At 36.8% G+C, this 72089-nt stretch overlaps 4 protein-coding genes across 6 annotated transcripts; 3 read left to right on the top strand and 1 right to left on the bottom strand.

Moving 5' to 3' along the window:
• The first annotated feature begins 20046 nt into the window (after positions 1-20046).
• sp8b (sp8 transcription factor b) lies at positions 20047-23218 on the top strand. 2 transcript variants are annotated; one of them, XM_077209192.1, is made up of 2 exons: positions 20047-20145; positions 20515-23218. In XM_077209192.1, the coding sequence occupies exons 1-2, from the start codon at positions 20125-20127 to the stop codon at positions 21859-21861; spliced, it is 1368 nt and encodes a 455-aa protein (XP_077065307.1). In that variant the 5' UTR covers positions 20047-20124; the 3' UTR covers positions 21862-23218. The 2 variants fall into 2 exon arrangements, with proteins under 2 accessions (XP_077065307.1, XP_077065308.1); XM_077209193.1 differs by having other exon boundaries at positions 20116-20298; positions 20515-22397.
• Positions 23219-23950: 732 nt separating this feature from the next.
• abcb5 (ATP-binding cassette, sub-family B (MDR/TAP), member 5) lies at positions 23951-46468 on the bottom strand. 2 transcript variants are annotated; one of them, XM_077209190.1, is made up of 30 exons: positions 46064-46228; positions 44972-45047; positions 44592-44703; positions 43444-43507; positions 43162-43312; positions 42838-42922; positions 42476-42667; positions 42185-42356; positions 40549-40673; positions 40212-40389; positions 40017-40130; positions 39814-39924; positions 35653-35778; positions 35257-35460; positions 34227-34397; positions 33660-33821; positions 32272-32487; positions 32036-32185; positions 31726-31830; positions 31098-31175; positions 30891-30974; positions 29887-30090; positions 29659-29759; positions 27447-27587; positions 27190-27346; positions 26847-27044; positions 26539-26745; positions 25385-25531; positions 24320-24991; positions 23951-24252 (listed from the first exon to the last, which is right to left on the bottom strand). In XM_077209190.1, the coding sequence occupies exons 2-29, from the start codon at positions 45021-45023 to the stop codon at positions 24791-24793; spliced, it is 4008 nt and encodes a 1335-aa protein (XP_077065305.1). In that variant the 5' UTR covers positions 45024-45047; positions 46064-46228; the 3' UTR covers positions 23951-24252; positions 24320-24790. The 2 variants fall into 2 exon arrangements, with proteins under 2 accessions (XP_077065305.1, XP_077065306.1); XM_077209191.1 differs by having other exon boundaries at positions 23951-24991; positions 46064-46468.
• A 3145-nt stretch (positions 46469-49613) lies between these two features.
• macc1 (MET transcriptional regulator MACC1) lies at positions 49614-54933 on the top strand. The gene is made up of 5 exons (XM_077209189.1): positions 49614-49758; positions 51082-51240; positions 51363-53401; positions 53490-53678; positions 53847-54933. The coding sequence occupies exons 2-5, from the start codon at positions 51123-51125 to the stop codon at positions 54048-54050; spliced, it is 2550 nt and encodes an 849-aa protein (XP_077065304.1). The 5' UTR covers positions 49614-49758; positions 51082-51122; the 3' UTR covers positions 54051-54933.
• Positions 54934-63255: 8322 nt separating this feature from the next.
• tmem196b (transmembrane protein 196b) lies at positions 63256-65380 on the top strand. The gene is made up of 3 exons (XM_077204889.1): positions 63256-63425; positions 64577-64633; positions 64838-65380. The coding sequence occupies exons 1-3, from the start codon at positions 63261-63263 to the stop codon at positions 65111-65113; spliced, it is 498 nt and encodes a 165-aa protein (XP_077061004.1). The 5' UTR covers positions 63256-63260; the 3' UTR covers positions 65114-65380.
• The last annotated feature ends 6709 nt before the right edge of the window (positions 65381-72089 follow it).

Below are 72089 nucleotides of genomic sequence, written 5' to 3'. Positions count from 1 at the left end.
CACTCCCGGAAACATCCTGTACAGTCTTTGTTTGGAAAGGTGCAATCAGTGTAGGATTTTAAACTGCAGCAGACCGTGTCTGATACAAACTGAAGAGGAGTGGACTCGCTCTTGAGCTTCGGTCCATTGGTCGTCTGTGATGTTTATTCCTAAGTCTTCCTTCCAAGCATCTTTTATATGATCAAGTGTAGTTGTACAATCTATCTGTGAAAGGTGATTATATATTCTAGAAATAGATCCTTTTTTGAGTGGGTTGTCCAGTAATACATTGTTCATAGGACCTACTTCAGGCTGATTGGGAAAAGAGGGAAATGTTGCTTTAGTAAAGTTGCGTATTTGCAAGTATTTGAAAAAGTCTTTGTTATCAATATTAAATGTATGCATTAATTGTTCAATTGTTGGAAATATTTTGTCAATGAAGAGGTCTATAATTGTGTGTACTCCTTTAATGTCCCATTGTTGAAATGTTTGACCAGAAAACAGCTTATGTACTTGATTACCAGTTATTGGTGTACATTTCACATTTTTAAGAAAGATTTCAATTTAATCACTCTAAAAATGTAAAAAGCAATAATACATTTTCCTTAAACCTGGAACAGATGAGAGTGTACACATCTTAATCATTATTTTAAAAATGTTTTTAAAATATATTTTATAAATCTATATCATCACTAATAATTAATTCAATGATATTATTAATAATCTTTGGGGGAGTTGCACCATATGAACTGCAACCTGAAGTAACTATGCCTTATCATAAAATAGTTATGAACACATAAAACACAGTTATAAGGGTCTGCAGGGATCTTCTCTATGAAATAATTTCAGTTTAAAATTTTTCAGCATGTCTGTTGCACCACATGACAGGGATTTGGCTATGTTTATAATATTTTAACAAAACTTAACTTCACTGACCACCAAAACACATGACCACTGATCACCTCACTGAGCCTAAAATCAAACATAAATGCTCAATTATAGGCTCTTACCATATTCAAACTAAATATGCACTTTTGCCCTCATATTCTTCTTTGTCCATAACGCACTTGTTAGTGTATGCATGTGTGTGTGTCTTTGTGCGTGTGTGTGTGTGTGTGTTTGTCTTACTGGGACCACCCCTTCACTCCCCCTGGCTGTGTGTCACACTTAACAAGATTATCCCTGTGGGCTCCCGACACCCGTAACACCCCTGACCGCTCCCGCTGAGCCAATCACCCATGGTCCCATTCACACAAGCAGCCCCCTCTACGCCTCACACGGGGGCCTTTCAGATCACAGACCGTACGCATCTTGGTTACCATCGAAGTCAATATGGAGCTCCTGTCTAACCTCTTAGCCAGAGTGCTTTAACCAAAGTCACCTCTTTAAAGAGAGAGGATGATGGGTAATAGATTCTCTAGAGACCTGTGAGGGGCTACGAGCGGTCAGCGGGGCAGTGCTCTAACCATTAACCCTTGAGCAAAACTCACACCTCCACACAATCAGAGCTTGTTACAAGCTATTTCGGGTCAAAAAACTCATCCGTTCTTCTTCTGACATTCGCTATTCCATCCGAGGCTCTCATATCAAAACGCCTGCTTGCCAGCGGGCTTGTTCGCCTACATGCGTAACGACAGATCCTCCAGCCCTGCGTTATTCCTCCTTTGCGCTGACGTGAAGAGTCGAGCGTAAAATGGAAGCGATTTATTAACGAACCATTAGGGTCTGCTTTATAAATGCCCCTTCCCAGCATGCTCGGCGGGTGGTGTGGCCAGGCGGATTAGGCCATGCCGGTTTCGGTGACATGAGAAAGGAAGTTCCCCGCCGTGCGTGTGAAGAGCGGCAAGGGAAACACAAAGCAGGGGCCGCCCTTTCCCCCTGCTCGCTACAGGGCCCTGGGTTCCAGGGGCCTCACAATGGGCTGAAGGGACATGAATGAGCTGGCCAGGCCGGTGGCAGTGGAGGTGGCTGGGTGACAGGGTGTGAAAGGGGCCAAGGGAGAAGAATGGCACAATGGGCCAGATAATGAGGTAGATTCCACGGGTCAGCAAAGCATTGCATTCACCTTCAGAGGTTCACACACACACACACACACACGCGCACACACACACACACACACACGCGCACACACACACACACACACACACACACACACACACACACACACACACACACACACACACACACACAGACACACAGACACACACACAGATACCTGTGGGACTCTTGCCGTCCGCTCTCCATTCACAAAAATCAGCCATGAGGTGTGTGAGAAAGTTTCCCCCCAAAAAGATATGAGTCGGCCTACGTGTATTGTGGCACCTCCTTGGTTTGTTTTCCAGTCATAATTAAAAATTTGTTATTGGCATCAATGGTTCCATGAACACTCATGGAAATTTTCCATTGCACAAAAGGTTCTTCATGGTGGTTCTGAAATGTTCTGAAAAGTCCGTTGGGGTACCTAAAAATGGTTCTTCTATGGCATCGCTGCGAAACCCCCTTTTGGAACCTGTATTTTTTTAAAGTGAAGATGCACGTTTATTTGAACAAACTCGCTGCATCATAACCAAACGCCAAAAAAAAACAAAAAAAACAAGTAGAGACTTGCAGGACAAGCCTACACGACTTGTACCTGCAATCTGCGAAAGGAAAAACAAAATTTTGGCCTGCTTTTCCGCACTGACAGATTAACCATCATGCTGTTTAGGACAAAGTGTGGCAGATCCAGTTTAACCGACAAATCAGGCCTCAGTCTAAGCATAAGGGGAAGGATTAGCAAAACTGAATGGCTGAAAGAAACTCAAGGCTATCAAATAGCACATGTTCGTGCAGCGCTGTGCAAAATAGCCACATTAAGAGCTTTAGACAGGGGAATTGGCGCTTATAATGCTTTTAGTATGGAGCTTTTGTCATTCAGTTCAGTTCAGGTGATTCCAAACGAGCACTGAGCAGCCACATAGGAGCCGGGTGTTAAAACGGTTGTCATCCAACTGCTCTCGTCAGTCTACTTTAGATAACCGTTTCACAGTAAGTGCGACCCATCAAAATTAGACTCGGTCACTAGGAAGCGCTTGCCATCGTTATCATCATAATCCTCCTCAGGAACATGAGGAACGTAGCGGAGATACCCAGACATTGCGCTCTCCGGCTGAAGGGGCCGCGAGATAATATGGACAGACAAGATACGCCTCCTCACTCTAGACGGGGCCTTTACAGCGCTCTTAATCTAATTAAGTAAATAACTTTATAAGTGATCACCTCTGTGACAAAACACTACTGAGAAAGCTAATTTGCTTCTTCCCCAGTGCAACAGATAATGCTGTTTTATTACACAAAGGTCACAAGGGAAATTAACTTCTCCCAAACAAGCAGATAAAAAGAGAATGCACAGGCACCCGGAATAACAAGTGCATACTGATTACATTCAACCCGGTGAGTCCCAGATGGGTTACTACAAGTGACCTTTCTCTAAGCTCCTACGGAAATGGGATATGCAAACATCAAAGCACCAACAGTGCATGCGAGCCTGTGTTTATGGGTATAGTAATAGGGAAAGGCAAGAACTACAAGGTAGATTGTAGGGATTGTTCATTCGTCGGTGTTAGACCGTTTTTTGGGGGAAAGAAACGAGAAGAAAAAAGCTGTATTTGTTTCACAGAAAACACCCAAATGAATTGCATGACTGCATGGAATGCACAACACGTTTTCCTGCTCTCTTTTTGTTGTGTTGAGTTTGTCTGATGTTTAGACAGAGATAAATCCAAGGTAGTGAAGTCATTGTCTCTGTTCACTTTAAAATGGAAGAAAACTGATTAGGAACCTATGCAGCGATTTTCTTACTAATTTTCTCACCGTCATTTGTTAAAAATGCTCAAAGTTTGAATGAAACTATATGTGATTGAAATGTATGTAAATCTATACAAATAAAATATCCTGCTTATACTGGATTATATACATGACCCCAAAAACAAAACAAAAACCCTTATGCTCACAGAGTCTGCAATTATTTGATAAAAAATACAGTAAAACAGTAATTAAAATATATATATATATATATTAAAATAAAATTAAAATAACGTATTTTTCAAAAATGTAATGTATTCCGTTGATGGCAAAGCCGAATTTTTATCAGCCATTACATCACATGATCCTTCAGAAATCATTCTAATATGCTGATTTGTTACTCAATTTATTAACATTATCAATGAAATAAAGAGTTGTGCTAATTAATATCATCATGGAAACTGGTGCATTTTTTTTCAGGACTCTTCGAAAATAACATTTATTTGAAATATACATTTTTTGTAACAATGTCACAGTCTTTACTGTCACTTTGATCAGTTCAGTACATCCTTGCTAAATAACATAATTCATTTATTTCGAAAAAAATCTTAATGTCCCCAAACTTTTTGTTCTGAATAATTTTTAATTAAATTATAAATTCATGCTATATATTCCTATGCATTTTAGCCTGTACTCAACATTTCACACTGTCAGGATCAGAGGGCAGACATAATGTTTTATATAAATCTGACAGATGTTAATCTAAATGGAGATTTTGTGTCTTTAGTCGTGACAATATCTCCCTGAACTATTGCATGTTTCAGAAAATGCAGGCTGGAGTAAATAAAAAAGCAGGGGGGAAGATTCACCGTCATTGATCGCGGCTCAACACAGACCCTGCTGACAATCTAGGGTTTGCGCCAGTAATGTCCGCAGTCATCGACAAAATCAATGAAACTCATCCTTTCAATAGCATCCAATTATTAGCACAAAGTAAAGGCAGCCATCCCTGATAAATCACAAATACTTCATTGAGAAGACACTGACAAGATAAATGTTAATTGAAATGCAAATAATGTTCAGCCTACAAACAAGCTGCACTCTGAACAGTGAAAGTCAAAAGAAATGTTCAAATATGAATTGAGGATCTGGTGGAGTTTCGTTATCTATTTCAAGAACATCAATTACATTATTAGACAAAAATTATTGTATCTTTCAATGGTAAAAGAATGAAAATTGTCTTTGTGCCAACTAATACCAAGCTCTGATTCTGGCAGGTGCGCAGCGAAATTCCACCCTTCACCACGAGTGATCTTGATAACACATCTCCCATTCTAATCATCATTAATATCTCATCACGGTTTGTGTTAATTAAAAAAGCTACAAGGCTGATGAGTGTTAAATGTGATGTGGCTGGATCTTATATTCATTGGTTAGGCTCATCCCATCTTTAAGCAATTTTATAAATGTGCCAAATGTAATCAGATAAAGCAGGACAACTTTGTCTGGCAACTTTTTTTTTTTTTTTTTTTTTTTTTTTTTAAAGAACCATTAAGCTACCCAGAAGAATTTAAGAAAAACAGTTCAGATATGACAAAAACATCATTATCATATACACTTTTTGACCTGCACTGCAGTCCCAAGATCTTCCTCAAATTTTTAATATAAAAGTAATATCCAGAGTTTAATTATATTACCTACCAAAAAGCAGATTAATAAGGCGGCACAATTATTTAATCATTAAAACAAAAATGATACAAAGAAAAATATTGAGCATGTGCAGGTTTTGTCCTCTTATGAGTAAATGTTGAATGTTGATTATTTAAAGAAAATAAATCAATAATTTACCATGTAAGTCATTATTATTAAATGATGTGTATTTATTCCATTTATCAACTAAAATAAAATCTTGTATAATTTCCCCCTTTTATATTGATACCATGTCTTATTATTGGAGTTAAATTTCCACTGTTACAAAGGTTCTTACATGATTTGTGATTTAAATTAATATACAGTCATAACATTATAAAAATCTCTGACAAGAAATTAAACCGCCAATTTTCCGGGAACTCGATGCTTTTGCCGAAAAGCAGTATAAGACTCGGTTGGATTCCATATTAACAGCATGAAAACATTTCTCCTGCATCTTCGCTAATGTTAAATATAGAGGCTCTGTTTGTCTAACATTTTTGGCTAATGAGCCGTGAAACACATTTGCTACTGTTGACCTAGTAATTTTAAGTAATATGGCTATTAAAAGCCATTATGTGTCAGTCAGCTGGAACAGAGTGGGGTTGAACTGTTCTCAGAGGGGTTTGAAGTGCACTGGTAAATCAGATCGACTGAAGCAGCCTTGCTGTTCGCACTGTGTGTGATAACCTGACTGAAGGTGTGCGGGCTGACCAGGGCTGGAAGTTTGTATCCACATGCCACACATTAGGGGAGAAAGTTACCCTCTAAGATCACCAATAGTTTGCAGTAAAAGACAGCGTAAAATATTGTACAACATTCTTCTCCCGATTCTCCTTCATAAATGCAAATTCCCTCGAGTATCATCAGACATTCCAAGAACTAATTCCCTTCCATATGCATGAACCTCGACCACACACACACGCACACACACACACACGCACACACTAATATCCTCCCAGACCTCATTAATACAGTGTTGTGGATGACTGCTCTACAGGGCCTGACTTAGAATCACAGTGGAAGGCAAGAAAATCAGATTAAACAATTAGTGTCAATTAGCCCCAGCCAAATCATTCAACAAACAATTGGTCTCTAGTGCCCCGCTTAATTACGAGCGACTCTCAGCGTCTTATCAAGAGCCTCGCCTGGCCTGTGATTCATGTCCGACTCTCCACTGTCCCGCAGGCACCATCAATTATCCTCCTGTAAACAAATCCTTGATAATAAATGACATGCCTTGCCGAGCTCTATTAGCATAGCCTTATTTATGCCTGCTCGCTAGTCCCACTGCAAAACTGCAAGTGATCATGAGGCCCTCCTGATTAGAGAGGGCCGGACACTGGGGGAAACTGGGAAACGATGAGGATGTTAATAGAAACACCAGACATCCTGAGCAGAAATGATGTAGTGCACGTGTGTGTCACTGTTGTTGTTTTGGTTTTTTTCTGTTCACCTATCAAAGTGATAAAGATGCTTGCAATATTAAAGATTTAAAAATGATTCTATGGCTGCGTTTAAGTCAATTTTTACGCCTTTCACTCGCTAACTTCCCTCCGTCTCATTCACTCAGATGTATGCCATTGCTTACGTTACGTTGTATGAGTGCCCATTACTGGCAGAACCCTTGAAATTGGTTTAAATGGAAAGCACTAAGCTCTTAGTCACTTGGAAACTTCAATGGAGCCGATTTATTATTTACAGTATTTTTCCTTATAAATTTGTTTTACGCACATTTCTATATTGCTGTATGTATGCTTGGGCTGTTACATAAATTAAAATACAATAAACTATAACTGTGTAAAAAAAACAGTCAGCTTAAGGTAGCTACAAGTATTATGCAGTTAAATGTCAAATGAACTCCAATATCATACACTATAGAGTTGTGTGGGGTGGGGGTAATTAAGCGTGATCTGCTGTGATGTCACAATCATGTTGCTTTGTAGTCTATGGATCTGCCTGAATTGTGCATATTGAGTAGACTCGCTCCTTTGCACAAAATCGATGGGTCGAGGGTCTGTCCAAATAAACTACCCTCGCCCACTTGTCGAAGGTGAACGCACTTCAAAATGGTGGCGGGGATTCACCCGAGAGGAAGTGCTTAGGTAAGTCGCGAGTGTGTCAAGTGGAGTTAAACGCAGCCTGTACAGGTGGATGATTTTTGAAAGGATGATTTTTAATAAAAATTATCAATGAACTTTTTTTATATGAATTCCATATTTAAAAAAATGACCATACCTTCATCAGTTTTAGATAATGTCGTGTAGATGTTTTCATGTATATATTTTTTTTTTCCACAAAACAGTAGCTATTATTATCCTAGTAGGCCTACAAAAAAATATATCCTTATCCTGATTCACTGGGGTAAGCCTACAATAATTATTTATATTTTGAGCTGTCGGGATGGATTTCGTGGGGAAAAGTATTTCGGATCTCGTGATTTGTTCTTGTGTGTTTACGCCATGTCCTAAGCAAAAAACAAGGTCTGGAGTTACAATGAGTGCTTTTTAGTGCTAAAATTGACGCTTCGTCGTTTCCTCGCTCCCACATACTCCAGCCCGAGACACGGAAACGATCGTACTCAGCCATCTTGAAGGATATCTCAATTCTCAAATTGCAGTGAGGAGCGAGGAAACTTCCTTAGGAGTCATGAGCGAGAATACACAGGTGTATCATTCCTTTGCATCCTAAGGGGGTGGAGTTAAGATGCGAGGAAAGGAAACGAGGATGCACAAATAAGAAATGAGAAGCACCCCATATATTCCGTTTGTGAAATATTTGGTTACAGTTGGTGGTGCATGCATGAATATTCATGAGTTTCCCATTTGAGACAACGAAGATATTAGTACACGCTCTTCAAATCGCAACTTCATGGATTATTTTGAAAAGGTAATAAAGTTTCAGTGTTAATCATAAACTGCAACAGTTCACATTTTCAAAACATTTTGTGTATTATGGTTGTGTAGTATGTGATTAACACTGAAAATGTATTATCTTGTCGAAATAATTCATTAAACAAGTAGCGATTTGAGGAGCATGCACTAATTTTTCCGTTCCATTCGTTTACGCGTTGTCTCAAAGACATGCCCACAACATGGAAAACTCATTAATATTCATGCATATAAATATAAGAAATATATTACATTATATATTTCTCTGTTTATGCTGCATGAGTAAATATTCCTGCAATATACTAGGCCTACACATGCAGTACCATATCGGATCACATATACATCTATATATTATGAAGTGTATTACTGAATATAAAATTACATACATTATGATATATTAGTAAATATATTTGTCACATATTTGAAAAGCAGCAACTCCTTATTATTCAATAATATATTAACACAATATATTATTCTGTATATTTTCAAATATACTGTTAAACCATTTCATATATTGATCATTCATATAGTAAAGGGAAATATTTTCTTTTCATAAGGGGAACCCAGGCAGTAAAATGTGATTTTGTAACATCATGATTTTTTAAACATAGCCTACATATAGGCTAGCACTCACTTCATTAATGTTTTTAGTCTAACCATTTTTATTTATTTGCCTTAATTTCATTATTAGACCTAATAGCAGCGTTAGGTTGTAAATTCACTGTAAAAATGTTTAATTCATGGTGGTAACATCAAAAAGTAGCCATAATCTAGTGGAAGATTGCTGCAATCTCATGGACAACTAACACTTAATAACATGAAATTTCAACAAAAGTCACTAAATTTTACACATACAATCAGGAATTACTTCAATTTATTTATTTATTTTGTTTAGATATAGTAAATGTGAGCTTAGTCATCAAGTGTCATGCCATTTTAATGAATGGAACTTCTTTTTTGTATGTAGGCTAAGCAAACATCAAGAATTTGTAACCTTTGTGCAATTTCGATCTTTTCACAGCTCCCTGAAAACCATCAACAAAGTGGACAACATCTGCTATTCTTACTTTTTGAAGATAAATTAATGACTGAGAGAAAACAAGCTGTTCACAGTCCAATTTGAGAATATATGGTGATCGATCGTAGCGGGCGGCGGCGCGATCTGAAGAATCGCTTCTCTACTTCCGATCTCCGCGCCGTTTTGTGAAATAGGCCTCGTTATTGTCAAAACAAAGTAACCTCAAACTGCACAGTGAACTTCATTTGAAAGTGACCAAGCCTGCCTGTGCCAAAACCAAATTTAAACCATATAGGTAGACAAGACATGATCCTTACTTGCTCTGATGACTTTTTTTCTTCAATAGGCTTTGTTGAAATTACTGCCAGAGGCTTGATACAGCGTCACAGACATAGGTCATAGACCCGCTCCGACTGGCGATCACAGGTGAAGATTCATCCGCGCTGCAGTGCCGAAGCACAACTGATGTAGCTAATAGAGCTACTACGCAAGTAAAATGCAATTTAATTTCAAACACAGATGGTGATATAGAGGTCAGGGTTAATGTTACATTTCAAAAATGATAACATTCTATATCTATTCTGTAAATAATTCATTGGCCGATACATGTTTACATTATTTAATTATGACATCATCACAACACACTTTTTTTTTTTCAAATGTTGTGCTTTCAAAGAGACAATTATGTAGGCTACAAAGAATTCTGTAGCCGACTATGAAAAAAATAAACAAATAAATAAATTTCACTTGTTTTCATAATATTTTGATTGTGAGTCATTTTCATCAAGTTGTATTGATTAACATTAAAATGTTAGCCATTTTGCAACAAAAAAAAAGTTGGAAATGTAATTTCCACCAGAGAAATCTATTAATCAAAATACACAATTTGAGATATTGTGAAAATTATGGCTTTCAGAAAAATAAAAAAATAACAGAATTCTCCTGCCATGTTTTCTATAGCGACACCATTGGACGTTGCTAGACACATTAAATGAGTGAGAATCTGAAATGTGTTTTATGAGAGTTTATTTTTGAAAAGTTCACAGGGCCATAGTGCCCACAGAAACAACCATGTGAAGGTTACCCTTCCAAATCACTTCTTACCCATCATGCACTTCCTTGCTTTTACAAACACCAAATGAGGGGAGGAGCATATAGCAATTAACGTTATTTCATTTCAGCTTGGTACAATGCTGCAATGCCCTCAGACCTACACTAATACTTTGATGTACCATGACAAAAAGCACACACAATCTCACTCCCCCACACACACATAAATACACGTGTTGCAGGGGGAGACAGCAGGCGTGATGACATGTTAAATTACCCTAGTGATGTATGGTTTAATGAACCCCCTTGTGTTGATCATGCTTCACATTAATCAGCCGGCTCCAGCAGATTCCCTTATTTTCTCAATGCTCCCCTGATAAACTGCAATTTCATTTAACCTTGGACAGCAACTTTAATAGCTTCCACAGGACAACTGTCAATACTTGCCTGGGTATACAGTGATTAAATTGCATGGCGAGAAGACTGTCCTGACTTCCTTTATCAAGCCCCTCCCTCCATTCCTCAATTCTCTCCTTTTTACTTCTTCCTCAACAAGATTTTTACTTAAGGTGGGAAATGAACATGGGTTTTTGAATGCAAAGTTGGACAATTTAATAAAAATGATAATGATACCATGACCATTCACTGAGTAGTTTTGGCATTTTAATAATATGACAGTGTTAGTGTATTTGGTCTTTGGGGATTTGGCCTGCTACGCATCCTGTTGATGCTGCCAAGCAAGTATGGACTTGCTATTGCCGTTAGATACACATGCACACTTCTGTGAGCATATATGCTGCATGAATAGACATAAATAAATCCTGTATTTAGGATATATATGTGTAAGTGTTCGCTGTATGCTAGTCTTAACACTATCAAAGTTCTCAGGAACCCTCCACCTCCCCAGCTCCACCTATATAGGCAGGTGGAGCTGGGGAGGTGTAGGGTTCCTGAGAACTACACGTGTTGCAAGGGGAGACACATATATATCGCAGATCTCATTCAGCCCAAGCCACCCCAGTGATCACCCCTGCTTGCACTGAAGTGCTGGGATGAGTCAAGCAAAGTGAAAATTGGAGCCAGTAAAAAAATGCAATAAAGAGCTAAGCATAATCTGAATGCTCAATAGCTTGTATGTATCCACATGTTCTAATGCACACAATCAAACCTAAGAAATAATGAATCATATCAGTTACATCTTTATTTCCCCTAAAGTGTCTCAGACTTGCAGAACATGGTCGTGTGTCTACTGCCAAAAGTGATTTCATACATATTATTCATCTTTAGGGCTTTTTGTTTAGCTTTCTTTTTCAGATGAAGCAGTGCTGAGAACATTCGATCCAGGTCATTTAAAAGCAGTAGAGAGCCCAAATTTGAGACCTTGGCAACTGACGGCATGCAAACATTTGAACCGGCAATATTCCTGAGGTCTTGTGGCATCTTTCTGCAGGTTTTCTGGTAAGTGCCTAAAATATAAATAAATAAAAATATATAATTTGAGACAAAAAGTGTTTGACAGACATTTGACATAAAAAGGGAGCAGAAGCAAACCACAACTCTTGGTTTTTAGGGCTATTTAGTACAATGCTTGTAGGATTTTTTTTTCTCCGGGTACAGGAACATTATTTGTTGCAATGACATGCCGCCAGCTATCTCTAGAGTCTAGCTCTGCAGTTGCCTGCTGATCTCAGCACAGTTACAGCACCTTTCTGTCTGTGACATCTAAATTCTCTTCGTGTCAACTGAGCACAAATTATAAGCCAAGAGACATCAGCTGACTGATTAAAAACAAGTGTCAGGCTATGGAAGGACAAAGGAATGTCTGTGAATAAATAAAAAAAATCAATACACCTCCCTCCCCAAGTGAGCAGTGTATGAAGAAGACCATACTTTGGAGGGCATCAACTATAACATCAACAATATAATAAACATAAATGTAATAATTGAGATGATCAGTCAGTGATTGCATACGGTTGTTTAATCGCAGTTATTAAAGGGGTCATTGGATGCCCATTTTCCACAAGTTGGTATGATTCTTTAGGGTGTTCATGTAAAGTTTGTAATACACTTTGGTTGAAATTCCTCAATGGTTGTGTTCACAGTGACCTGTTTCGGTGCATGTCTCTTTAAATGATAGTGAGCAACCGTTCACCCCACCCCTCTCTTCCATGATCTTGGTCGAATGGCTGAGGGCAGAAATATGCTAATACGGGACAGTCCGTCAGTGGTCGTGGTTGGAGCATGAGCATTATGACATCATAGTGCTCAGAAAATCCAAACGGCCTGATTATTGAGAGTGTTTAGACTTTTTGAGGATAAAAAAAAGGAGTGGATGGATTTTTTTCATTGTATGTTGGTTGTGTCCACACACTGCAAAGACACATTTATATGCAAACAATTTTGCATCCAATGACCCCTTTAAATGTTTTCACTGCAGCTGAATGTGGTATGATTCTGTTGTACCAAGTACAACATGTTCCTGGATCAAAATTTTGTTGATCCTGGAGCAACATTATAATCAACCAATCAGATTTGAGGGACAAGTTTACAGTTTATGTGAAGTTTAGGCTTAACCAGGGCTAGGTGCTTCTACATCAGCGTTATTCACCTGTCATCAGTTATGGGTTAGAGTACGGATAAGGTTATTTTTCAGATAGGAATGTTCCAGGATCAGCTAAATATGTCGATGCAGGAACATGTCTCGACAAAATCAAGGTGAAACAGGCGTGTTGATTGGAGCCCAAAGAACACTGAATGTAACATTATCAAATCTGAAACACTTTTATATGTGAAAATAAATGGAATACCTTTAAAAGAAAAACAAGATTTTGGAACTAATCAATATATCAAAATATATTAAATAATGATAATACAATAAAAAAAGTTACTGCCTTAAATTTTTTAAGTATGTGATTGTGTACAATCAACTTGGATGTTTAAGTCATTTCTACTTAAATTACATTAAACTGACTAAAAAAAAAGTTAATCTTGTATAACTTATAAAAATGTTGAAAATGCTTGGCTTATTTTGATGAGTTAAAGTATAAAAACATGTTGTTAACTTATCGATCATATAATTTTTTTTACAGTGTACTAATAGTTTGCTGTCAATGCAGATTTTTTTTATTACGGATGCTTTTATTTGGAAAAGAAAATACAATTTTGTGAAATGTTATGATTGTTTAAAAAAAGTGTTTTCTATTTTAATCAATTTTCAATTGTGACTTATTCTTGTGAAGACAAAGCTGAATTTTCACCATCATTACTCCAGTCTTCAGTGTCACATGATCCTTCAGAAATCAATCTAATATGCTCACTTGGTGCCTTATCAAAAGAAACATCAAATATTATTATCAATGTTGAAAACATTTGTATATACTGTATTTATAACAGTTACATATATATAAATTATTTATAATTGCTATTACTTTAAACAAAATTACATTTAAATGACGTTAAAGTCCATTTATTAACTTACCATACACATACATTAGGAACAATTTTGTACGTAATGTTACAAGTTGGTAATGTAACTGACTTTTTTGTGTGTTTTCAAATGTTCTCTAAACAGAACTTGAAAACAAATATAATTCTGGATCATTTAATTGTCTAATAATTCTAAAAAGTCCATGAAACACTAATAAGCAAACCAATGACAATAATGCAGGGCCCCTCTAGAAGTGAGTTTGCTAAGTTAAATGTTTTGTCACAATGGCAAAAGAAAAAAGAAGTTGCCATTGTGTCACCGCAACATAATGAGGAAGGCAAATACTTGTCTCTCCGCCCTGTCTCTTCCCTGTCCCTTCCCTCCCTTTCTGTGGTGACAGGCACATGCTCTGGTCTCCATTATGGCTGTGGATGGACAGAATGGGCAGTTGTGGATAATTACTGAATCTGTAGGAGTCAGGGCTGACTCTCAGCACTTTACTCAGTGCCACTGGCTCTATGGCTGTCCTTCACACTGACAAACTTGCACACACCCACTGGAGTAATGTAGGGGACAGAAAAGTGAGCTAACATCTATCTATCTATCTATCTATCTATCTATCTATCTATCTATCACACACACACACACACACACACACACACACACACACACACACACACACACACACACACACACACACACACACACACACACACACACACACACACACACACACACACACACACACACATAAACTGCTACCCATCCCTCCCAGCCAAAGGGGCTTCCATCCAGGCTGACAATAACCCAGTGGCAGCTGGTCGATCGATACCCGACAAAAGATCTGAGGTTGGGGCAGTCAAAAGATTGTTAACTAGCCATTTCATCTCACAGACATTTAGATGATTGTTCGTGCTTCACTGCACTCCTTCAGCGAGGGCTGCTGCCACACCTGTGCAGGGGCCTTTACAAAGCCTGCTTACCCACTCCTGATGACCTCACTGGACAGCAAATAGCCCGACAAACCCTCTCACACAAAAGCATTGCTCCTGAGAATGCATCACACTTAACTGCGTTTTCATGCATGGCTGAAGGAACACAAGTGATAGATACTGTATTTGCATTAACATATTGTTCATAGACTAGTACTATTTTTGAAAAAAAAAAGCACATGTAAAAGCAATGGAAATGTGTTCTGTGACATTTATTTATGTATTTATTTTATTTGATTGTTTGTTTGTTTATTAAAAACTAATTTATTATAAATGTATAATTTCTATCTATCTCTCTCGGTCTGTTTGTTTATTTATTTAATTGTATCTATTATTTATTTCTATTTTTTGTTTATTTATCCATAAATCTATCTATCGTTCTATCTGTCGTTCTATTTTATCGTGTATTCTATCATTCTAGCTCTGTATATTTATTTATTTATCCATTAATCTATCTATCTATCTATCTATCTATCTATCTATCTATCTCTCTCTGTTTATTTATTTATTCATTAATTTTATTCTATCTATCTGTCTGTCTGTATGTCTGTCAATCAATCAATTTTTTTGCTTTTATTTATTATTGATCCATATTTTTTGACATCTGTCAAGTTGTATTGTCTGTGGGATATATATATATATATATATATATATATATATACATATACATACATACATACATACATACATACATACATACATATATAGATTATATTGTAGATCCGAGAAATTCATGTCACTTTGTTTGTCTCCTTATTTCTCCTGCAACTTTAACAATGCAACTTCTGGTCCAAATCATATTGCAATCCAAAGGATTAACTTTTGAAACATCAAAACGCCCCATGCAACCCCCAAATTAAAGTTTTTGATCAAAACACATTTAAGATCATAGCAAAATCTGACCTGTTGTAATATTTAAAACCTAAGAGAATGTATTAAGTATATTGGCTCCTGTATTCTATGTTATATTAGCATGTGATTTGTTGGTTAATTAGAGGGCTTATGATAATGCTAATGACCACATAGCCCATGATGCTATGATTCCAGGTGTTTAGCTTTGGTGATTAGCCGCTGGATGCCTCCTCCCCCATCTAGAGTCCACACAACACTGATTAAATCAAGATGAATGAGTTATTGGACACGGGACACATAGAAGCGATGTACGCTGGTGTATGTCATATGACAAATACCTCCTTATCTGGTTGGTGTGAATTCATTAATTACCCAAATGCAGCTTATTTTCGTTGCCAACAGAAGAGCCTAGAATAACGTCATAAAATGACATTATAAATGTGTTTTTTGGGGGAGTGCGCTGTGTGCACACTTGTCCTCTAGTGATCATATGTCAGCGTTTACACTCCTGTGATCATTTCTATGGTTGTGTGATCCAGCAAAAAGTCAGCACATGGTCTGTGGCCCTGCTCTAGTAGTTCAATGGGGTTGTGGGACGTGGGCCGAGGGTTGGGGCTGGGATGTGGATGTGGACTAGCGCTCTCTGAGGTTCATCCAGGCAGAGCCAGGCTTCCTGCTCCTCCTTTGTCACACCATTTGGGCTCTTGTGTCTCGAGCTTCACTGCTCTAGCCTCACTTGGCAGCCCTGCACACACAGGGACATCTGGTCTCTCTGTCCCACCTCCTGCTGAAAAGAAAGAGTCCGGCCATGGCCCCACATTTATGATATTTTACAAAGGCATTACACTGAACTATAGAAACAATTTTTTATTCCACAATTTCATTTCACAATGCTTGAAATAATTTGTTAAGCAAGTATATATATATATATATATATATATATGGGCTAATGTATGTATGTATCTATATAGCCTATATATATACAGTATGTGTGTATGTGTCTGTGTGTGTATATATATATATAAAACTCAATACACAACTATAGACTTTTCTTTTTCTTTTTGCTAGAACATTAAACCTGTAATTCTTTAGACAGAAAACACAGTTTCTTAGCAAATAAACTCTTTAGCTAAACTGTAGGCCAACTTGCTCAGTCTTATTTAACAAGAACATCTGAATTTCGATAAATAGATAGATAGATAGATAGATATATACATAAATAAATAAATAAATAAATAAATATGGATAAAGATTTTTTTGTTTTGTTTAAACAATATACAATTGTCTTTCATGAAAGTATTAATTTATTTATTTTTTAAATCGATGCTTTCAACGTTGTCCTAAATCTTTATTACTAGTTTCAAATTCCGGCAATTAGTCTACTGATGTTCGGCATGCAGGACTCGGACAGGTAGACCACGGGATTATCAGTTTTCCTGGATAATCATAAGATTAAAGAGGAAAGTGCTCCCACCATCTCCGGGACACAGCCGCTGACTTCCCCCCTTTTCTTTTCGCAAAATTATTGAGAGCACGCAATATTAAACCCATTTTGTTCGTGCGCACTGGGCCAGAATAACGCGATGATTAGGGCCACGAATGGGACAGGTTTCTTCAGCTTGATTTCATGACGGTAATGTAGCCCGAGCATGGGAGAAGAAAGGCAGAGATGGGGACATCTGTTCAATGCAGGCCAAAGGGAACCTCAGTGGCCTATGACATCTTGGGAAAGAAAGCAACAGGATATTGCATGCATTAACGTTTTGTTGTTGCTTTATATATATATATGTGTGTGTGTGTGTGTGTGTGCGTGTGTGTGTGTGTGTGTGTGTGTGTGTGTGTGTGTGTGTGTGTGTGTCTGTGTTTTGTTTTGTTTTGTTCGTTATTTTCTTTAGTTTGATGATTTACAGTATTAAACCTCTGCTCTGACATTTTGCACCACGAATGCACTTATTTATTTTATGTAGGCCGCTATATTTATTTGCACATTTTGCCCCTTTAGGCTACGTTCTAACCTTTTATTAATTTAAAAGATTAAAAATTGTAAAATTAATTAAATTGTTAATAATGTTTTGAATAATAAAAAAAACCCACACACGCTGTTGCTGAGCTTCCATCTAATGCTCTGCAGATCACACAACTCTCGCGCATCTCTCGCGCTGTCTTGTCAGAGGACATGAACACATGTTTTGATTATACCACCGGTGGCCGTGCGGCTCCTCCGTTATTCGTAATTAAACTCAATTCCCAAAGTAACATTTATCTTCCAGGGTCTGCGCGTACCCTGTGCGCGAGCGCCACTACCTTCTGCTGTGCGAGAGGAGATGCGCGCGGGGTCAATCAATAAACCGAGGACACAGACACGGTATGTGCATCATGCATCTGTTGCAATCAAACAATGATGCAGTTTATGGGACATTTGTTTGTGTGTGTGTGTGCGTGCGTGTGACATTTGTATTTTGGTTGCGCATGCACGTTTGGATGTAGCCTATATTGCCGTGAATTTTACTACATTTAGCCTATTTGTCTGATGCTTTGGTATTGTATGTTTTAGAGTGAGATAGAGATTCCATAGTTGTAAATATTAAGGGGTTTTCTTATTTTCCTAGTTACAAACCTTCTGAAAAAAAAGTAAATAAATCATCTGAGAGAAAAGTTAAAGTTGTTGTAGCCTAATGTTCTGGAAAACTGAAGCAAAAGTTGTAGGTTAGGCTAGGTTTATTTGTTTATATCTCAATTGTATTCAGTTTGTAAATACCTTTACAAACTTTACAGATTGGGTTTCAGAAACACGACTGCAATTTCAAATCGGCGCAAATTATTCCCTTTTAATCCGACGTTTTGGTTAATTTGTTTTCGTATTTTATTATCTCAATTTTGAGTTCAACTGCTTCTTGTTCTTTGAATTAGAAAGGGTAAGAGGAAACAACAGAGCTGTTGTGCAAATCGAAGAAACAGAGAAATGAATCTGATCAGCCATCTATCACTTCTCGCAATAAAAGAGGCGACACGGTGGAGGCAGATGATTTGATGAATAATCTTCGGTCGTTTTAATTAACTTTTTTTGCTGTCCTATAATGACCAAGTTGGTCAACGGAGCCGGTCAATAAGAATGTTAATATCAAACAAATAAAACTTCTCATGATTAAAAACCTCCTGCTTTATTAAATTTGAAATTCAAATGAAATTTATGCCTCCGGTCCACGGCGCATGTAAATAGAGTAGCAGGGCTGCATCATTATCCTGAGAGCATTTCTGCATTCATCGTCCTGATATCAATTGCTCGCCACTGTATTGCTGTTGAGAGTTAAAAGAACACAAAAGCCATATTCCAGCTTGTAAAGACGCTTACATGCATTATGTGAAATGTTTTTATTTTATTTTTTGTAGTGATCAACATGAGTTAACAGTTCACAGTTACCAAATAAAAGCCCGAATTCGTGCGTAATAAAAACAACAATATATTTCGGAAAACACATCATCCTGAAAAAGCCTTTTTAGTTACTTGTCGTTATTGTGTGTTTTATTGAGAGCGGGAGAGAGAGGGTTGGCATGTCATAATTCTATGAAGTCGTGAGAATTTGTAGGCCTTCTTTAACTTGCAATATACATTTTAAAAGTAACTTTTGTTAAAATTTTAATTAAACTTTTGTTTATTAAGTGAAAGTTTTATTAAAAGTGGTAATTTTCCAAACAAAATCAGGTGGTCAAACATTTGAACACAGTTAAAATTATAACCTGTTCGTTTTGGTGCATAATTTTTTAAAAATAGTTTGAGAGCACTAAAAAAAAAAGAAAATAAAAAAAAGTACAATCAACTTTGATGTTTGTCATTTTAACTTAAATTGCATTAATCTGAGTTAAATCTTGTAACTTATAAAACAAGTTGGAAATTGCTTAACTTATTTTGATGAGTTAAAGCAATGCAAAAACATATGTTGTAATAACTTATTGATCATATAATTTTTTACTGTGAATCTATAAAACAACCTGTAAGACAATGACAACGACTTGTATAAGAGTGATATGACAGTTGCTCTTTTACCATTAGCAAATTGTAGCAGACATTACACAATAATAATAATAATTCAAAATAGATCAGGGGCAGTAAACTTATTAACCTTTTTACAAAAGAATAGAAAAGTTTCCCCCGAAAACTTCCAGTCCTTCTCATTTAACTTCAGTTTTATTATGAGGGGGGTGATGGAAGGGGTGGAGATCTTGTCTGAAGTGCTCTATCGATGACCTCACGCTAGAATTTTGCCGCGTGAAGGTACGGCTCTTCCTGATTGGTCGCCCGTGTCACAGCGGCACTTCAAAGCCGTGAGAGGAGCTACAATTGTGCTGGAATGGGCGGACCACATCATTGTATTGCACACCTCTAAAAAAACAGTGCTCTGATTCATAAATATAAAAAGATCCTCTGAGGAGGGCACTTTTGTGATGGCAACTTCACTTCTAGGGGTGAGTCTAAGGAGTTTCGTGCTGGTTTAATTAGTTTCCTTTATTGTCCTGCCGTGGGGATTAAAATTTCTTGGGTCAGCCGGGGAGAGAGTCACTTGATTATGTTTTAAGCGAGAGAAACGAGCAGGAGTTCCATTTCTCAACTACGACATTGTATGTATAACATTCATTGGTATTTATATGCTGTGTTTCGCTTTTGTTTTATAATTGCTACGGGTTGTATTTCAGTAGCTAGACGTTTCTTTCCAACCACCATTCAGGTATGCTAAGGTTGTTGTATTATAAGGAAGCGAGTCAAAACTGTTCTCCTAATGCACTTAGTTCCCAATTATAGCATCTTTGCTTACCTTCTAATTCATTTTGTTCCAGGAGGAGCCGAGATTGGGGTCGACTCCTTTAGCCATGTTGGCTGCGACGTGTAACAAAATCGGGAGCCCGAGCCCTTCTCCTTCCTCTATTTCGGATAACTCCTCTTCGTTCGGAAAAGGATTCCACCCGTGGAAACGAGCGGCAGCCAGCAGCTGTAGTTTAGGATCCAGTTTATCCTCTTTCACTCGGAATGGTGGTGGTTTAAGCGACTCTTTTGGCACGAACTCGTCCACGGGATCCAGTGCCTTTTCCTTAACTTCTGGTACTTCACCCAACTCCCACTTCGGAAACGACTACTCCGTTTTCCAGGCTTCTGTTTCCAACAACTCCCAAGAGCCCAGCCACCAGCCCATGTTTATTTCCAAGGTGCACACGTCCGTGGACAGTTTGCAAAGCATTTACCCGAGAATGAGCGTGGCGCATCCCTACGAGTCGTGGTTCAAGTCCTCGCACCCTGGCATACCCACGGGGGATGTTGGCACCACGGGCGCATCCGCGTGGTGGGACGTGGGAGCCGGCTGGATTGACGTGCAGAACCCGAACGGGACCGCGCTCCAGACGTCCCTTCACTCCGGTGGGTTGCAGACTTCTTTACACTCTCCTCTGGGCGGATACAACTCAGACTACTCGAGTTTAAGCCACTCTGCCTTTAGTACCAGTGCGTCCCCGCATCTCCTGACCACCGGTCAGCACCTCATGGACGGATTCAAACCCGTGCTCTCCTCTTACCCGGACTCCAGTCCCTCTCCCCTGGGTGGAGCGGGAGGCTCAATGTTGACTGGGGGTCCGACGGCCTCGCTGGCGGGATCTCCGCGGTCCTCAGCGCGGCGCTACTCGGGCAGAGCGACGTGCGATTGCCCGAACTGTCAAGAGGCGGAACGGCTGGGTCCAGCTGGGGCGAGCCTCCGCAGAAAGGGGTTACACAGCTGTCACATTCCCGGTTGTGGGAAAGTGTACGGCAAAACGTCGCACCTCAAGGCTCATTTGAGGTGGCACACCGGAGAAAGGCCGTTTGTGTGTAACTGGTTGTTCTGTGGGAAGAGGTTCACGCGCTCCGACGAGCTCCAGCGACATTTACGCACGCACACCGGAGAGAAGCGCTTCGCTTGTCCCGTGTGTAACAAGAGGTTCATGCGGAGCGACCACCTCAGTAAACATGTCAAAACGCACAGTGCCGGTGGCTCGTCAGGGTCGGGGTCTGGGGCGAGTGGAGGGAAACGAGGGAGTGACACCGACAGCGAGCACAGTGTGCCCGGTAGCCCCTCGTGCCACTCACCTGACCTGTTGCAACCTTCCGAGTCTGTCCCGACCACGGGCATGAACGGCCGAGCGAACTCCATCGATTAATCCCATTTAAAATGCTCGTGACACAATTTCTACAATGGACTAAATTTATTTGACGGTTCACAAAAGGTTGTGCTGTTCGGTCGGTAACACTATATAAAAACTTCCAACAATTGAAGTTAACGAAAGTGGTAAAACGGTGAACAGATCGATAGATAATGCACATTCAATTATTAATATCATGTATGAAACAATATAAACCAAATTTCATTCCTTTTTAGCTAGTTGAATGTGCATTAACTAATTTTCTGTTAAGCTTAATAGCTTATATTTGTTAAGGTTAACTGTAAAAGTTATTATAAAGTGTTACTGGTGAGAAATAACCGTGTGGCCATTTCACTTGGAGGTTGTAAAGTGATTTAATTTACGATTAAAATGTAATTTACAATGAAGTAAGTCTGTTTTGATCTGCACAGATACTAATCGACATGAAATGGTGAATATTAAAAAGGACATTATCTGATATGTGATTCTGATGAGGGTTTTGTCGAATAGTCTTATTTTACTTACTGTTGTTATGAAACAGAAAACAAAAAAAATGTATTTTACCCATCAGTAAAGTGGCCTGTCATTGCTAACTTTTTTTTCCTCAAAACCAAACTGTGGCACTTTATTCATGAACACTACTAAAATCCAATTTCGTAAGGATAACTTGCCGTAGTGTTGAATAGACTTCGTTCTGTCAGTTACAAAATCATTTTTTTATATTCGGGGGTAAAAAATAGTCTATATATCGCACATTGGTCTTTGTCGAAACTACAGACTACAAATCCTAAGTTGTATGAATTGTACTTATTTCCTGTTGCTGCAAAAAACTGTACATATTGAAAATAAAAAAGAATAGACTAGAAGGTTATTCCACACTGATGTAAAAGTTGGGTATGTGTTTGTTCAAGACGCAAATTTTGAATAGTATTTTTTAGTTGCATATATATTGACTGTAGTAAATATCAAAACTGTATACGGGAGTGTTTTTTGTGAAGAAAAACGTCATATTTATCCACGAGTTGGACTTGATTTTTTTTGGAGGTCTGTCTTAGACGCACTTTTGAAATTATTTGTAAGATTTTCAATTCAGAATTCAGTGTTTAATCACGTTTTCTAATTTATGTAAGCATGCACATGTAAGGTGAGCGTTCATTTATTTGATTTCACATCATTTATTTGAGAAATTGGCTTTCTAATTTAAGCCACTCAATAAAGTCAACATGGATTCAGCCACAGTGAACGATTTGCCGTTGATATTATTACTGCAATGTCCAACTTCTATAACTGAATCTGTGATCAAGTGCAGGACTTGTTACGCCATTTCATTACCAATTGAAAAAATAAATAAAAAAATGTGTTAAAATGTTAAAAACTGCAGTTGTTGTGAAACCAAAATGAAGCAACTTTAGTAAATTGATGTTTACTATTTGCTCTATAGCACATATTTTAAATGTGACTTACACATTCCTTCCTAAGAATATATACAATAAACGTAAATCTGTGTTTCTGATATAATTGAATCTTAAAGTCTGTGGCATGTAAAATTATTCACTTAAAGGCCTACTTTAACAAAATGAGTAAACCCGTTGCCTTAAAATGAAGTATACATTTAATGCTTAACTGAAAAAAATAAGTTATGTTAACTTGACAATTCCACATTACTTAAATTTTTTTGATTAAGCCTTAAGTTTATTTACTAAATAGTTTTAAGGGAACGGGTTTCCTCATTTTTTTTACGTTAAGTCAACTGATCACTTTTTACAGTGCAAGTTGTTTTATTAGCTAGGCCTACTTCACGGATGATATATTTATATACTACTTATAGTTTTTTTCAATACATCTCAGAACCAAGAAACACAAATTATTGCGTTATTTAGTAGGCATTCAGTAGGATTTTGTGTTTTTCCGAGTGTCTCGAAAATAAACTATGGTCTATTATCAGCGCATAATTGGATATGAACAAATGAAAATGTACGAAGAAAAATGTAAAAAAATAAAAACAGGCTGACCCAGATAAGAGTTTACATTATTTATTTAAAGAAAAACTATCTTGTTTAATTTCATTTAAAAAAAAATAAGCAGAGGAAGGAACGGCAGCAGAGAATTATTGATAATTGCTTTTATTAAAAAATCGGAAAAAATAATCCTAACAATAAACAGTAGGCCTACATATCAGACACAATACAAGAATAAAGTAGCCGTTTCTGTGCGAGAGAAGTTAGCCGGTGTGGGGGAAAAAGGTCCAACATGTTGGAGGCTCAATCCACGAGCACGAGCGCCCTCACGCGCTGATGAGGTCATAAACTAAACACTTGTGCAATGCGCAGAAAACCAATATTCACATTCAAAGGGTTTATGCCTACTGTACAAAGGGTTTATGCCTACTGTACAAAGGGTTTATGCCTACTGTACAAAGGGTTTATGCCTACTGTACAAAGGGTTTATGCCTACTGTACAAAGGGTTTATGCCTACTGTACAAACTCATACAACCAGCAAAATATTAGGTAAAAGTGTTGCAATTGCCTATTGGGGTAAAAGTGTCAAGGGAGTTTTACCTTGCATTGTTTTATGTACAATAAATATTTGTGTATAAAAATTGAGAAAAATAAATCTATAGATATACAACATCTTTCTCGTTTGATATAAGAATATCTGTTCAATGAGCTGTAACAAAGTAACAAAAAGCAAGTAACAAAGAACCCAGATTTTTTGTTTTGTTTCTCCTATAAATGTCTGGCCACCCACATGTCAGAGTTTAAATATTTAAATGCTGTTTTTCAAATAATATTGAGCAGATTTTGATAGTAAGCTTCTTAAAATCACTCAGACAACACCTGTTTAAATTTAAATTTAAATGTAAGATTAACTGCACCATTTAATAATTTATCTGTGCCTTTCATTTTAGATAATACAAACACTAGATTAAATCAGAGGGAGTTGAAGTTAGTGAGCAGATACTTGTGCATTCACCAGAGCACAGTAAGCCCCTTGTTTGGTCATGAGTTGGGCATGTGTTCCCTGCTCAATCACCTTGCCATTCTGAACCACCACAATGATGTCAGCGTTCTGAATAGTGGTCAAGCGGTGGGCAATGACGATACATGTGCGGCCAAGCCGAGCGTCATCAAGAGCCTTCTGCACAATCTGTAAAGCGGGAAAGAAAGAAGTGGTCAAAACCTTTTTGTTTTTTTGGTACACATACATTTACTATGAAGAGCACATAATAGTAAATGCATATTTAAAGCAGCACTATGAAATCTCTTGACTTGATTCATAGGTTTGATCTTCTTTTGTTTCCTTTTCTAAATGTGATAAGACAATAAAACGCAGGTGTGTAGTGTAAATCTGATTTTCAAGGCATTCCCTAAAAGCAACAGAAGCAAAAGTTCAAACTAGCAAAAGTGCCATCTGTTGGTTCAAGACAGAAGTTCATATAGTCTTACAGTGAAAAAGGGAACAGTTTTGACCAAATCAAATGAACTTGATAATGACATACTCTTAAATATTTTTGCGACAGCCTATACATGTGTTACAAACCTTCTCGCTCTCTGTGTCGAGGGCTGACGTGGCCTCGTCCAGAAGCAGAACTTTGGGCTTGCGGACCAGAGCTCGAGCAATGGCTATCCTTTGCTTCTGTCCTCCAGACAGCTGAGCCCCTTTATCTCCAACTCGAGTGTTGTATTTCTGAAGGGATATTACATATGTATATAGGCTAGATGATGAAAACACAGTTTTATTGATGGCATTGGGCATAATATAATATAATATAATATAATATAATATAATATAATATAATATAATATAATATAATAGTAACACTTTACAATAAGGTCCCAATATTTAACTTTAGTTAATGCATTCACTAAAATTAAATAACATTGCTTTAACTAAAACTAACACACACACATGTTTTATAGAATTTCTTAATCTTTGTTAATGTTAGTTAATAAAAATACAACTGTTCATTGTTAGATCATGTAAGTTTAGGTCCATTAAACAATATTAACAAATGCAACCTTTCATTTTTAATAATGTATTAGTAAATGTTAAAATATTGAAAATAAATAATTGCTTTAGAAGTATTTTTCATTGTAAAGTGTCACCAATATAAACTGCCGTTCATTTTTTTAAAGAAATGAATACTTTTTTTCAGAAAGAATGCATTAAATTCATCAAAAGTGACAGTAAAGACAGTTATAAATGTTCTAATAATAATATTATAAATAAATGATCCTCTTTTGAATATTCTATTCACCAAACAATCCTGAAATAAAAAACTCCCATGAAAATATTAAGCAGAACAACTGTTTTCAACATTGGTAAATAATAAGAAATGTTTCTTGAGAAGCAAATCATCATACTTGAATGATTTATGAAGGATCATGTGAAACTGAAGACTGGAGTAATGATGCTGAAAATTCAGCTTTACCATCAAAGGAATAAATTGCATTTTAAATTATTTTAAAAGGTAATAACATTTCTCAATATTACCGTTTTTAATGTATTTTGATCAAATAAAGTGTAGTGAACTTGTTTATAAAGCTAAACACACACACACACACACACACACACACACACACACACACACACACACACACACACACACACACACACACACACACACACACACACACACACACACACACACACACACACACACACACACACATTAATGAAGACATTATGCATACCTCTGGGAGGCCAAGGATAAAATTATGTATGTTGGCCTTCTTCGCAGCTTCCTCGATCTCCTCCTGGGTGACGTCACGGCTATTGTCTCCATACTGAATGTTCTCAGCAATGGTGCAGTCAAACAGGATGGGCTCCTGAGACACCAGCCCCATCTGATTGCGCAGCCATGCCAGGTTCACATTTTTGGTGTCATTACCATCTACAAACTGTGCAACATGCAAAAAAAAAAATCAGGCATAAATTGATCACTTGAGCTAAAATAATGGTTTAGACCACTAGGCACAAAACAACCACCCGGTGAACTCACCACTTGGCCTGCCGCGGGGTCGTAGAAACGTTCTAGAAGCTGAATGGTGGTGCTCTTGCCACAGCCACTGCTGCCCACCAGGGCCAGAGTCTGTCCCTGAAACACTGCTACATTCAGGCCCTGTAGGACTTTCACATTCTGACGGGTTGGATAGGAGAATTGTACCTCTCGGAATTCAACATGCCCTGAAAAATTTGTCTGAAAAAAAGAAAATAATTTATTTATTTTTTTAAAAGGGACAAAGAATATTATTATTATTTTTTTAAATTAAATTAAATTAAATTAAATTAAATTAAATTCTTCTGAGAGCTTCATGCTACAAACTCTAGAATTTCACACTTACTGGTCGGTCTCCAGACTCATCATAGATATCAATGGCTGGTTTTTTCTCTAGCAACAGTAAGATCCTCCCAGCTGCTGCTTTGGCTTTGGCAAAGTCAGGAGCGAATGATGAGGACTGGCCAATGTTCATCGCAGCAAAGACAATCACAGAAAATACCCTGGGGAGGAGGAATCAACACAGCAACATGGTATAAAGTATGTATAAAGTTGAATATTTTTATAAAAAAAAATTTGATCCTTCATACAAACTGTACTTACAGGAAAACATTTTCATATTCTGTGTAACAGCGTGCAATAAGCCAGGCTCCAAAGCGGAAGATTGCAGCATTGACCAGGTAAGGAATGGCTTGTGCGAGGGCAAATGTGATTCCGTAGATGGGTGCTTTACACAAGCTAGATCTGAAATATCACATATTGCTTTTTGTAAGATTTGGCTGTATCAGATTTAATGTTGACTGAGCGTGTGTTAAGGCAGGGATTTTCAAAGTTTTGCCATCACATAAAAATAGCCATTTGTAATTTTCGAGATTTAAAAAAAAAAGGTTTTGCCTACACCCACAAATATAAAAATGATACTCTTGTGAGCAGTGTTATTTTAGTATTATTTATATACAATTATTGTATTTATTAACATATTAAATTAGCTTTCATCTTCATATTTTCATCTTCAATTTTTATATTTTAAAATATATTTTATATTTTCGTATTTGTTTCAGCAATTTTGTTGTGCTTTTGTCATTTTTACTACCCTGTTAAATATATATATATATATGTGTGTGTGTGTGTGTGTGTGTGTGTGTGTGTATTTATATATTTTCATGTACAAAGACTGATTATAATGCATGAGTTAAATATTAAGATTTTCAAAATTAAATAATCAGACTTTACCTCTAGTCAAGACAAACTATTAAATATATCAATTAAATATAAAAATATGTATTAAACATAAAAATATTTTTAAAATAAAGTAAATATTTATTATATATACATTTGTATCTTTTCACACAAATATAAAAAAAAAACATTTAATTTAACATTTTAGCTAACCCTATTATGATAGTTATTATCGTTAACTAAAACGAAATATATTAAAACATTTCTGTTAATTGAAATAAAGCTGAAATACAATATAAATATTAGTTGAAAATGGGATTATTTGAAATGTTGCCTTGGCAATAAGCTGAAATAAGTTTAAGTTGAAACACTAAAGTTATTAACTTGAAATAAATAAAAACTCATAACGAAATTAAACTAAAATTAACATGAGAACTTAATAATATTAATTATAAATATTAACAAAACTAGGGTAAAACAACACTGCTTGTAAAACATTTTATCTTTTATATTTTGCCTAAAATTCTCCATGGGCCCTCTAGCACATCCTTGTGGTCCTGGACTTCAGTTTGAAAACCCCTGTATTAAAGGTACAATATGCAGAATTTTTCGCCACCAGGGGTCGCTAACCTCTTACAATAACAAAGGCGTAATTTGATGAGGTATATTCCACATTAAGCTGAATTATGGATCTTGTCGTCAAGCTGATGGATCTTTTATAGATGAGTGACTACATTGAGTGACTGATGTTTTTAACATGACTGTGGTATGAAGCAGGGCGCGATTGCTAGACGTATACCAGCGCCACACACCGCGAGTCCCGCGGATATAAAGGAATAAGGACATTTCATTCTACCAAACTACACGCTAGTGCTGAATTAATACTCACACAGGTCAGTTTATTAGATGAATTAAACTTAAGGTAACGCAGCGCTGTTCACTTGCTCTAACAGTTACACTATCACACTAAACTGCATTTGAGTGTGTTGAATGTTGCTAGTTAGGTTGTTTGTTGGCTGTATGAGACTAACTAAGCTAGATCAACATTAGAATAACATACAGATCATATATTTTAACATTTCATGTTGAACTAAATAACATTGATTAGTTTTATGTACATTTGCTCACCTGTCTAATAAAGTACATGCAACACTCGCGTCTCTGTCAAGTCGAAGTTAGTCGCGGACGTGGAGCTCTCGGCATCTCGAAAGATGTTGATCTTCGTTTTAGTCATTTTTTTGTCTCAAAGTCTGCTTGCCATGGTCCATAATGTTTAAATAAAACAACAACAGCGTGAGTGTCATGCTAGGCATAACGGGCATAACCCAGTTGTCCCAACTGTCGCCATGGTTACTATGGCAGTGCAAGGTCAAACCTGGCGGAAACCGAGGGTAACGCGGATATGACGTCATTGACCGGCGACTCCTCACCCCTGCTCACACGTCCCATTTCCTTGGTTAAAATCGCAGTTTTCTCACGATTTACAAATAGTTGGAAATATTTGGGACATTGTAAGTAATCAACTAAACAAAATATATAACATTGGCCTAGTGGTTTTTGAATATTTTACTGCAGAATTCTTACATATTGTACCTTTAAGGGGATTTAGTATTTTAGTCTTAAAAAATTATTTTACCGATATGGCTTGTGCAGGCTGTCAATAAACTTTCGGAAGAAGACATCTTCACGGGTTAACGCGACGACCGTCTTGAAGTTCTCAACAGTTTCTGTGGATATCTGAGCAGAAGAGTTGGAAAAGATACCATAAGCAACCATTTCATCTTACGTAATCATTTACAGAATAAATTGAATCACTGTTCTTAAACAAAACCAAAAAAAAGGGTCAATGACCAGAGTACCGTACCTTGCCAGACATCTCCAGGGCACTCTGGTCTTTAGTGGTGTGTCCTGCCATGGCTCTCATCTGGATGAAATTTGCCCCCGTGAGGAAGGGGACACAGGCAAGGATAAGCAAGGTGAGCTGCCAGCTATGGATAAACGCCACAATGACAGCGATGCCAAGAGCACAGATAGTGTTTGTGGCTAGTCCTAATCTGGATCCTGCTGCCTAGAAATGAAACAAATAAGACACTACACAACTTAACAAGCTATTTGGACATCGGATCTTATACTAAAGAATCTGATTGCCACAAAAATATAAAGCACCACAACTGTTTTCAACATTTATAAGAAGAAGAAATGGTAACACTTTATTCCGATGGTCCACTTAAGACATTCTACTGACTATAAATAACTTTGCAACTACCCAACTTATTCTACTAACCCGAAACCTAACCTACTGATACTCTAGTGAGAGTTAAGTAACTTATAAGCAACTTCATGTCAAATAACTGTCATTCCTACTCTTACAGTAAGTTACTTATAGTTTGTAGAATGTCTAACGGGGACCAATTAAATAAAGTGTAACTTGAAGGAATGTTTCTTGAGCACCAAATCATCATATTAGACTGATTTCTGAAGGATCATGTGACACTGAAGACTGATGAGTAATGATGCTGAAAATTCAGCTTTTGCTCACAGGAATAAATTATATTTATTTTACTGTGTTTTTGATCAAATAAACGTAACCTTGGAAAGACTTCTTTAAAGAAACAAAAAATTAAAAATATTAGACCCTAAACTTTTGAATGGCAGTGTACCTGTGAATTTAAATAGTTGCACTATTAATACCAGAAGCCGTAGTCAAATGGATTAGCTCTCACATAAATACGACTGAGAAACAGATTCAGCCAGGCCTATAACGGTTTAAAGAGATGGATGTAATGAACCACAGCCAAAAACACAGGCTGCATCCACAGTGAAAGCTTAATTACTGGTTCTGATGGCAAATCACTGTGTTCCACTCACCCCTTTAACCAGAGACGCATCTGTGGCTAATTTAGTGGTCAGGACTCCCACTGCATTGTTGTTGTCATCAAACCAGGCAATCTCCTGTTAAGAGAAACAGGCTTGAGGACCCCATCATTTCAATAGCCATTTGTTTGTGCCAGATTAGCTCTCAACTGCATTACTAGTATATAGTAATGAGTGATAGAAGCAGGAAATGTGCTGTACCTGTCGTATCATGGCGTTGAAAGCCTGCCTTCTCAACCTCATGGTTAGAAGCTCCCCAGATTTACCAAACATGAAGCCCTAGAAGAGAAAAAAGCAACAGATGTGAAACTGGAAAAATAGTAAAACAGTATCATTTTGAGAACAGTGTTTTAAAGAACAATAATTTGCTTTTATTCTACACTACATTTGCATGTATATTTAGACATTATCAAAGACTACTTTCTGTCACAGACTACTACTGTCTCTCTATCTATCTATCTATCTCTCTCTCTCTCTCTCTCTCTCTCTATCTATCTATCTATGTATCTCTCTCTCTCTCTCTCTCTCTCTCTCTGTGTGTGTGTGTGTTTCTATTTTACATCCAATAAATGCAGCCTTGATGAGTATAAGAGAACTTCTTTCAAAAACATTGTAAAATTCTTGCTGAACCCATTTACACACAAGATTTAAATGTTGTGCTTGCATGTGCAAAAGTTGCCTTCATTAAGGTTAGGTGGTTGTAAGGTTTTCTGGTTGGTTAATACTAATATGAAGGATGTCTAAGTTTAGTACTAAGCTAACCACTAACCCCAAGTATAAAGCAATGGAAATGCTAGCGAACGCTACTAATAACCCAACAAAATCTCACCTGGAAGAAATAAGTGATAAAGGCCACTGCTCCAGTTAACAGAAAGAAGAGCGAAAACATCATGGTCTTCTGTCGCTTTACCTCAGGGTCGACCTCTGCAAACACCTAAAAACGAATGAGGTTCTATTAGAATTGAACATCCTAGTTAACTCATTATAAATGCTATGTGCTTATGGGACTAATATAATGTACAATTCACAATTTTTATATCAATTATTTTAAAATAATCATGGGGAGATGAGCAGGAAGCAAAAATATACACAATAGAGATTTTTATTCAGATTTATGAATAAAGACAAAGGACACTCACACCAATAATTTTGGCAAACAGAATGGCTACACAGGGATAAACAGCTCCACCCACAAGGCTGGCCAGAATGCCCACCAGCAGGTAAGGCCATTCCGGCTTGTTCAGAGCCAGAATTTTAGTGAAAGGAATTTCTGGAACTTTTTCCATTTCCTACAAGAGAATTTTTAACATCATCCAATTACTCCATTTATGAACTCTCAATAGCATCAAAGCAGCGGAGATTGTGGAGTATGTACCTTTTTGTCTTTTTTGGATTTCTTGCTCTTCTTTCTCGAGGACCGTCTCTCACTGCCACGTCTTAAGCTTCTTCTAAGGGTTCCACTCTCCATTTTCATTTCCTCTCCTCCTTCGGGAATCTCTGTGTCAGAAAATTCCTCACCGGTGTCTCCCTCAGAAACATCCAGAATATCATCTTCATTGGCATCAAGATCTTCACTTGGTCTGTCTGAGGTCTGTTCATGTAAATCAATAGAAAAAAAAAAACGTTATGCCAAAGAAACCCAAATATGATGCTCTCTTGTGAAAGACCTTCCTTAAAGGATTCAGAGTTTTCAGGGAGAATTGTTTTCTACATTTTTACATATAAAGACTTGTGTATACTGTGTAGCATAGGCTATTTATTAAGTGTGATATTATAATGGTAATATTGTTTCCATTATAATCGTCTTTTATATTGTCATGGCACTGCAAACAACACACACACACACACGCACTTTTATATAGTCATGGCACTGCAAACAACACACACACACTTTTATATTGTCATGGCACTGCAAACAACACACTTTTATATTGTCATGGCACACACTCACACACACACACACACACACACACACACACACACACACACACACACACACACACACACACACACACACACACACACACACACACACACACACACACACACACACACAATATTATTTAAAAGTTTGAGATCTGTGATTTTTTTTTACAGAAAGTAAAATTTGTATTCAGAAAGGTTGCATTAAATTGATCAAAAGTGAAAGTAAAGAAATTCATAATGTTACCAAAGATTTCTATTTCAAATCATTGCTGTTTTTCAATGCTTAGAAAAAGCTTTGCCGTCACAGGGATAAATTAATGTCGACATTATATTAAAATAGATTTTTTTTAAAACTGCCATATTACTTTTTTTGATCAAACAAATGCAGCCGTGGTGAGCAGACGAGACTTTAAAAAGCATTAAACATTACTGACCTCAAACTTCTGAAAGGTAGTTACATCTTATATCATTTTATATCATAATTACATATAATTATTATATAAATATATAATTAATATTTGTTGAAAAAGAAAATTCTACTAACTATAAGAATAATATAAGATGTTAAATCTTTCAAGTAATAATAAAAAATAATAAAAAAAGTGTATTCTTTCTTACTGGCATTACTGTTACAAATACGGGCTGTCAATAGAATAAAATAAAGGTGATTCATTTCATGGTTTCTTGTTTAGCAAGCAAAATAAAACAGTAAGAATATTGCTAAAAGTATTAAGTTTGAAAAAACAGATTTAGGCAACAACTGCAGAGAAATTCATAAAGTCGGTTCTGTCCTGTCCCACCATCAGATAGTTCCCATGTAGAGAGACATACATGTACCTGTTGCATTACGAGAGAATAGTACACTCCTTTTTTGGCCATGAGTTCTCTGTGACTGCCCTGTTCCACCACTTTGCCGTCGCTGAATCCTGCAATTATATCCGCTGAACGAATAGTTGAAAGGCGGTGTGCAATCACAATGGTAGTTCGTCCTGCTCTGGCCTAAGAAACAACACACAATTATTTATCGCTTGTTTACTGCAGTGTTGCAGTTTTGTTGGTTTGGGTTACACTTTATTTTAAAGTGACATTGTTACAGTGTAATTATGCATTCAAGTGCTGAGTATTATTAATTAACTACATGCACTTACTATAGAGTTAAGGTAAGATTAGGATTTGGTTTAGGGTTAGTTGCAAGTAATTATGCATAGTTTACTGTTATTACTATGGTAAGTACATGTAACATATGTAACATGGACACTGTAAAATAAAGTGTTACCAAACTTTGTTACCATACCAAAAACTGTAATAAAAGATATTCCTATTAGCAGCTGCAGCTATATATATTTTCCAGTACTCATGCAAATGTCCTTCCTGCACGTCACAGAAAGAACTGTTTTGCATTACCTTGTCTAAAGCTGCCTGAACGATGGACTCGCTCTGTGTGTCCAGGGCTGATGTGGCTTCGTCCAGCAGGAGGATTTTGGGGTTTTTGACGAGAGCTCGAGCAATAGCGATCCTCTGCTTTTGGCCCCCGCTCAGTTGAGCCCCCCTCTCGCCAACCATGGTATTTAGCTTCTATCTCAGAGAAAAACATTTTTTTTAAACATTTAACCCCTTTTCAGACTAAACACAACTAGTGTAGTGCACATACAGTGTAAAAATGCTAATTTCAAAATAGAGATCCACCCATTTGAAATTCTGGCCTAATCCCTAAGCGGTCACCGTGATTTTGCCAAGTAAGACAAACACATTTTGTTGGTCCTGGAAAAACATTCCTGTCTGAAAATTAGGTCCTAACCTTATCTCTACCTCTAAACCTAACCCTACCCATAAGTTATCCCTAAAACCAGAGGGAAATGACAGGTGAATTACACTGATTTAGAAACACCTAAAGCTGATTGTAAGTCTAAACTTCACATAAACTGTACATTTGTTCCTCATATCTGATTGGTTGTTTGGAATGTTGTTCCAGGATCAACAAAGATGTTGATCCAGGAACATTTTCTACTTAGTGAAATCACGTTCACCTAAGGGAAGCAGATAATTAATTTCAAGTTATGGCCAAGAACTGATAAATTGCCAATATTAAAAGTCTATTTTGTCTAAATTAAAAAATTAAACACTAAATTTAGGCATCCCACCATATGACAAATGTACATTTGTAGATTATATATCAATATGTTATTAATTTTTTTTTTGTAAGATTAACTTTAAGGGGGCATTAGATGATCTAAATGTAAAAATAGGGGAACTGTGTATGCAAAATTAAATATCCATTTAAATTTTTTTTATATTAACAAATATGGTGCTGATATATTATGCATTTCGATTTCTTAGACACTGTAATTTATTGACTTCATAATGAAAACTTTGGTTCTGCAATTTAAAATAACTTTAGTCAAAACCTTTTAAATAAAAATTTGACACTACTCACATCTGGTAGTTTGGAAATGAAATCGTAGGCATTGGCCTCTCTAATGGCTCGTTCAATATCCGCATCAGTGGCGTCTTCTCTGCCGTAGCGTATATTCTCTGCGATGGTGGTTCCGAAAAGAACAGGCTCCTGACTCACGATACCCATGTTCTCCCTCAGCCAGCACACATTTAGAGAACGGATATTATTACCATCCAGAGTCACCTGCACAACCGTACACATTTCATAAACTACTCAGTTCTTCATTCCTGAAAGATCGTGAGTAATCTGAATGACAACATATTTTGTATGAGGTGAAGTATTGAAGGAATGCAGCTTTTACTGAGCGGTGAAATGATTTACTGAGAATGATTTATGGTTGCTCATTAGAAGATTCTTTGGGCATATCAGTGTTACCTCCCCTGAATCCGGGTCATAGAACCGCTGCAGAAGCTGAATTGTTGTGCTTTTCCCACAGCCACTGGCTCCAACCAAAGCAATGGTCTTTCCATGAGGCACTTTCAGATTCACTCCCTGTAGAATCTGCGATGGGACACATTGTATCAGTCATCAGTATGTCACCATTTCTACGTCTGTACAATATATCATCACCATATCAATAATAAGTCAATTTTACAGACATAAAATGTATCAATATTGATCGATAGAAAAAAGGATGGCCACATTTTAGTTTATGGTCCAATTCTTACTATTAAGTACCTATTAACTATGACTTTTTCCTCAAATAACTCCTAATTACTGCTTATTAATAGTTTGCTATTTGTTAAGTTTAGGTATTGGGTAGGATTGTGGGATGTAGAATATGGTCATGCAGAATAAGGCATTAATATGTGGTTTATACGTACTAATACTATTGCTGTTCGATTACATGATAGAAAGTCTAAGGCCTTCAAAAGCCATACAGCAAACCCATCTAATCTGGTGCCTATTAAACGACAAACTAAGATTGCTGTGGGGACAAAAAGTAAGACCTTTGGTGGCCTTTGGTTTGAGAGACCTGGGTTTGAATCCACTGTGAGACACCAATGTGTCCCTGAGCAAGGCACTTAACCCCTAGTTGCTCCAGAGGCGTGCGACCTCTCACATATAGCAATTGTAAGTCGCTTTGGATAAAAGCGTCAGCTAAATGAATAAATGTAAATGTAAGACTGTTAAGTTAGCACTTTTAAACATCCGCTCACTTAAAAATAAATCACTTCTAGTCAACGACTTAATAACCACATACAACCTGGATTTTATGTTGCTAAATGGAACTTGGTTAGAAGACAGCTGCAGTGCAACAGTCCTCAATGAAACAGCCCCTCCTAACTTTACTTTTATGAGTGTCTGCAGAGCTGTTAGGAGAGTAGGGGGGTTAGGTGCTCTCTTAAAAGATGTCTATCAATGTAAGCAAATATCATTTGGGAATTACCCATCTTTCGAATATCTGGGTATTGTGTTAAAAGGTGCTCCACGCATTTTAATTATCATTGTTTACAGGCCTCCTAAATACTCTCCAGCCTTTGCTGAGGACTTTACAGAACTGTTATCAACAATTTCCTCAGAGTTTGACTGTTATGTCCTTGCTGGAGATTTTAACATTCACATAGTGCAGAAACCAATATGGGAAAAGAAATCAAAACTGTTTTAAAAACTTTTGATCTGACTCAGCATGTACATGGACCCACACATAATCGTGGACACACTCTAGATTTACTTATCAGTAAGGGTCTAAACATTTCATCAATTGTTATTAAGGATGTAGCACTGTCTGATCATTTCTGTATTTTCTTTGATATATTGATCTCTCCTGCCATTGAAGCTAGAACCGTGTCTGTCAAGAAGAGATGCTAAAATGAGAACACTAGTGTACTATTTATGAAGGCTATATCTTTAACACCAAGCATATCTGCTGACTCTGTTGATTTTCTCCTTGATTCTTTTAACTCAAAAGTTAAGAGTGTAATTGATGATATTGCTCCTGTGAAAGTCACGAAGAAGAATGGCAGACAAAAAGCACCTTGGAGAAACTCAACAGCAGTGCAAAATATGAAAAGACAATGCAGAAAAGCAGAGCGCATGTGGCGGAAGACAAAACTTAGTCCATTATAACATCTACAAAGACAGCCTCCACGCTTTCAATATGGAACTAGGCAAAGCTAGACAGACTTTCTTCTCGAATATTATAAACAGCAATATAAACAACACGCACACTCTTTTTGCTACTGTAGAGAGACTGACAAACCCACCGAGCCAGATTCCCAGTGAAATGCTCTCAGTGAGAAAGTGCAGTGAGTTTGCTTTCTTCTTCTCTGAGAAAATCAATAATATCAGAAAGATGATCAGCTCATCCTTGAATTGCGCTGGGGTCAGGCAGATCAGACAACAGCAGGAGAAAGTAGTCACTATGTCTGATTTCGAAGAAATTGATGGCAAAATTTTGGAAGAAACCGTACAGCACCTTAAAACATCAACCTGCGCCCTTGACGCACTTCCAACATCTTTTTTCAAAAATGTGTTACACAGCTTAGAAGCAGATCTCCTAGAAGTGGTAAATGCCTCACTTTTCTCTGGGAGTTTTCCAAACTCCTTGAAAACTGCAGTTGTCAAGCCCCTCCTGAAAAAGAGCAATCTGGATAAGACCATATTAAACAACTATAGACCGATCTTCAATCTTCCTTTCATAGGCAAGATCATTGAAAAAGTTGTCTTCAATCAGCTGAACAAATTCTTAAGCTCAAATCGATACTTTGACCATTTTCAATCTGGTTTCCGACCGCATCACAGCACAGAGACAGCGCTCATAAAGATAATAAACGATATTCGCTTAAATACTGATACAAGCAAATTATCAGTGCTGGTACTACTCGACCTCAGTGCTGCATTTGACACTGTCGATCACAACATACTTCTTGACAGGCTGGAAAACTGGGTTGGGCTTTCTGGGATAGTCCTAAAATGGTTCAGGTCATAGTTAGGAGGGAGAGGTTATTATGTGAGTATTGGAGATCATAAGTCTGAGTGGACACCCATGACATGCGGAGTCCCTCAAGGCTCAATTTTTGCATAACTCCGATTCAACCTGTACATGCTCCCAATGAGCCAAATAATGAGAAATAACCAAATCGCTTACCACAGCTATGCAGACGACACACAGCTCTACTTAGCCCTATCACCTAACGATTACAGCCCCATTAACTCTCTGTTCCAATGCATTGATGAAGTAAACAATTGGATGTGCCAACACTTTCTTCAGTTAAACAAAGACAAAACTGAAGTCATTGCGTTTGGAAACAAAGATGAAGTTCTCAAGGTGAACGCATACCTTCAGTCTAGGGGCAAACAACTAAAAATCAAGTCAGGAATCTGGGTGTGTCTCTAGAGTCAGACCTTAGTTTCAGTAGTCATGTCAAAGTAATAACTAAATCAGCATACTATCACCTGAAAAATATTGCAAGAATTAGATGCTTTGTTTCCAGTCAAGACTTAGAGAAACTTGTGCATGCTTTCATCACCAGCAGGGTTGATTATTGTAATGGACTCCTCACTGGCCTTCCCAAAAAGACCATAAGACAGTTGCCGCTCATACAGAACGCTGCAGCGAGGATTCTGAGCAGAACCAGAAAATATGAACATATCACATCCTCAGGTCTTTACACTGGCTGCCAGTTACATATAGGATTGATTTTAAAGTATTATTACTGGTATATAAATCATTCAATGGCCTAGGACCTCAATACATTGCAGACATGCTCATTGAATATAAACCCAACAGATCACTCAGATCATTAGGATCACATCAGCTAGAAATACCAAGGGTTCACTCTAAGCATGGTGAGTCTGCTTTTAGCTACTATGCCAGCCACAGCTGGAACCAGCTTCCAGAAGAGATCAGATGTGCTCCTACAGTAGTCACATTCAAATCCAGACTCAAAACACATCTGTTTAACTGTGCATTTACTCAATGAGCACTGTGCCACTGTTCGTCCGACTGATTGTACTGTTTTTTATTTTATATTTTAATTATTCTGATTTCTTTTGATTATTCCTGTATTTTATCTTTTATTCTAAACTGTTTTAATTATTCTGATTTCTTTTGATTATTTTAATTTCTTCTATGTAAAGCATTTTGAATTACCATTGTGTATGAAATGCGCTATATATATAAACTTGCCTTGCCTTGCCGAATAAACAGCCAACATCCTAGTAATATACATGCTAATAAGCAACTAGTTAATTGTGAGAATTGGACCCTAAACTTTTAATAATTTTGGTAACATTTTAGAAGTCATTTATTAACACTTTAAAAGTAATCTTTAGCAAATCTCAAAATGAATATCCAATTTCCTACTTATCTTATTTTGAGTTTTAACATTTTATTTTTATGTAGACAAAAATAGTATCTAATTTTAATAAAGCCATTTATTGGTTATCAGCCATAACATAATTATAAAATCCCTCATTCAAGTTAATCCAAAAATAATAATAATAAAAAAAAAGATAATTTTAATTTCAACAGACATAATGTACAGCATGACTGATACAATTCCTAACAGGTGGGAAAATATGCTGCTGTACCTTCACATTTTTTCTGGAGGGATAGCTGAAGTTGATGTTCTTGAATTCAATATCTCCTTTCACATGGTCTGGTTTGTGACCTTCTTTTGAACTGCTGTCAATGGGACGAGGCTGCAACAGTCATCCAGAATAACAATATGGGCATACATATAATAAAAAAATAACTTTATTATGAAGAACGAACACAGACTGAAAGTTTGTACCATGTCAATTGTTTTGTAGACCTCATAGGCCGCACCCCGGGCCTTGGCGATGCTCTCCAAGTTTGGAGCTCCTTGACCTAGAGAGAATGAGCCAATCATCACAGAGAAGAAAACCTGAGGACAAAAGTAACTATTAAGAAATGTCTCCTGCTGTAGCTTTATTCAGAAACAGATAAATTCTTTAAAAAAACGTACAGTGATGACCCTTCCGATGGTGTAATTCTCTGGTTCGTCCACAGACAGTTTTGTTCCATACCAAAATGCCAGTGCATAGGTGCCAAATATAACAAACTGTGTAAACCCCATGGCCACATTAGTGGTTATAGCTTTCTTTACCCCAAAGTTCTTTGCATCCACCAAGTTTTTCTCATACCTAAAATACAGAAAATAGTTCAGTCATAGAAAACTGTCACTCTGTACACACAAAAGTTTGGTCGCATTCTTCACATTAAGAAGACCCAATCTTATCTCTCACATTTAAGTGACAAATTAGTTGTGAACTTGAAGAGTGAAAGGTACAGAATGTGCTCACTTTTCCACTGCTTTCTTCTGTCCATTAAATGCCACAACAGTCCTGATAGCGACCAGAATCTCTTCAGCTACTGCTCCAGCTTTAGCATACGCTGAAAGCTCCTTACTGGTCAAGGTGGCAAGAATCTGTAGGAAAACAGATTCAGTAAGTTATGACAGAAAAGTAAAATATTATTTTGGGCTCTACAACTTAAAGGGATAGTTGACTCAAAAAGTTTCATTTTTGGGTGAACTATCCATTTAACTTGATAGAGTTACCAAAATTGGCGTACATTTGTATTTGTACTGAAGCCACATCAAATAATTACATTTATAAAAATATGAATTATTGAAATAAAATATTATAACCTACATGACATGTTCGCACCGCGAATCTTCGTTAGCCTACGTGTCTAACCATCTTAACCACCAATACTCGCAAAACTCTCTGTGTTTTGTTACTTTCGATAAGAAACAAAGTATCATCTTTCAAATTCTGATAATTTGATCACGAAATTCAAACAATAGGCTAAATGCTGTTTTGTCGCTCTTTGATGTGGCGCGCGACAGATCGCTACGGCGCCTCAAGTGGCAGAACTGAGCGCGAGTGAATGCGATCAAAATAGACGTCAATGAAGAATGAACATCTGATCTGAAAGTATGTTGAAAGATACAGTAGGCTACACCGTACTGATCATATCTCGTGTAATCGCTCAATCAGTGTTTCAAACGCGGAAAGACATCAAAGACATAAACAATATGCTAAGTAGAGTCATTCAGAGTCCACACACACACACACACAGAAATGAACTGGAGAGGAGAATTTTGCATAATATAGCTATGAACTATTTTAGCCTAAATATTCATCATCTATTGTGATGTTTAAGTCTGTCATGAAAACAAGTTATGACAGCCACTTTGTAAAATAAATGATTACGTATTTCATCAACGAATTGGAGTAGAAACATAATTTTATAATTAGATTGAGAATGCAAAAACTTCTGTATGTGCAATTTACATGTTTGCATACAATTTGTTATTTTAGCGTTGATTATTATATCTAAAAATAAACAGCAACTGAATTCAATAGTTTGGGATCTGTTGTTAATTGTAACCTTTAGCCTAATGTGCAAGGGCTCCCTAGTTTACAGCATTTGCAGAGATAGATTTAGTTTATTCTTAAGAAATGTTTCATTATAATTGAATGAATTTAAAGACAGAGACACATTTTTTCAGTAAACAACTGCTTTAAAAAAGGAGAAAAGGCCATTTTATGTTTAGTTTTCTCCCCACTTGCTGTACCGAAACATCATTGCTGTGTACTAACATATATACAGTTTGTTAGTGATGTACTGAAGCCAAACAAAATGATTATCACACACACACACACACACACACACACACACACACACACACACACACACACACACACACACACACACACACACACACACACACACACACACACACACACACACACACACACACACACACACACACACACAGGCTATATGTATATATCATAAAATATAAGGTTTGTATACAATATATTGTGTATAGGGTATAATATACATTGTGTATAGGTTATTTCATGAAACCATTTGATCTAAAAAAAAAACCCAACAACAACAAAAAAGAAAAACAAGGAGTTTACACACTTTAGACCAAACAGCAGCTGATCCCGCTAAGAGGGGACTGACGGCAAGAATGACCAGCGTCAGCTTCCAACCGTAGATGAAACCAATGATGAAACCAGTAAGAAATGTGCAGAAGAACTGTACAAACACACAGATCTTGTCCCCGAGGCCATCGTTGATTGTGTTTATATCACTGCGTTGGGAGGGAGAAAAGGAGATCCATACATTTTGAGATTAAACACCTGAAATGTAACCCAAAAACATATCAGGTGACAGAAACAAGAGTCTGAAACATGGTTGCACTTCACTTACTCCGTAAGTCTAATGTTCAGCTCTCCGATCGGATGCATGTCGAACCATGACATCTGCTGGTGGAGGATGGCATGAAAGTACTTCTCCCGGATCCTCTTTGTTTGCTTCGCAGCAGTTAGCAGGAAAAGCATTACCTGGAATGTTCCAAGGACCAGAACCGCAGCCCCGATCGCAACAAAGTAATAAGCATATCTGTGTAAACAAACCTCCGGCTTAAGTTAAAGATCAACAAAGAAGTGAATCAAAGGTAGAAGATACGGACAGTCAAAACTTAGAGACTGATGTTAATAATAATTAAGAAACTTCATTGTCAAATAATAACAATGACTCTGACACCAGAAGGCACTTTGTCACTCACTCACTTTGTCATTTTTTCTTCAATGCCTATTTCAGGGGAACCTGCCAAACATGTTGAGTTGGTAATGTTCAAGTTTGCAATGGAGTTGCCTGCAAACATTTAGCAGAAACATTTCTTGAAACCAGTAGTTCCAGACCACTTCATTCAAGTAAATATTTATGAAATGATTGCTGAACTGTAACACTAAGGGTAAAGTTTACATTAGCAACTCAAATCAGTCCATACTGACAGACTTTCAAATATATGAGAAGGACTAATGTCATTCGTTCACATTGATGTTTCCTTATCTTTCAAAACTATGGGTGTTGTACTATTAAATATAGGCTACCTGTCATATTAAATTGCTGCCCGCTCATCACAAAGCTGTCAGTCATTTGTCCGAACACCACGCACATGAGAGGCAATGCAACGCCATGTGCAGCTGCACACAGCAGGCCGATCAGCATTAGCAGAACCTCCAGACAGGTGGCATAACGAAACTGCAAGCCAACAACAAACATATGAGTCAAACGCATGACTTCTGTTCTCAGGGCTTATCATCGCATCTTACATCACTGCTTAACAAAGCTACAAATGAATTATGTGATGTAGAAGAGATGCACATTCTTACCAGCTGAAAAAATCCAACTGTTTTCACCGGCTCTTTCTTCGGTTTGGGCTTATTTTCCTTTTTGCTATTTAAACAGAACAAGAAATAGTACAAATGAGAAAAAGCCCTCTAGTTTTACAGCACTTTTTTTTTCATTCTGGGCATTTTTTACCTTTATGAAGCCATATCGAGGGGCACAGTCATCCAAATACTTTAACTGAATTAATTACTTATTAATACAATCACTTCGGTGTCTAAACCTTAAACAGAATAGAATAGAATACAGGATATGAAATAAAATGTCAGACCATGGGTTGACAAACTTGATGCAAACTGGTCTTTTTTTAAAGACCAATACATTATGTGAGTAAAATAAAAGCCTGGAAATCATGTTTTTCTTTTTATTAAACAATTGTAATTTGCATTGTATACTACAGCCAAAATAAATTAATAAAATATTATCTGACTATTAGAAGTATTTAATAGTTTTGATTTAAGAAGTATTAATTCAGATGTTTTTAAATCCTGTGGTTTTCCAGAGCATACTGACATAAAAAAGTAAGCTGGCGACAATAGCAAAGAGAAATTTGAAGGATACAACACAAGCACAAATTTTTCTTGAACATTTTGGATATACCACAAAATGCTTATAAAAACCTTTTAGATTTAGATTTATTTTTGTTATTTTTCCATTATTGGACATTAAATACCAATGAATTGGTCAAGAAGGCACAACAGCAATACTTCCTTAGAAAACTGATGAACTTCAATATGCCATCTAAAATCCGGAGTTCGTTTAAAAAATATACTGGCTTTTTCAAGCTTTATAATGTCAGTGAATGGCCGTTTCTGTTGTGAAGTCCATAAAAGTGCTCCACACTGCTCCGGGGGGTTAATAAAGGTCTTCTGAAGCGAAGCGATGCGTTTGTTCTAAACATTAAACGTTTAAAACGTTTTTTTTACTTTATAAAGTTTTAAATATGGATATTTTTCTTACACAAACGCATTATTAACCCCCCTAAGGATCTAGTTAATTTCTGAAATCGTCTTACATGTTTCTTTATTTGATCAATTAATCTACTTTTTAATTAATCTGAAAAAATCAAATACGCCCAGTTTTTCTTTTTTTTAGACAAATGCTTTCTCACAAAAAAAAAATCTGTTTCTACCTGAAAAGGCCTTTGCCCTTTGATTTGGCAGAGGACTCCTCCTTTGGCGTGTCTTCCTGAGGTTTCTCATCCTGGGTGTAAGCTAGGTTGACGAAGCCCTCAGGTATCACCTCTGCAGAAAAGGGGTTTATGTTTACTTGAGGAACAGGTGGGGCAAGTCTAAGGTGTCTGCAGAATCTAAATTATTAATTCTAAATGATCCAGCACTTTACAAATTAGACTATCTATGTAGATATAATATTAGTACTGCCATTGCTTACTACAAATATCGTTGGCTCTTATAACAAGTGAGGTTTTCACAATTGTAAGTCGGTTTGGAAAAAAGTGTTTGCCAAATGAATTAATGTAAATATAAAATGTGAAGTGTACAGGGAACACACCATGCAAGGAAGGTGGAGGGTCTGTCAATTGACCGTTTGGCTCTTCTTTCATTGTGATTGCACAGTGTTTGTGTTGCTAGATAGAGAGAACAGTCGGGTTCATAAGGTGGTACACATTGTGTGGTGTCACAGGTAAATCTTCTAAAATAATTGATTTGGTTATTTTTTTTCCAGAAAACAATCATTGTACTGGTGTTTTAAGAACCTCAAAATCAAAGCCTCATCTGAGGAACCTAAACGTTTTTAAATCTCCACACTCTTAGAAGAAAAGATTATATGGAACCTAAAATGGTTCTTTCAGGTGGATTCCCATGGGATCTTTTTTTTGGATTTAGTTTTAATTAATTAATTTCGTTTAGTTAAACACAAAAGTATTATGTAATCATTTAAGACATTTATAATTATAGAAAATTTTTGGCATAAAGTGCTCTTTAAAATTGACTCAAGAACCTTGTGGTTCTATATAGAACCCTATTGCAACCTTTTTTTCTGAGAGTGCAAAGAACCTTAAAGGCAACACAAGAAGCGTTGCAAAACAACAACAACAACTGAAGAACCTATTTTCAAAAATGTAGCCTAATAATGTATTTTATTCAATGCGGAGAGAGGATGAAAAAATGGTAATTGTGCAAATAACAGATTTATTACAGGAAAATGATATTATTTCCCTAAAATATTCTTATAAATAGGCTACAGGACCTGTAAATACTCATAAAACGAATATTATTTTCTTTACCCTTTTCTAAACCCTTTTTCTTTACTGTTATTATCTAGCATGTTAGTGTTATACAATTTATCAATAATCCCGCCTCCACGTTACCTAACCAGTTATAAACGGAAGTGTAGTAGGCTAAAATTAAAATATGAAATGTTATGATCGGAAATGCATAACATAAAAAAGGCTACACAAACTACAAAAAAATAATAATAATTTTAATTTCAAAACGTTAACTGTCACCCATAGCCTATACACATTTCTATATAGAAAATATAATATTGTCATGGTTTGTAATATTTACCATAAGTAGGCTAACTACACTACGCAAAAAAGCATAGGCTATAATATATAAATAATTTTATTTTTTGGCTTACCCCATGTGGTGATCGCAAATGCTCCAAACGGACATACAATATGAAGGTAAAGGAGACTCTGTGACATGATATTTTATAGCGCGTTGTTCTACCTGGACACGCCTCGTCCTGACGAAAAATGTGGGCGTGCAAAGGAAAACTGTGACTTTTGACCTTATAGCGGACAAATCTGGGTTATATGAAAAAATGAAGAACTGATAAAAAGGTACGAACTTTGTTCCTCATAAGAATTAAAGATTGCAGAAAAACCTGTTTTTAGTAGGGTAGCCTATTTTTCAGTTGCCTTCAATGATTTCTGCTATGGTGCGCGTTCATCAGTGTTCATAAAAAGTGTTATTTCTTTCGACGAATTACTTTTTCCTATCCACATTTTATATGCCCTTTATAGGCTCTACAAACGTTTTCAACGTTTTGTGAGCGTTTTCAAACAATTGTTCTGCTGGTTTGAGCATCCTCACCAGAGCAACCAATGGCGTGAGTCTGGGGGCGGGATTTGCTGTTTGCTCGACCAATGGGAGAGGAGGGGAGAGTTCGTCAAACCTGTTGGAATACTGTCATAATACTTGCAATTCTGTTTGATGTAATGTCACACTTCATTAGAGTAAGTGGGGAAAAGTTCGTCAGCACAAACTTCATGTTGTATTTACTAAGCCTTGGCTTACATTTTAAATAAAGTTTAGTAGTATAATTAATAATAATTAATGGCGGGTGTGTCTGTTTGTCATCAACATTATCATTAACATTCTGATCCAGATTCTGAACATTCAGCTGATAATTTCCCTTAGACACTATATACAGTGTACCAGTAATTGCTATATAATGCTTGTATTGTTTGTATTGCAGTGTAGTGTTTTAGGATGTTTGATAATCTGCAATAGGCTACTCAAAAACTGACCAAAATATATAGCACACCAAGTCAAAATGACTGAAGGACTGAGCTTGACTTATTTGGCCCCGTGGAGATGTGTGAGAAATCTGAGGTAAAAAAAAAACAAAAAATACACCTGCAGATTATCTGTCTTTGTCAATCAAACAAAATAGGAGATAAATATTTTTATATTAATAATATATGACATAGACAAACTGGACCTTACATTTCACCGCAAGATTTCTTTCAATGAAAAAGAATAGAAATCTTTCAATGTTGTGAATTAAGTATGTTGTTCTTACTGCAATATCTAAAATCTTGTCAGAGAGTTGCTTTTAGAGCTGTGTCGACCTCTAACACATATTAACAAAACATGTCAACCCAGTCTTACCATGACTCAGTCCATATTTTGGCGCCACATGCAAACCAGTCATTTTTGTGTAACAGTGGTTTTGTGAATAAACTCGGTTGCACTTCTGAACTTTAGTACATGATCCAAGAAATAATTTGAATATTTGTCTCCTCTGATGGCAAGTCAGCATACTGGTTTGGTGATCTTCTCGAGATTATTAACACGCATAAGACTCAACGCTCTAGGGGAAATTCCTCCCTTTTAAATATGCATGACACCTGTAGCCTACAGCAGGTTTCTCATTGGAAACAAAAGTTTTTCACAATGCAATTACCGTACATTTCTGTTTTGATAGAAGATAGTTGACTTCTATGCAGGGTTACACATCAAGACTATGGTATGGAAAGGATTTTACCTTTGTCCTTATTACATTCAGATATTGCTCACAGAAAAAAGAAAATAAAAAAAAGAACATTTTGTTGTGAGATTTATTTTTGGTTTTAGTGGCAGTGAATATGCAGAATAAATGAAACTTGGATTCCCACTTTAAGGAAGTAACACAATGACACCTTTGACCGTTTGTAATGTTATATAACAATATCTGTTTTTGATCAACATTAGGTGCAGTGCTCAAGTAATAAAGACATTCTTTCTTATGGCAATCCGGCTCATCTGATCACCTGAAGCTCTGGGTGATGGTGGCATGAACTCAATGGCCACAGATGTTGACTTTAAGTATTAGGATTTCATTATCAATCTAGATCTTAAAATGTAAAGATCTATGGTTGCCTGGAAGCATTTGATTTTTTAAATATTTTGCCTTTTATCTTATTTTCATAGAATAAATAAGTCAATAAGATTCATGCACTCTTTCCAAGTTGTGTTAATATGTGATTGTTTTGCAATAAGTCTTTTCAGGCAGTGTTCAACAGGATATGCAAATAATCATAACAATGATTTTCATCAGGATGGATTTGTTTAGTGTATTGTTAAACGCTAAAAATATCATGCAAGTGAACTTTTTTTTTCTCAGATGGGTCAAAATAAAATACAAATATTTGATTTAGGTCAAATTTGTTGAAATAAAATATTGTGAATTAATGAACTGAAATTATTTATTAAAAGGTTCATTTACATAAATCATTTTAATGCATTTGTCTTATGAACGAACATGAATTAACAATTAAAATTGATTACAATAAATGTTTTTTAATAAACATGAACCTAATACATGCCTTAAAAAGCATTGTTAGATCAACTACGAAATGGTTACAATGCATTCATAGCTGAACTAGCTAAAGTTCACCACTAGAGGGTGGTCACTGACATTTAAAGGAATAGTTCGCTTAAAAATGAAAATTCTGTCATTTACTCACCAAGTACTCGCCCCATTGACTTCCTTAGTAGGAAAATAAAATACTATGGGAGTCAATGGGGCCCATCAACTGTTTGATTACCGACATTCTTCAAAATATCTTCTTTTGTATTCAGCAGAAAAAAGAAATGCATACAGGTTTGAAACAACTAAAGTGTGAGTAAAAAATGACAGAATTTTCATTTTTAAGTGAACTATTCCTTTATTTAATGAGTCAATAGCACACCTGCTGAAATATACTTATGATTTTTATGTTACAGTACTCCTTATTAATGAGATATTATTATGGCTAAAAACTTGATGTTTGAGCACATAAACTGTGGATACATTTGTGGATAAACTGCACTTCAACATGACATTTAAAAATGTAAATTTAATAATGTAAATAATTTAATAAATAAATGAAAAATAATAATAAAAAAATAAGTAGTTTTAACTATACATATGTTTATTTATTTTTTTCAAGAAAAAAAACTACCTAATAATTTTATTAGTGATTAGCCAGAGAGGAAAACTGTAAAAAACTATTGTTGGTTTAACTTTTTTATTTTTTTTTTATTTTTTTTATTTTAAGTAAGTAGCCTAACCTGATTGCCTTAAGATTTTGAGTTCATTGATATAGAAAATAATTTTTTATTTTATTTTAAACCATATAATCTTATTTGGTGAATCTATAGGCTTACAGAAGCAAATTTAGGAAATGTATGAAAAAAATCTTTGTGTTTGCTTTGTTAACACTATTACTAATACATTAAAATTTTGCATTTGAAGTGCTGCTATCTAGTTTGTTTTATTTTCAAACAGAGACACATTTTTTCCACTCATGAATTTGCATACCGAAACCACTTTTTCATGGAGTTTCAGGTGTTGCAACGCTCTGTGTGTGTACATAAAGTGGAGGCTTGTGGGTGGTGGAGTCTGAGAATGACGTTCAATACACGACGTTTGACTGTTTGGTACTACGTATCCCAGTATGCACTTCTCCACTATTCAAGCAGAGAGAGGCACACAGAAGTGTAAGGTGTTGCCTACAGTTGGTGTCACTCCCCGCTGATTAAAAAGTTCTCATAAGGACTGAGAGGAAAAACACCATGGTTCAGGTAAGTGTTTTACGTTTAAGCTGGTTTAAAATATTTTTTTACTATATAGGCTATACTTGTCCAAACAAAGCACGAATAAGTAAAAAAAAAAAGAAAAAAAAAGAGTCTTTCACGTGTTTTGATTTGATGTGCATGCATATTGGAGGACAGCGTGTCTTGTGTGTCGTCCTGGCGTTTTATTAATCCTTAAATTATTACATGTCAGCTATTTGTTTAATAGAGAAACTTGGAGAAGAATAAAACGCTTATGCTTTTAATGTGGGATGACGTTTGCATGCGGTAGGCTATACAGGACAAACAGGTGTATTGTGACGTGGCTGATGCAGGGCGTGTTAAAGCGTGTTGATTTGAATAGAGAACTCAGCCCTTTACCATACACTGAGACAAAGCTTTGTATAAGATACACTGATATTTAGACAAGACAGACCTGTTTCCATGCTCTGCCACTGCATAATACGCATTTAATGAGTCATTCCCGGAGACAGGACAGAGAGGATACTGGATAGTGATTCAGAGACTTATGACAGAAGAAATGATTCTAAACAACAAGAGAAGTTTCGCTGACTGAGTCAATGAGACTCTTTTTTAATTTATTTGTAAACGTCTATTGTTGAATGTTTACTGTTTGAATAAACTGCATAATTCAAATTATTAATATGATTTTTTTGTGAAAACATAAATTGTATGTCATTATGTTCAAAAAGTTTAATGTCAATTTATTTACTGACTGCAATAGAATTATATAGGTTTCAGTTAGAAGATGATTGAATTCTCCAGCTCTTTACAAAGGCTTCTATCTACTGATTCAGATCAACGCGTTCCCAAAAAACCTGTAATAAAATATCAATCATTTAATTTCCAATAACCATATAGGGAAGGCAACTCAAGAACACTATACAGCAAAAATGATCTGTCTTGATGAGAGGGGTCTTTACTGAACCCAAGCTGCTGCAATTGAAAATATAAATATTTTTGAGAATATAAGATCAGATATTTTTATGTTAGACTAGAAAACTTTATTAATCCCTGTAAGGGGAAACTCATTTGCCACCATTGTACATTACGAACAACACAAATAGACAATTAAATATTAAAAACAGCAACACAATCAATCCATGCAAGGAATTACACAACTTCATTAAAAAACCTAACTGCAGTATGAATAAAAGACCCTCTAAATCGCTATGTAGAACACTGAGGCATCACTAATCTTCTACTAAATTAACCTTTTAAGTCCACTAAAAGTAGTAGATGACCTTCGTAAGATAGAATCATTTTTAATTTTGCCCTGGTTCTCTTAATTTGTTCATTCTTTTTCAATAGCTTTGTCATTAGAGACAGACATTTGATCTTGGATATACAAAATGGCAGCCGCAAAGATAAAGTCAAACATTCGTTCAGGAAATCTGCTTCGGAGTAGATCGGAGGGGACACTGATAGATATAGACGAGAATGTGACCATCAACAACAACAACCTCCATGGTAATTATGAAGGTCTCTCTCTCTCTCTCTCTCTCTCTCTCTCTCTCTCTCTCTCTCTCTCTCTCTATTAGGATTTTGTTTCTCAGCTCTCCTGTGACATTTTAAATCTTGTCTTTCCTTAGGGGGTTATGCTTATGAGATTGGAAAAACCTCCGAGTGGCCTGTCATACCAAAAGAAATGGAAAATTCAAAACAAACTACCAACCCCTTCTGGAATCAGATGGGGAAGTCAAATCCATTCTTAAATGATATCGTCCATACCAGCACCTATGATTCTGGAGTGTCCATGCTGAAAGAGGATCCCTTATCTCTCTTCGACAGTATTAACGAGGACTCTCTTAGCACATCATCAGATGAAACAAACTTTGCCCATATTTTAGCACCCAGACAAAATTTAAACCGATCTGGGAGGTGGAGAAGTGCCTCGGATATACTTGACAGCCTTGAGAAGGAGGAGGACAAGAGGTCAATGAGACTCAGCTCTCAAGAACCATTCCTGAATCCTGATTTTGAGTGGTTGAAAAATGACAGAGAAGCTTACAAAATGGCTTGGTTAAGTCATAGGCAGCTAACCAGGTCCTGTTTGGATCTTAGCCTAATGAAACAAAGTCTTGGATGGGCCCAGACTCAGGCCACAGACATTCAAATCTGCTGCAAGATCGACCACGCTGGAGGCTCTGTGCAGTTGCCAGACTCCGATATCACTGCTCATGTTCCCCAGGGACACGTCCCCCCAGGTGAGATCCAAGAAGTTGGCCTCAAAGTTCTCCTCGATCCTCCCACTGGAATAAACAACAAATACACCACAACTCTTAGCCCACTTTTAGAGGTCAACCTCAGTAACCGCAATGTTTCAGGGGGCATTTCACTGGAAATGAGAATGGCTGCTAAAGTAAAAATTGACCCCACAAGCCAAGTCTTAACCTCTTTTGTGGGACTAGTCTCTCAAAGGAAAGAGGGACCTTATCAGAAAATAAAAGACTGTTACATATACAATGATGTGTTACAGATGAAGCTCCTTGATTTAAAACCACACACGTATGTCATAACTGCTGCTGAGGCCACTGTTCTGGAGCATCCTGCAACGTCAGTATGGGATTACTTGGTTCGCCAAATGACGGTGGCGGTCTATGGTCCCAAGCACATACATCCATCGCTCAAAGTAGTGCTAGTCATATTGAACCATAATAATATTCCACCCAGGCTCCCTTTCTCTGATATCCAGAGGGCTAACAGGAATCTGCCCCCTGTTGTCTTGGAGCTTTGGGGAAAGCATCCGTTCAACCCACAGGGTCTTCAAGATCTTCACATTGCTTCTAGAGTGTTGGATCCAAACTTTGAAGTGAAACCGGTGGATCGTAATAAAGAGGTTAAGCAGGAGCAGCTTCAAGCTGGAAAAGTGCTCCATCTACCGTTAGATCTTGTCAAGGTTGGTGGAGGTGAAATGAGTCCCTTCCAACTTAGCATTGAGGTGAAGGATGCCAATAGTCTCACTTTGGGAGACTTCTATGTCACCTCCCCTGAGGCTGCCCCTCTGAGGTCAGAAAAACACAGCCAAAGGCGGGCAGATCGCCAGAGGGAAGTGACGCCCATTCCAGAAGAATCAATCCCAGAAATCCGAACCCAGAAGTTTCAGGACAGACCTGTAGATTTACATTGGTATGGGGTAGCTATAAAATCGATTCTCAGACAACCGAGAGTGGAATATCTCTTGGAATACTTTAAAGGTGATACAATTGCTTTGCTTTCTAAGGAAACCGTTAGATCTATAGGTCAGATGAAGGTTAAGGAATGGTACATCGGCTTTCTTCGAGGAAGAGTCGGCTTGGTGCACTGTAAGAACCTAAAGCTCATAACCAAGAACCAAGTCATCGACTTCACTGGAATTAAGCTCACCACGCCTGTCCTCTTGGATAATATGACAATTCCTTTTAAAAAACTTACCTACATGTACTCTGCTATTCAGACCTTGGTCACGGAGCACGTCAAAAGCTGGAGAACATTTGCTGAGGCTCTTGGTTACTCCGAGGTCTCGGTTGACGCCATCTCTAGGAGACATGCTGAAACTGAGGCAGAGAAGGTGGCCTGTGTTCTAGAAAAGCTCAAGGAAGACTGTCATGCAGAGAAGATTAAGAAAAAGTTCCAGCATGAGCTTATCACTGTATGTATAGTTTATTCTGACATACATTTGTGCACAACAATATTTTGAGGAAAACAAGGGTTTTAGTAATTCTTTATATTCCCCACAGGGGTTGTTAAAGATGGATGTTCAAGGCGTAGTAGCCCATCTCATCCAGGATATAGTGATTCTGTCCACAGCAGTGGAGCTTGGAGTGCGATGGCGGGAACTTGCCGAGCGATTAGGGAAGCTCTCCAGTGCTCAGATTGCTGCCTATGAGGCACCACACAAAGGGAAAAACGGAGAAGTTAGTGCACAGGTGAGCTAAAACCCCAAAAGAAATCTTCAGAAAACGCTCTAACTCAATTCTAGTCATGTCATGCCATGTCATATCAAGATTTAATTATTATATTATTATTTATACAGTCCTAGTCCATCATTTGCCATGTCATATATTTGATTTGATTTATTGTTCTTTATTCAATAGTCAATGTGGAAGCCTGCATATGACTTCCTGTATGCCTGGAGTCAGCGGTACGGGGACGGCTACAGGGATATGATTCAGGACCTTCACCTGGCCCTGGATAAGATGAAGAGTCCAGTGACCAAGCAGTGGAGACAGATTACTGGAGCTCTCATCACTGTCAACTGCATGGAGGTCCTAAGGGCATCTGCCTTCCTCAGAGGTTAGGGGACAACTCTTGGAGCACCTGCACTTCATATTGAGGTGATCATGTTGAGTTCATGCTGATAGCTGTGCCTTATTTTTAGACGCCATAAATATCTACTTACATCCATTCTTTGAAAAGTACTGAATATTTGTTACTGTATATACATGTCTGTGTATTATATGTGTTGTATTTTATAGACACTTTATTTCATGTTGAATTCACTGACAAACTTGTGAAAACCTTTGTCTGATTCTTAAGACTCTTGAGTTGCTACCAAGTCCCTTATGCAATATTAATGTTTTAAAGGGTTGTTGGTGGAAAAAGAAATAGGACATTTGTTTGTTAATTATGATTGAGATGAAACCGGAAATACATTTTCATTCTAGATTAACTGCCTCAAGGCCATCAGTTTTCTTTGTTTTACTTAAACAATTTTGCTTGAATTGTAAGTGTCTATATGAGTATGTTTTATTATTTGAAGCTGTATGTGGAATATCTGGTAAGTGTTACATGCATTTTGGCTCTCCTGGAATGTGACTTAGTGTATAATTATATAGATAATTTCACTATCCCAGGATATACCATTATATAAGATCTAACGTCATATATTTGTTACATTTAAGTATATTGCATGATTCTGGCAAATTGTATTTATCTATTTTTGTATTTTGTGTTTTTCTAGTTGTCATTTTAAGTGTACTAACTACAGTGTTTAAGAGTGAGGGTCCTTGTATAATTGCAAACTTTTCCTGTGTTAGAACAGTCTTAAATCTATTTTGTATTGTTGTATTTTTTAATGCTAATACACTTTGAGATATGTTATAATAATTAAAATACATCTACTTATGTCATGAAGGAGCTCTGTAATAACAGGCAAAGATAATAAAAAAACGGTTTTAAATATTTTACTCTCAAAATTACTTCATTCAATTGTTTAAAATATCTCTATGGAAATAATTTAATGGAAAATGCACAATGGGCAGCATATCATAACTGCACATGACACTATATTGGATTCTGGCTAGTGTATAGTGATGTGCAGCTCAGCCTCACTTCCTTTCACTGATTTAAAGATGATGCCATTATTTTGACACCAATGGGTTCTCCAGTGACCTCAATGTCACAGCTTCTTTTACAGTACAGGATACTTATAAAGCTCATTAGCCTTCAGTCATGCTAGACTCTATGAACTATTTCAAAAGGAAGTACGGTCCATTACTTGGAGATCTTGGAGTTCTCAGTCACACATCAGCAAAGTCTCTTAAAATTCCCTACCTTTCCTAAACATGTTAGCTCACCAAAATGTACTTCACCCTTTTCTGTGGCACCTGTTGCATATTTAACTTGCATGTTTACCAAGGCCTTATCCTGCTAAGAGCTTCATTGTTCAGTGTCACCCTCAAAATGTTCAGCTCAGCTAAGCTGTATTGGCCTTTTACCAAGTCATGATTATGTATTAAAAAATTACGGCATAAAAGCCCAGGAGAAAGTCAAGTATGCTAGAGGAGTGGGCTACCATAAAGTCAATCTTTGAGAAATAGATGCTTTTTGAACTAAGGGATGGTTCATTAAAAAAGACATCAAAAAAGACATCAATCTACTATTCCAAAACTGCTATTCCAACCTGTATGACTGATTGACTTCTGTGAAACGTAAAAATCGCTGGACGTTCCCATTGGCTTTCATTGGACAAAAACAATTGAAACATTCTTCTTTTGTGTTCTCATTCACGTTTGAATCGACATGAGGGTGAGTAATCGATGACAGAATTTAAAATTTTGGATGGATGAACAATCTCTTTGATTATGAACGGACAATTAAAAACCATCTCACATCTACATGATATTAATGTGATTGATGTCCAAAACTCTGGACTTAATTGAATGGTCTTCTGTCTAACAGCCCACGGGGGCTGTTAGTGTGTTATTTTAGATAACACTGACCCACTCCAAATCTCAGCATGTGATAAGGAGGGACTTGAGCTCTCTAATTGGTTATATAGCTGGAAGTTTGCAAACTGAAGACCAAATTAAAGTCTAAGCAGCACTGACCCAAATAAAAGACTAATAAAAAAAATATATATATTTTTTTTATTTTTCATAATTAAATAGAAAACATTGTAGTTCACTTTTCATAATTACATACCTTTACATACTCTTTTACATATTTACATAGTCTTTTTATTTCATACATTATGAATATTCGACAACTGAATAATTAACATACATGCTTCATTTGCATGAATTACTGTCATTGTCATTTATCACAACTTTTGATCTATAACATCTTTCACCTGGTTTCATGCCTGCATGTGGTTCTTCTTGGTGGGAGAGTTGGTTACTGTTCGGATAGGGGGCAGGAATGACCCTTACCAGACCTGACCATCCAGAGAACTGGTCACAAACCATCAGCATTACCTTTAAAGGAGCCACACAAGGGCTATATAGGAACTATCTGGTGACCCTTGCATTAGTGTCCTTTGAGATCCATTTGAGGTGGTGCGTTAGTGGTCCCCAGAGTAAAGGGCCGGCTGAGGAGGTAGTATCTTAACTTTATGATCAGTGCTTCTTTTTCCACCTCAGCATACCTTGTCTCTGCTGATAATAACTGTCGGCTGATATAGGTCACTGGATGTTTTTCCCCTTTGATGGTTTGGGACAGGACAGCTCCCTGCTCCATATCAAAAGCATCATCTGTGGGGGAAGTTCAACTAGAAGTCCGTAGCAACAGGGGAAGACATAAGGTTTCTCTTTCTGCCACTGGGCTCCACTGCATCTTGTCTGGCAGTCCCTTCATAGTCAAGTCTGTAAAGGGACAAGCCAGTGCCTGAGACCCTGCCAACCTCAGAAAGGTGCATACATGTTTTTTGGTGGTGGGCTGAGGGCAGTCTAAAGTAGCTTTTTTTTTTTTTATGGGGCCCAAAAACATCCCGGCGATGTGGTAAACCAGGTACCATGATTCGTACAGGAGGTACAGGTGACATTCGTGGGGGTTGGAAGTTAGTCCAGCCGGACGTAGCACAGACAAAACTTCCCGTAATCGAGATAGATGTTCCTCCCAGCTCACTGAGTGGACTATGACGTCATCCAAGTAAGCAGCAGTGTACTTTGAATGGTTGTATGATCACATCTATAAGCCTCTAGAATGTTGCTGGGGGCCCATGAAGCCATACTGCGGATGTCTCTACGGAGCATTGAAGGCCATTTTGTCCTTAGCTTGAGGAGAAAGTACCCCTTTGGGAGGTCTAAGGTGGAAATATTTTAGGCCCTCCCAAGTTGGTTGATCAGTTCATTCAAATTTCACCAGAGGTTCTTGTTTTTCTGCCGTAAGGATGGCAGAGCCGTGCTTTGGGACCCAGTGAATCAGGAGGCAGACATGATAGATTTGTTCAGCTTTGTTCGGCTTGGTAGATTTGTTCTTTGCTTTACTAGTAACTTGAAAATATGCTCTGATTACGTAACTTGCGTTGTTACCCCCAATACTGACTGGTACGTAACTACAAGTTACATAAATTAGGACAAAAACATTGTGTCAAAAACCTTAATGATGGTCTGAATTTACTATTTTTTTTCATCCTTTAACGTTTGGTTCTATGCAATTGTACTTCAGCAGGTCTACTAAAAGAGTGGGAGGCCCGGTTAAGGCTTGATGAAGCTGGGGATAATAGAGCATTTGTCAGCACGAGAGCAGTGGAAAACAGCCAGTAACATACAGTAGAAACTGTGCCTTGCCAAAACATCATTAACTGCTCTTTAAATTTTTGGTCAGAAGCCTTAGCTGTTGTTTTCAAATTCTATGGATTTAGCCTACATCATAGTGTCTGGTATGTGAGGAAATGGTACGTTGTACTTCACAAAGCAGCTAAGAAATTTGCAAGAACTGATTTGTTCCATTCTGCAAGCAGCTCACCTTTGGCATCCATTGAGCAATAGAGCAAAGCCAATTCAGCTTTAAGAATTAAGGTCATTACCTACAATGAAATGGGGTAGAATAAAAGTCTTTTATGGAGTTTTAGTTAGTTAGGTTTTCATTATTTAGACCTAAAGGCTAAGATGAATATTATTTTACAAGCACACGTGATCCAATAAGCTCCATTAAAAGTTTTCAGTTCTCCTTGAGAATCAAAATTAAAAGACCATCATATTATGACTGAAAACTTTTCATTATACTTGCCAACCAAAAACAACCCTATTGTGTAGTGTATTCATAACTGCAGGGATTTGGTTGTCCTTAATCTTAAGAGTTTTTGAGACTTATTATTTATGTTCCTTTAAGCTTTTCAGTAAAAAACAGACATATTCATATTCATCTGTATCATTTTGTATTTAGGGGGTTTTAATCAGGAAAAAAAAAAATCTAAATCAGTGGTTCTTAAACAGGGGGCCATGGACCCATAAGGGGCCTCAAGGTGACTTAGGGGGTAAAAATAATCGATTCATCAATGCATTGCAATTATTTGTTTCTCAATTCAATATCGATTCATCAAATCCTATGAATCCATTCAGCCCACCGGCCAGTGACGGTGCTGTGGGTAACACTCTAGTGAGAGCGTTCAGCGTTGTACAAGACGCGCTTTACCAAAACAGCAAGATGACGGACAGCAGCTGCACTCCGTTCAAGCCTGCACCACCAACCAGGGACGTCGTTAGGCCTATTTTAGGGGGGCTGAAGCTACCCAAAAATGTCCCTAAGCCCCCCTAAATGATAATAAGAACAACAATAAGTCTCCGGGAGCCTCCCGCATATTGATAGCGGCTCCCTGATGTCCGCAAATTAGTTCAAAACTCCCGAAATCTAGAGCTCGCGAGCTCCAAACCGCGTAGCGCGCACGACAGAGAGAGAGCGAGAGTCCTTGCGTGTGTGTGCGAATGTGCGCGCGTGTGCCTCAGGAAGCGCATTTTTTTTATGAGTATGCACATTTTGTGTTTCTGTTTACATTTCTTTTATAACTTGAATGTATAGGAATAAAGAAATATACTTTCTATTACAGTTACATGCACTTTAGAGGTGTGTCAATAAAGCACCTGTTTGTTACAGTTGTGGTTTGTATTCAACACTTGTACAATATTGTACAGTTTGTTCTGCTAAATAAACCATGACAGGAAACATGCTGGGGTCAATTTGTTCTTAAACATTGGTAATACTGCACACATTATTTAAAAATATACTCAGGTACTTAATTGTGTATTTACTAATTATTGAATCGATATTGAAGCTAATAAATCAATATCGAATCGAATCGAAATCGAATCGAATCGAATCGAAGCCTCAAGAATCGAAATCGAATCGAATTGTGAAATTCCTAACAATAGCCAGCCCTACTTTAAAGTCCCCCTGTGGTGAAAATCAAGCTTTTAAAGTTTTTTAAATGTCTATGTGGGGATTTTAATATGCTTTAAGGCAAACCATGATGTACAAAGTCAACACCATAGCTGAGTACTTTCTCCTTAAAACTGCAGTGAACCAGTTCTCAAAGTCTCAAATTCACATTTTGAGATCGCTGGTGTTTCTGACGTCACAAACTAACTTGTAACCATCATGTGATCACGTATGATTGTCAAATAGTGGATCTCTGAGCTGGTGTAAGTGAGTGGAGGAGGGGCTTATTTGCATATTACTTGGGACCATGTATACTAAATGAGGCAAGGGTGTAGAGTTACAGTCAAGCTATTTAAGGCATGAAGAATTTTTTTCCAAGGAAAAAACTTTTAAATATATAATTTGATATACAATTATAAAAAGATGAGTTTTAAGGGATAAAATTGTTGGCTACAGGGAGACTTTAAATTATTTAAAATGAGACAAAACAACCATTCAAATAATCCAAAACCAATGGTGGTGCTAGACACTTTTGAAAATGATCCCCTTTGTAATATTTTACTGGGCCGCAACAGTATTTCACTGGGGCTTGTGCTCCCGTATACTAATAAATCATTAGGCTTTGTGTCAATGGAAATTACTGTACAGTGACCCGAGAATCATTTTTTCTGATAACCCAAGTGGAAAAAATCGTATACAAAAATGTATTTTAAATACGTTTATTTCATACCAAGTATACTACAAATCCATTAACATATTTACTGACATATCACTTTAGACTTACTGATATAAACATTATAATTAAATTGATTTGGTGTACTTCATTATTGCACATTTCTTAATAAGCCTAAAATGTGTTTTAATATCACTATTAGTAAGAATAGATCACTAAAATCAGCCTTTAAATGCAAGATATTTATAAAAGTATACTTGCAATAGTTCCACTTTAGCACAATAAATATACTTAAATATATATTTAGTTGGACCTCAGCACTACTTCTGGATAATTAAAGTGCATTAAGTACAAAATTAATTGTAACAATTTAGCAGACTTTAAGTACCAATTTAGTATACCAACAGAACAATTACAGGGTATTTATAAGTAGCCTACATAAATATGTAATAGTATTTATTTACTTAGCATGTAAAATAAATGTATTTCAAATATATTTTGGTATATTTATTTTTCACTAGGGAATATTTAAGCAGTCAAGTCAGCTGTGTTTTCCATCAGATGTTTAGAATCAGAACTGTAGCGATGCCAGATTCGCAAATAAATCACTCTTTTGATCTAATCGGTCAAACAGGTTTGCAAAAGGGATGGAATTTTTTGTGATTCAGTTTGATTCACTTGCACACTAAATCGTTTGCAGGATTGTTTGGATGGATGAAAGGCTATAATAGCCCCTAGCCAAAACTATAGAAATAATTATTTATTTTAATTCATCCCCCTCAACAATAAGGTATTGAAAAAATTATATATTAGGGAGCTTGAAAGACTGATTTCTAGACCTGGAAAAGTCATGTAAATTAATAAATTTTATTCAATGTGTTACTTGCCATTTCTTTGTAATGTTTTGTGAAATTTACTAAAATTTTAATGTGAAAACATTACACATTACATTTCTACACAAGCCCCCCCCCCCCCCCCCCCAGCAAAGTTCTACAGCAAAATTTATCCCAAATAAATCCTTATCCTTAATCACGTAAATTAACCGTTAAGTGCATGAATGTTTCACCAATCATTATTACATATTAAATTTTTTCTTGTTATATTGTTAATAATAAATTGATTGAGGAATACTGAGAAGGTTGATGTCTAACTTTAAAAAATGAATGTGGTGGAGGGTAGTGAATGATATCCCGGGTCACTAAAGACCCGAGGTATAAGGGTTAATATAGTACAATACAACAGTGAAACAAAGTGTAAAACTTTTCTGAATATAAGGTTAAGATGAGAGTTTACTCTCTGTGCTAAGTATTGTGAGGGCAAGATGTTCATCCAGTTTAGAACTTTCAAGACTCCAAGTTAATGAGGATAAACAAGGGTAATGACCGGAAAACATACTGGCTTCACACTTCAGAGGCACAAACAGGGAAAACAGCAGGCTTCACATTGCATTGCTTCAAAGCAGTGACCTCCAGTGTATCGTTATTGTTTCTTTCCTGAAATGTGGCTAACAGGTCACCATAAAGCAAAATTAAAATGTTTTTATAATGCCGTTATCTAAAAAGCGGAATAATACTAAATGAACTACACTGTATAATTTAAGCAGCTACATTTTAGCTATAATTGAACACATTTTAATGAAGGTTTTCAGGCGGAGAGATCTCATTCTGCACTGCAGATCTCAGAGACGGAGTGAGAAGTGCCTGGAGGTATAGATCAGCACAGAGCGGTTATACTCGGCAGTGTCAGAGTCCCTTTTTTCATGAGCACTGAGGCACATCAAACTGAGATTAATGGGATGTGACTGGCTTTATCGCAGGACCCTTTCACCGGATCACATGCAGAGGGTGGCCGAGCAGTGTTACGCTCACTGAGGGGCATCTGAACACATCAGCGTAGATGTATCTGGAGTTTATGTAATGATAAAAGATAAAAATAGATCCCTTTCACCCCTCACCGAGCTATTTCAGAGTCATGGCTGTCATAACACATTTGTTAAAGTACATTTATACTAATTTTGTCAGATAGAAACAGCGAGGAAGTCACTTCCAGCAGTAATGTTGCTATTAAGGGACTAAGAAGGTAAAGTTACTGAAATTTTCTAATATTTAGACTTAAAAGTTAACCAATAAGGATGTTTTGGACCCCATTGACTTTTATTGTATGGGCAAAAACTGTTCTTCAGAATATCTTATTTTCTGTTCCACAGAAGAAAAACGTCAATACAGTTTTGGAATGACATGAGGTTGAGTAATTAATGAGATAATTTTCATTTTTGGGTGAACAAACCCTAGACATAGTTCACCCAAAAATGAAAATTCTGTTATTAATTACTCGGCCTTAAGTAGTTCCAAACCCGTAAGATTGTTGTTCATCTTCAGAATCTTTTTATTTAATTTTTTTTTATCCGAGAGCTTTCTGTCCCTCCCTTGACATCCTGCGCAACTACCACTTTTAAGCCTCAGAAAGGTAGTAAAGACATCATAAAAGTAATCCATGTGACCCAAGTGGCGTAGCCTAAATTTTTTGAAGCGTCGCAAGTGCTTTGTTTGCGCAAAAAAACATATATTTATTTACGAAATTTCAACCTCCAACAAGCGTTCACTAGAGCATTACGACGCATGCATGTTTTGTTGATTCCAGAGTAGTTGTTGTTGCGTGAACGCGCATTGGAGATTAATATTTGGTCAAAAAAGTGGTAAATTATGCATGAACAAAGCACTCGCATCGCTTCAAAAAACTGAGGTTAAACCGCTGGAGTCACATGGATTACTTTAATTATGTCTTTACTACCTTTCTGGGGCTTGAAAGTGGTAGTTGTGTAGGCTGTCAATGGAGGGACAGAAAGTTCTCAGATTCTCAGATTTTTGGGAGAAATAACCCTTTAAGTACTCATTTTTAATAATAAGTCTTCAGGGAAGTAGGCTGCTATAAGGTTGTGTGTCTTTATGGTTTGTGTGTTAAAGATCAGGCAGTCATGTGACCAACATGTCCAACTGCTTATAAGAGTTCTGAAATCAGAGAAACATGCATTTATAATGCAGTGAAGATCAGGAGCGGCACACAGATTTGAGCTTTTTAGGAGACAAAACTGACACCTGAGTTAAAAACTTTAAACTAAACATTTTTTTCTTGAAGCTGGAATGTGTAGAAGATCTGTAATAGCTGGTTGGCGAGGTGAGAGAGGGATTTTCTCCCTCTGACTTTTTCTCACAGTCTGAGGAATGATGCCCGGAGGAGCATGTGCACCAAGCAAGCGCATCTTTGGAGTTTGCTGGTCCTCTCTGTCTTTCATATGGGACTCGGGGTGTCCTGCATCTCTCTGGGTGTGCTGGGGATCACACAAGCCCTGTGGCCGCAGAAGAGCCAAACCTCCTTTTCTACACCGGTATGGAGTGGCGCGTGTGTAAGTTATAGATTGTTCATTTATCTTCTGCATGGGATTAATATACTATATGACTATATTTGAATCTGAATAATAAAATGGACATGAATCTGAATAATAAAATTATATATATAAAATATATAATACACATAAAAAATTCATTTGAAAAATATACATTTTTGAAATTAAATTTCACGTGTATGTCTGTAAAATGCAGATAAAATGGTGAATTCTTATCTTGTGTGCTGATTTTTACTCAATTAATGTGATTTTTACCACTTTTTTCTCTAAAACCTGATATTATTATTGCTTTGAAGTACTGCATATCAACATAATTATATTATACTATTATATTATATTATTAGCAGTTTGCAGAAAGGATATTATATTGTTATATTTTTCTGCCAAATACATTTTACATTTATTAACATTTGTTTAATTATTGTTAATCAGTTATTCAATTATTACCATTCTCATTAACCCTGTCTCGAATAAGTTATTATATTAATTTATGATTTATTAGATTATTGTATATATATTTCTGTCAAATACTTTGTTGCATTAATTATTATTTTTTTAATTATTGATTAATCAATTATTCAATTATAATTATTTACATTAGTACTTATAGACCCCCTGTGTTGAAAATGTTGTTTATATGTCTATGTGGTGTTTTTAATATAGACAAATCATGTGCAAATTCATCAGTCAACTGCATAGAGTCGTGCAGGTATGACGCCAGAAACCAGAAGACTTATCCGCCCCTGGTTCCCTCGAGATATTCCAATGGGGGAACTTGACCATACTTTGACGTTTTGATCTAGTAAACTGAAGGCATGAAGAAATAATTTTCACAGGAAACATAAACATTTAAATTTGTCATTTTGATTATCAATGATGAGTTTTAAGGTATACAATTACTGACTGCAGGGGGACTTTAAATAAAGTTTATTATATTATATTATATTATGAATTTTATTTAAACACTTTTCTTTTTTTTAATTTACTTTAAATTCTGTAATTATTCTTATTTTTAAGTATGGAATTAATTACAGTGATTTTTAACTTTACAATTTCCAATTTGCAACTAAAATATGATATCCAGAATGTGTCATATGAAACTGTACTAGAATTTAATTTTGATTCTGTAACAGATCTCTGTTTTTTTTCAGTTTCTTGTCTGTGGACTATGTGGGATACTGTGTGCGAAGAAGAGAACTGGACCAACTGTAAGAGGATAGTGAAACACATCGCAACAACATAAATACTTCTTATCTAATCTATACACACATTCACAGAGATAACCACTGTAAGCCGACATCAGCTTGTAAACATTGTCACTCTCATGATACACTATCATGCAAAACAAAACGTTTATAATGCTGTGTAATTACTGTTATCTCATTTTTGTTTTGTTCCGCCTCACATCACAGATGATCCTGTTTTCAGCCTGTTGCATCTGTGGACTCATTGGGGGAATTCTCAACGTCCAGTTTGTGCGTGCGATGGTGAAACGGGCGAACAGCCTGTACTCTCTGCACCTGGCCTTCCTCTGCCTGGCCAGCCTGGGCATCTTGAGCTGCACTCTCTCCATCTGGCTCACCTGCAGACTCGCCAGCAGTGAACAGAAAAGGCTGTTTCTGGAAAGGGATCTGTCCCTGCATCATTCCGTGGAGATGGGCGAGAAGGTGAAGGCGGTGTGCGGGTGAACTATCTAGGGACTGTGAGATCTAATTTGCTTTTATTGAAAATGTAAAAAGTGCAGATTTGCTTTGTAGAATCAAAGACCCTTAAAGACAACAAGATGTTTCACTCGGCGGCCATCTTTGAAACATCTCTCGGGCAGCTCTGATCCCTTTGAATAGGGAAACATCAAATTCTCCAAAGTTGTTCACCAAACTTACGGTTAAATTTCACATTCGAAATCTGACAACAACTGTCTCATAAATTTTGTTTCTAAATGCTCAAATCATGACAAAAAATATGATTTTTTCCGGTGCAGTCATAAGTGCGTTTGCATCCGAAATCGCATACTCTCTTGAGTAGGTTCTTATTTTGAATAAGTAATTACTTCACGACTGCTAAAAAAGTATGTAGTATGAGTGTGTGTAGTATGAATGCAATCTGAACGTACTACATTTGCCATGTTGTCATTATCATGTGACCACCAGCTTCAGTTGCATTGCTTCACAGTCATAAATCCTCTCCCGTGGCCTCATGGGATATAAAGTACCTATCGTATGCACACTTCAGAATCTCCCTGGAAGTAGTAGGTCATCCGGGGACTTTTTACCTACTCTTTTATGAGTACTGTGAATTCGGACATACTTCTTTTGTCACATACTGTTTTTCACCTATAGCCTACTATATAGTGTGGACGTATGCGATTTCAGATGTAGTCCAACTCCTTCTATAGCAACCTGAGCTTTTAACGGCAGCTGCAGTGACACAATGATTTTATCAACTGCCGATTGGCTCTTTTATTTAGAAGGCGGGACTTATTTCGCCATATTGCGCATTGCACTTTCTCCTATTCATAGAATTATGAGTGCACCGTCTTTGTAGTCTATGTAAGTCTTTGGTAGAATTACTTAGATTGAAGTTAAGTCATGATTGTTTGTCTTTCATAAGATAGGAGCTGTTCTGTTTCGGTTAAAGTTATACAAATTAATCCTGGAATACTTTCTTAAGGATTTGGTTTTGTGGCATGAATAACATAACATAATGTTATAGCATCTTTGGTAAGTGAGTCTACTTTATTCCTGGTTTGCTTATCAGGGACAAAATCATGGATAAATTAGCCGACATTCCAGACATATTTTAACTGTCACTGGATGGATACTCAGGCGTGATGGTGTCATTTTGCGATGCTGAAGAATTCAATATATGTCAAACCAAAAGGTTAAAAGGTCAGGTTACAGGTATTATTAGGTATGTTAATGTTAACCTTGTAAAGCATGACATGTGAAATAGGCTAGTAGTTAGAGGAATATTTTGCCCAAACTGAGCAAAAATATGCAGTTTAGTAAAGTTGCTGATATTTATTTGGCGTAAAATGGATAAAATGGAAATTACATTTTTATAGCTTGTAATGGAAATCAATGAGATCTTAACAATATAGCAGTTTACTTCCATAAATGCATATAAATATTAATTGTCACTCTATATCTCTATATGACTTAGTTTCAATTATACTAAAACCCATTTTACTTGCAAAAACGTACACACTATCAATCAGATAACTGAAGACAAATAGTAGATTTTGTAGCCTACAACACAGTTTTTATCATGTCTGTAATTTAGAGGACTTTGATTTTTTTGTATTAAATATGATACAATAGATTTCATGGGTTCAAAAAAGCAGCATATAAGCAAACTCGTTATGTGTGTATGTGGGAGGGAGAGAGAGAGAGGGGAAGTGATTGACTGTGTTCACACACTGACTGTTTTCTCTGGCCTGTCAGGAAGTTCCAGCTACGCACAACAGGAGCACCTCACTACCATAAAGCTTCGGATCTGCATCCAGGTGTTCTCAGAAAGACTTGCCCTTTTCCAATAGCCAGGCTGTGTTCAAAGCACATGCAAAATCGCTAATCGAGGATTTGGTACTTGGCTACTGAATGCCAAAAAGCAAAAATATTGCAGTTACAGAAGTAAAATCCAATGCTGTTAGCCTGTTACTTAATAACTAAGGACAAGCAAGCATGCCAGTGTGGTGAAGTGTTGGGTCCCACTGAAGTGTTGGGTCACAGCTTAGGACCCAAGCAATCCGATTGGTTCAAAGCGCGTTTTATGGGTAATCGCTTCAGTGCCTGTACAAATCAGACAAAATCACTTTATTATAGAAGACGTTATAACAGTCATTAATGTCTTTTAACTTATATGTTTCATATACTAGTATATAACCAAAGCTATAGATTGTGAATTTAAACATTTCTCGTTCTTAGTGTTTTTAGTTAGCTTACACAGTAGCATAGCATGCAGCTATCCGATGAGCTTGCTAGCTGAGCTTTAGTTTATACTGCCTTAACGTATTCACAGTAATTCGTAATGAAATTATAATTATGCCATTATTTTTATCGTAATAATCAGCTTTGACTGATATAGGCTTTTAATTGTCTGTCAGTGAAGAAAGTAAACATAGGGTCAACTGATAGGTTGATTTTGCTTATGAATCATTTTCTCAGAAACGTTTATTTAATGAAAGCTACCAAAGCTAGGTAATTAAGTTTATTAAATGCATTCACAATATGTAGGCTACACATTCATTATTTATCTTATGCCTAATACAGGGCCGTAGACAGGGCTTTATAATCAAAGAGGTCCTAAATTTGAGGTTGGTAGGGGGTTCAAATTTTTTATTTCTCTGATATGTGCATTTCAAGACGTTTTTAAGACCAGAAAAAAAGGATAACACATAGCTTTAAAACCATGTCAGTGGGCAGTAGATTATTTGTCAATACCTGCTTTGTCATTCGTTTAACATTTATGACCTAAAAAAATGTCAAATATGAAATGTTAAGTTAAGCTACTTATCTTATCTCGCACTGTTAAAATTCTCGCTCAGCAGCGTCTGTGAACATAAAGCCCGCCTACTTTGATTTGATTGGTGATCTCAAATATTCTGACATTGACGAGCAGTGACAGACAAATGAGGCTCAGATGAACACACACACCTTGTCCTTTGTTTCTGACGTTCTCTCTGCTCGGCACCGCTGCCGATTGAAGATGAAGAACGCGCTGAATCTGATTATAACAAGACTGAAGCTTACACGAATTTGTGTAGCCTACATGAATCACAATTTTTTAGGGGGGCTGGGCAGAAGTTTAGGGGAAGCCCCCCTAAAATGGGCCTAGCGACGCCCCTGCTAATGGGGTGCTGAGCTGGGACCCATTGCTTCAGTCAGTGAGACCCAAGACTTCACCACACCTGTCAATGACCCAGTGAATGGCTGCTAATATTCGGAATTTACAATACAACAGCGACATCTGCTGGTGAAACGTGTGACAGCACCTGAGTGGAGCACGAAGTGCCTATAACAGCAGAAGAAAGCAATCGGGGATTACTGAATATCTACAAACAGTGTTCGAATTACATAATGACTTTAGGGGCAGAAGACTTTTTAAGGGAACTTTGTAACGTCTGCTTAATTACCTAATCGCATTACCTAATCGCAATGGAAAGCGCTCGAGTTTAGGTAAATAGCCTAGCCTAACGTTACGGTTGTTACATTCTGGCGTCTTCGACTTATTGAATTTATAATTACTGACACGTTTGAAAACTGTCGAAACCGTATAAAATGAATATGTGCTTTTACCTTTTGTTTTTGACCCTTTCCCTTCCCGCCAAGAACATAAAGAAATGGACCTTTATAATTGGCTGTATAGCTAGCCTACTGTTTCTGTTAAGCGTCAGTTTTTTGGACTCAGCGATAAATCAAATTAGGACTAAGTGAATCGAAGCATAAAACATACTATACTAAATATCTATGCAAATAAATATTTTTAAACAAAACGAAATGTTTTTTTTCTGCCCACGAAACCTTATAATTTACAATTACATGTTGACGTATATGGCCTACAAAGGCAATAACCGTTACCTATATAGCCTAATAATTTATATAAAAAAAAAAAGAACCACAACATTCATTAATTTAGTTCACCAAAAAAATAATTGAAAATGTCTATACTGGAAGTCATGCATGGGCCCATCAACTGTTTTTAATTTTCGGTTGAACTGTCCCTTTAAGAGGCATCACATAACAGCGATACACTACTGGACATATCAGTAAAATCCTTTCTCCTTTCAAAAATGGGCCCCATGACAGGTTAAATATCTGAATGCTTTCCCTGTGAGGATCCTAGAGGGCGCTGTTCCCTATAACTCAACCCCTGTTGCCCCCTTTCTCCGGTCTTCCACTTGTGTCTCTGAAGCTGACAGCTCGTGTACCATTCACAAATCATGGTTATGAACAGAAGCATTCCTTTGTCCTCTGGGTATATAGGGCTTCATTTGGTTCGTTCCCATGATATATGCTGAGGGCAAGAAGTCATTTAACACACGATTTATTACCTTCCTGATTTATAACCCATGTAAAAGAAATGTAGTCTCTCCACTTCCCTCTTTACTCTTTGAATACCCTCTAATAATTTTGTGACTGATGATGTGAATAAGGAAGAAAGTATAATCATTACAGAAAAGAAAACAAATGCAAGGCTTGCCTTTTCCTTGACCTATAGACTATCCTGGTCATCCATAAGCACATCCATAAAATGTCTGCATTGTTTTTGAAGCTCATTAAGACATTACGGGTTTTTCAGGTAAAGTTGGTCTTTTTAACAGTAGCTTTCAAGTAAGAAATAATACAGAAATGTAATAATCAAATGTAAAATAAAACACTGCATATCTTCACTGTATGGATTAATAATAGTTTGTTCTTTATTAAAGCTAAAGTTATTCATTCAAGAGCAGGTAGTGGTTCTCTTTTTTTCTTTTGTTGTTTGATTAACATTAAGAACACAGATAACAGCAGTAGGCCAATATAAGGCTGCTGTCACTTTAAGAGCGGCATATATCCAATATACTGTAACTCATGTGTTTTATGTTATGTTATGTTCATTTAAGGCATTTGACAGTTTTAGCACAATAAGCCGCTAAAGAGAACTGAATAAGGTATTGCGTGATGTCTGAGGCAGCTTTGAGTGTGTGTCAGTCAGCACCAGTACCGATATTGAGTTTATTTTCGCTGCTTATTGCACTTAATAGCTCTTTTTTAACATCAAGCACGTCCAACAAATTATTTTCAAATTCATGCATTTCTTTACGGCTCTTAATGTGTCATGCAACTGAAGTTGAAATAGTATTTTCTTCCTCTTCTTCCTGTTCTATTCAATTGGATGTGTCACTTGATTTAGTTTCATCTAGACAAAAACTGTAGGCTATATTTGTCTTATTAAACCTGGTAATGAATGTTCTTGTATTATTTGAGAATACAATATAGTCTCTAAAAGTACAGTATTAAATTACAAATAACACATGAATATTTTTTGTCCCAACAAAATACAAAGTACAAAATACTCTAAAAGTAAATACATATTTTAAATACATTTAATTAAAATACTGCTATATCTCTTGAAGTGATCACCCACTTTTTGAGTGACCTTGGTCACAAATTTCGATTGTTTTTTCCCTAGAGATAAAAAAAATCATCAAGAGATTAATTTGAAGCAAATGAATTGGTTTATTTAGGAACACACAAAACGAGGAACAACACTGTGAACCTAAATTCTTGAATGAGGGATTGAACTATAAGTATAAAAATGTAATCTAATGTAATCTAGAATAGAAACTGAATGTAAAATAATTAAATAATTGAAACATTTAAACATTATGGGCTTGCAACGACTAGTTGACTTTAATGCTCTGCCACTACGCTTTAACCTTGACGTTGACTAGTCACTGATCATGGGATTTTGACACTAACAACATGACCACCTTGCAGAACACAATAGTCAGAAGACCCTCAGACTGTCCTGACTTAGTTTGCTATTTCTTTTCTGACTGATTGGACTTTTTGTTTTAATATGATTTTACCAATAAATAGGCGGGAATAAAGTTGGTGTCCTCCATGATTCCTGGACTGACTGATTGGACATGGTTTTTGTTCTTTGAATTACGTTAAAAACTCTAAAAAAAATCCATAGATATACATTGGCTCTAAGAAATCTTTGAAGTCCATTGTTTCATTCAGTTAAAATGACCAACTAAATGGTCATTTTAGTGGGCGTTCTCACTACTGGTTGCCTTTATGAATGACATCCAATGACAGCGAATCAGTTTTCTTGTCACTCCACTCCTATTGGTTGTTGCTCCCAAAAGTCGCTCTTCATTTGCATAAAGTTAAACAGATCTCTACTTTGTCGCGTCGCCAGACATGCCCCATCCGGTCGCCAACGGTCGCTGCTGCGCGTGACGCCGGAAATCACCCGCTCCCCATTTGAAATGAATGGTATCGTGTCGCTTTGTCGCTTGTAGTGTGAACGGGGCTTTAGTCAGCATTTGTTGTAGCAGTTACAGCGCGCTTTCAGAAACCCTCCACCTTCCCCAGCTCCACCTGTATAAGATCTTCTATGGATAATTAATGTATACTATATTGTACAGCAGCAGCATGTCTTACTTGCTCACAGCAGTATGTATTGGCAGTAGCAAGTCCCGTATTTGCTCTGCAGCAGCAATAACCGCAGCAGCATAACAGATCTATTCCATCAAGACCAAACGTATCAACATCGTCATATCCATTACCATGCCAAACGCTCAGAAAGTTGTCATGACAGAAATATAATGACCCATAGACAAAATAACTGATAAAAATAACCCTTTATGCGGGAATAGCTTTTGAGCAGCACTGTGACTTACTGCAGCTCTGCACAAAGCTACCCGAGTTCGAGTCTCAGCTCGAGGTTGAGGCTTGTCAAGCCAACATCAAAGTTTGTTCACAAACTTTAGCCTCTTGTTGCAAATTGTGGCATGTTGCACAGCATTCCCATCTCTTGTGTTTTTATTAATGACATCATCAGCAATTATTTATATAATGCAATCACACTGACTGACTCTTGGCTTCTAGTATATATCGTCACTTTTATGCCATCTTTCATGGTATGAAAGGTTTGTACATTATCATTAAA

This window comes from Siphateles boraxobius, unplaced genomic scaffold (assembly GCF_051911475.1).
Source record: "Siphateles boraxobius isolate OS27281-9 unplaced genomic scaffold, OSU_SipBor_1 12, whole genome shotgun sequence".
Taxonomy (NCBI): Eukaryota; Metazoa; Chordata; class Actinopteri; order Cypriniformes; family Leuciscidae; genus Siphateles; species Siphateles boraxobius.
This window is presented reverse-complemented; position numbering and strand designations above follow the sequence as displayed.

What these genes read in the sequence shown, in the direction of transcription:
- sp8b (XM_077209192.1), top strand. Translation starts at nt 20,125, where the DNA reads ATGGCAACTTCACTTCTAGGG. An exon ending in TGGCAACTTCACTTCTAGGG is followed by an intron (nt 20,146 to 20,514) that starts GTGAGTCTAAGG and finishes ATTTTGTTCCAG; the next exon opens with GAGGAGCCGAGATTGGGGTC.
- abcb5 (XM_077209191.1), bottom strand. Translation starts at nt 45,023, where the DNA reads ATGAAAGAAGAGCCAAACGGTCAATTGACAGACCCTCCACCTTCCTTG. An exon ending in CAGCTGCTGTTTGGTCTAAA is followed by an intron (nt 40,674 to 42,184) that starts GTGTGTAAACTC and finishes GTTTTCCTACAG; the next exon opens with ATTCTTGCCACCTTGACCAG. An exon ending in ACCCCGCGGCAGGCCAAGTG is followed by an intron (nt 26,746 to 26,846) that starts GTGAGTTCACCG and finishes CATGTTGCACAG; the next exon opens with TTTGTAGATGGTAATGACAC.
- macc1 (XM_077209189.1), top strand. Translation starts at nt 51,123, where the DNA reads ATGGCAGCCGCAAAGATAAAGTCAAACATTCGTTCAGGAAATCTGCTT. An exon ending in CAACAACAACAACCTCCATG is followed by an intron (nt 51,241 to 51,362) that starts GTAATTATGAAG and finishes GTCTTTCCTTAG; the next exon opens with GGGGTTATGCTTATGAGATT. An exon ending in TCCAGCATGAGCTTATCACT is followed by an intron (nt 53,402 to 53,489) that starts GTATGTATAGTT and finishes TATTCCCCACAG; the next exon opens with GGGTTGTTAAAGATGGATGT.
- tmem196b (XM_077204889.1), top strand. Translation starts at nt 63,261, where the DNA reads ATGTGCACCAAGCAAGCGCATCTTTGGAGTTTGCTGGTCCTCTCTGTC. An exon ending in CGGTATGGAGTGGCGCGTGT is followed by an intron (nt 63,426 to 64,576) that starts GTAAGTTATAGA and finishes GTTTTTTTTCAG; the next exon opens with TTTCTTGTCTGTGGACTATG. An exon ending in AGAAGAGAACTGGACCAACT is followed by an intron (nt 64,634 to 64,837) that starts GTAAGAGGATAG and finishes CTCACATCACAG; the next exon opens with ATGATCCTGTTTTCAGCCTG.